Below are 67,158 nucleotides of genomic sequence, written 5' to 3'. Positions count from 1 at the left end.
AAGCCGAAACACAGTATCCGAGGGGCGAAGCAAGAGAGGAGTCAGGAGGAAGGCAATAGATCATAAACCAGAAAGCAGTCAAAACCAAAGGCAAAGGTACAGAGGGATAAGGCAAGAGACGAAAACCGGAAAACCAAAAACTGTCATACACGATAAATCACAAGAACACAAGCAAACCAATACAGCAAAAACCAACTATGAGCAGAGCTGCCGCTACTCTCCCGCGCCGGCCTTTTCAATTCACGAACGCGGAAGTAGCGTCGAGGCTCGGGGCGTGGCCAGGTCCGGGAGGCGGAGACGAAGGCAGCCGAACAACAATCAGGACAATCCCCCCCCCCCCCCAAACCTTACGGCACGTAACAAAAGTTTAACTTTAGGTCTGTGAAAGTATAGGACCGCGATGTGTATACAGACCCCAAAACATACTAACTTAGTCGTTCATGAGTCTTATTGTGAAAAACCACACAAAATAGACTTGTAAATTTTAAAGAAAAGACATTAACAGCTTTTGTTAATGTTTAAATGTATAAAAACTTTAGATGTGTTTGTTAAACAGTCAAACAAAAATGTGTTATTTTAAAGTAGTATAAAATATAACCTTAACTTTGGACGCAAGATGAACAACCTACACACACAGACACAGACACAGACACACACACACACACACACACACAGAGCAAAACCCCAAGCATGCGCACAAGCGCACAACCAAAGGTTGGGAAGTGTGCTTTCCTTATCTCACAAGTCATGGAAGGGTGGGAGGGGGGGGGGCACATAAGTGGGGGGTAGGAACTGTGGAATCAGGCAAGGGTGTAAGAATTTAGGATATAGTCTTGTTATTTTAATGAAGGTGTACATGATTATTTAATTACATTTAATAGCAACCAGTAAGCTGCATTTACACATTAAATGCAAATACACATTAAAAACTTTAAAGAATGGTAATATATCTTGGCCATAGTTTTTAGTTACACAAATATTTTAAGACGTGACATGAAAGTTTTTCAAAGTAAGATGTACAAATGTTTAAAATCTGACATGAAATTTTTTTAGGTAAGATGTACAAATGTTTTAAAATGTTAGTTGTGAACTGTGTGCTTGGTTTTTTTAGTCCTGCTCTCTGTTTAGCCCAGTTCCTTAGTTGTGTTACTTAATGATTTCTTTAGTTCATTCTTATTTCTCCCAGCTTGTTTCGGACCCCTCGCGGTCTTTTTGCTTAGTATTTTACCCCAGGGTGCTCTGTTTTTCTTTAATAAACCCCATTTTCGTCTTGGAGCTGCTAGTGGATCATCACCTTTTTCCTGCCTGTGCCATAAAAGATTAGCCTTTTCAGAAAGTATAGGCAGCGCTGTGCTTCGCCTACTACCACTTAGACGTTTTTTGTTGCAAGCACAGGTCACAGACCTGTCTTCAAATTTTATATTGCAAGTTTAGTGACAAACACTGAAAATAATTGCCAGGTCACAAGCACAGACCCCCTGTAGCCTTTAAGAAAAGGGGGGCAAATAAATAATCCAAGTGTGCAGAAAATCAATAAAATGAAAATTAGACACAAACTAATTCAACTCAAGAAAGAAAATATTATTAAGCTAAGAGAAGTAGAGTTTTTAAGTTTACCATTCATGTAGTACTGGAGACTCACTCAGACCATAGAATCATACAGAATAGCATTAAAGACACAATTTAGTAATTTAAGCATCCAAAATGAGTAAAAGAGGGGCAGGGCGACTGCTCATTTGTACTACTCCCTGTATACTTTCTCATAATGCTACACCATGGGGTTCCTACAACAGGCCTTGAAGAAACCTCTGTCCGGGACAGGTTACTTGTCATACAGGTGGACCACAGTCATCATCAATGATGAGATAAATACCTATTTCATTAAATGATTTAAAAATAACACTTGAATATTCTAATGGAACGGTAATTCAACGTGTACCGGCAAGAAACCTTCAGCATACAACACAATGTTTTAAGCAGCAGACATGCTTTAATCACAGGACTTGTTCACCATGTCACATTAGGCAAACAGTCTTGTCCTGACAAACTGCAACTACTGTACAAGAGACGTATCCAAGAAACGGTCATATATAACATGCCTTCAGAAATTCATGACACACTGTCTGATATTGCAATACAGTTCATAAAAATGCCCAGGGGGAACCTAAAACAAAAGGAAGATGACACTTCACGATTCTAATACACATATCACTTAATTTCAGAGTACCGCAATTCACATAACTTCTACTATAAGAATCCCACACCGACATGCCAGTTAAAATCAGGCTCAGATGACGCTTCTAGCTGCAGAAGAAAAATACATTTGTGACCAACTTAAATTCGGCCTCAATGTCTGCCTCTTAAAATGCGACACTTCATTCCCAATATATTTGTCTAAATACAAATAGATTTCATAATGCGGTCGATTTGCTGAGCAATACATGATCTGTCTATACATATCCAGGCGACGGCTTTTTGTTCCGCTGATACAATCATGTTACCTTGTTAGCTTTGACATGTGGTGACATTACAGTGACATTGTTTTAAAATACTCTACAGTAAAATAGAACAAGTGTAAGGTGATTAGAGGCTACTTGAATAAAATTAAGAATGTCGACAAAACAGAATGAGCCTTTAAATGTTTCACGTTAAAGAAAGCGTCTATGTTTGTATGTTAAACACCTGTTGGCATAAGCGCATGCAGTTTACGACCGTATGCTTCTCCATCACCTATCAAACACTAGGCCCGACGGTGCTTAGACAACCACACATAACATGCAAACCAGAAAAATATGCACATGCTTCTGGTGGATTTCAATAGTTTTGTATGTTTATTTTTTATTTATTTAAATGTCGATTAGGTTTTCTTCTAAACCGTGTATGTACTGAATGAAAAATACAGCAAGCTTTAAGACCAGCTAAAGATGTTATTGCTAGCCAGCTCCCTCCTGGCGTTGACCGCAGCATTAAGAGCAAATATACACGAACCTGGCTAAAGTGTCTCGGGGATAGTTAGCCGCATCTTAGAAACGTAAGAGCCCCACTGTTCGCAGCGTTACATCAGCTAGCAGCTCGCGCCACACCGCACACTCCCTCGCGCTCAGTGCCATTGACGTGTCCGACATATTACCGTCTCCATTTCCCTTACTAACCGATAGGTGGTAAAGTAAGAAAATGAAACTTCGCTCACTTTTCGCTCAGAAATCTCACTGCAAAGTGGATGACGACTGGTTCTGTTGAATTAGGACTAAGTTTCATTAAGTGTGACACATGGTGCAGCTCAGTTACCGGTGTTAACATGGCATCCTCAGTAAGCATCTCAAATCAGGCACCCGGATGCTATAAGCATAGGCCTCGGGGGTCACCTTGTAGGAAAGCCAACATTTACTGAAAAGCCATCTTTATTAAAAAATAACTAAGGCTTTATTCTTTAAAGTCTTTAACGTGTTTTAATGCGACTGCTAAATGCATTTTTCTAGCTCGTACTGTTATAAATTAAATGCTGTTAACCAGGTGCACTCGTAGTTACAGCTTTCTCTGGACCTGACCCTACACTGGGTACATGCATGGGGACCATTGCTGACATAAGGATCTAATGCCTAGGTGTCGAGTCTCACGGTTAAAACCCCCAGTCCCCGTGTGGCTCAGGGTTCATCAGCTGGTAAAGATTGGTAGATTCCATGAGAGGTACCCCTTTAAATACGCTTTATTCCCACCACCTCACAAAATTAGTACATTTTAAAAACACAACCGTGGTGCATACATATAACAAAACATATGTACAACTTTTATTTTGAATAATAAAACACACGGTCATGGTACATTTTAAAAACTCATTTGATAAATGTACATAAACATTTTTGTACAAGCTTGAAAAATACAACACACGAGTACATGATACATTTTGAAACACTTGTGCAACTTTGAAAATAAAAAAACTTTATGTTACATTAACAAAATCTCCTTTGATAAAAACCCTACAAAATTTTTACAACTTTGCTTTTGTAAAATAAAAGCCATGTTCATATTAGATTTCAAAACTAATTCACAAAATGAATGCATAAAACTTTGTACATTTTAAAAATACGTTTGTGCTGCAAACAAATAACAGAATGTTTTTGTAAAACACCCCAAACATCTTACATCTTAAAACATCTGTACATCTTACTTTGAAAAACTTTCATGTTACGTCTTAAAACATCTGTACATCTTACTTTGAAAAACTTTCATGTTACATTTTAAAACATTTGTACATCTTACTTTGAAAAACTTTCATGTCACATTTTAAAACATTTGTACATCTTACCTAAAAAAAATTTCATGTCAGATTTTAAACATTTGTACATCTTACTTTGAAAAACTTTCATGTCACGTCTTAAAATATTTGTGTAACTAAAAACTATGGTCAAGATATATTACCATTCTTTAAAGTTTTTAATGTGTATTTGCATTTAATGTGTAAATGCAGCTTACTGGTTGCTATTAAATGTAATTAAATAAGCATGTACACCTTCTTTAAAATAACAAGACTATATCCTAAATTCTTACACCCTTGCCTGATTCCACAGTTCCTACCCCCCACTTATGTGCCCCCCCCCCCTCCCACCCTTCCATGACTTGTGAGATAAGGAAAGCACACTTCCCAACCTTTGGTTGTGCGCTTGTGCGCATGCTTGGGGTTTTTGCTCTGTGTGTGTGTGTGTGTGTGTGTGTGTCTGTGTCTGTGTGTGTAGGTTGTTCATCTTGCGTCCAAAGTTAAGGTTATATTTTATACTACTTTAAAATAACACATTTTTGTTTGACTGTTTAACAAACACATCTAAAGTTTTTATACATTTAAACATTAACAAAAGCTGTTAATGTCTTTTCTTTAAAATTTACAAGTCTATTTTGTGTGGTTTTTCACAATAAGACTCATGAACGACTAAGTTAGTATGTTTTGGGGTCTGTATACACATCGCGGTCCTATACTTTCACAGACCTAAAGTTAAACTTTAAAGCCCCTGACCACCGGTGTGTGTGTGTGTGTGTGTGTGTGTGTGTGTGTGTGTGTGTTTGTGTGTTGGTGCACATGAGCATGAATATACATTTACTGAAAAAACATATTTATTAAAATAACTAAGGCTTTATTCTGTCAAAACAATTTTTAAATAATACCAGCAGATAAATGGGGTCGTTATAGTGAATCTGTAGTCTCCCTGCATAGTGGATGACTGCTGACACTGTTGAATTTGAACTATGTTTCATTAACTATCAAACAGTCTGCAGCTCCGTTACCGTTGTTAACTTAGCATTGTACTCCAGGAAGCATCTCAGATCAAGCTTGTAGATTATATAAGCTGGGGCCGTGGGCACCTTGTAGGATGTCTTTATTAAAATAACTAAGACCTTATTCTTTAAAGTTTTTTTAATGTGTATTTGCAGCATGGTGCTAAATGCAGCTTACTGGTTCCTATTAAATATAATTAAATAATCATGTACATCTTCTTTAAATAACAAGACTAAATCCTAAATTCTTGCACCCCTGCCTGATTCCACAGTTCCTACCCCACACTTATGTGGCCCCCCTCCCACCCTTCCATGACTTGTGAGATAAGAAAAGCAGACTTCTGCCTGCCTGGTCGGTCATTTCTAGCTGCTATTTAGGTTCTTCCTCAAATCCTGTTGCCTAAATGACTTATATCCCACTCATATTAATTTAAAATTTCGCTATAACAAAACAATCCTTATACATTTTAATAAAAAACGTGAACTATATATGTTTGGTGTTTTTTTGATTGAGCAAACTCTTTTGTGTTTTTGTGTGCGTGTCCGATACAACTGTAGTTTGTATCAACTTTTTTTTTGTTTGACCTCCGGGGTGTGTGTTTGTCCGCATGCGCGTGAATAAACATTTACTGAAAAAACATATTTATTAAAATAACTAAGACTTTATTCTGTCAAAGTTTTTAAAAATGTGTTTTGATGCATGTCACTAAATGTTGCTTAATAGTACCTAACCGGGGGTGCTCCCCCAGAGACAGTTGCTAGGCCATTTATTCTTTTAAAGACTACTGATTCCAATTTGGTGCCATATGCTTTTATCTTGTAGGCCGTAGGATAGCTCCATTTCTACCAGCTATAGGCCATGGTACGTCTGGGCTATTATGCTTAAATTCTTTATTAATTAGCGTTGGCTATGTGCTTTATAACACTGCTGATTCAGGTCTCTTGTAGATTTTCTCTTGACCGGTCAGCGCAGTCTCTCTCTTGTACATAGAAAAAACAGAGAATACCTATTATTAGAATGTTATTTTTAATTTAATTTAATTTAATTAATTAGCATTTTTATCACGCGAATAAAAGAAATAATATACTCACCGGGTAAGGCCTGGATGAAACTTGTGGCTCTTTGGCTGGCAGGAAGGGTAAGACCTCGAAGATACTTGTGCCTCTGCCCTAGGAGGAATAGGCCCCCCCGCTCGCCGCAATATCAACCAGATGCAGTCATATCATTTCTCTATTAACCCATATCTGTACTGTCATGTATGAAAAACAGGATTTACTGGGAGACAAGGTGTCCAACTTGATGTATGGCCCAAGTCGTTAGAGACGGCCTTCAAAAGTGTGGCACCATACGCTGATGTAATACAAACGCCTGCGTGAGGAAGAAACACACATACATTGTCAAAACTACCGCCAAGCGTTTTTATTGGACGACAGACCCTCCACCTCCTCCTCCTCTCATTCTTTGCTCCAACTTTATCATTTTCTCCCAGAGTCTCAGTCTCTCAGAGTTTCTCACAGACTTGAGCAGCAGCACGGCTCTCAGCTCTCTGGCATCAGACTCGCGCAGCGGCACGGCTCTCAGCTCTCTGGCATCAGACTCGCGCAGCGGCACGGCTCTCAGCTCTCCGGCATCAGACTCGCGCAGCGGCACGGCTCTCAGCTCTCCGGCATCAGACTCGCGCAGTGGCACGGCTCTCAGCTCTCCGGCATCAGACTCGCGCAGCGGCACGGCTCTCAGCTCTCCGGCATCAGACTCGCGCCGCGGCACGGCTCTCAGCTCTCCGGCATCAGACTCGCGCAGCGGCACGGCTCTCAGCTCTCCGGCATCAGACTCGCGCAGCGGCACGGCTCTCAGCTCTCCGGCATCAGACTCGCGCCGCGGCACGTCTCTCAGCTCTCCGGCATCAGACTCGCGCAGCGGCACGGCTCTCAGCTCTCCAGCATCAGACTCGCGCAGCGGCACGGCTCTCAGCTCTCCGGCATCAGACTCGCGCAGCGGCACGGCTCTCAGCTCTCCGGCATCGCTCTCTCCGAGGATTATCCAAGCCCGTGGGGACCTTAGCGCAGTACCGCACCAGACACAGGGTTCTAAGGCCTTTGCTGATTCTCCAAAGCCCGGGACCTTACCGCGGTACCGTAACACCAGACACGCCGTACGCTCACGCTCCATCAGGTAACCCACCCCCGCTCAGCCCCGGCTGTGCCCGACAAAATAATAACTTATTAAAATAACACACACACACTCATAAGCACTCTCCTCAATATAGCACTCTCCTCAATATAATTTAAAAATAAAATAATAATTAAATAAATCATTTAAAATAAATAATTTATAATAATAATAAATAATAATTTAAAATAAATAATAAATAATTTAATAAATAATTAATAAATAAATCCAACTCCTGTGACGTCACATCGTACCACCACAACCAAGCCCCGCCTACACAAGCCCCGCCTACAAGTGATCTTTTTACCCGACCTGTCAATTTGATGGATCCGGCATTCCCTCTCTCTCTCATCAAGATTTATAGCCCTTCTTGACTCCACACTTAGCCCCCCCCAAATTACTCAATCACTCATCAGTCATAGTACTTCTCACGGATGTTTTGATCAATTTTAACTCAGAAAAACTGCGCTCACATGATGCAGTGCTCGCCGGAAATGCAAGTGCAATTTTGCACAGTTTAAACACCTGATGGAAGACCTCCCTATATGACTCCAGGAAGACAGTCAGCTCTATTAAACTGTTTGGTGTTTCCAGACCACTAGTTTGCTTCCTCTCAGGAATTCTCTTAAGCTGGGGGATCTCGTGTTGTAGATCTTCAGTGCTGCAGTTGTACCGTGAGGCGAATGGAAACACTCTGTCTTTCTCACAAAATGTGGGACTGCAGGGATTTAAGGATTGTATCCCTTGGAATATGACACAGTTTTCTTTAGAAAATCTTCTCTTCACTTCAGAGTGAAGCATATCTATAACTGGAATGAATAACCCTGCCTGAAAAGACTCCTCCTCTGTGTTGACCTGTCTTTGACCTATCGGGGTGGATATGTAATGCCCTTCAAGCCTAGAGCTTGGTGAGACCTGACGGCCTGGAGGTGTAGCACTGATGTCGCATTGCTTGGCAAGGGTCACAGTATTGTCCCAAATGTCATTAAAGACAAGGCCTTCTCTGTAACTGTCCAATGTCTCAACAAGAGAGTCAACAAGTGTAAGACCTGTGCCCAAATTGCGTTGTGGGGACTGTAGAATATCTCTCAGATATTCTAATCTCGCCAAAAACACCGGTGAATGTTGCAAGGAGACCAGCAAACTTGAGATCTATTTGGAATAATAAACCTCTTGCCTCTACATCTCTGTCACCACTGGGCTCCTCTGATATTCCTTTTAGTAGACGTATGATGGCTGGCAGTCTGTCCCTTACTGTCATGCAAGCATTGAACCGACATGCCCACCTTGTCTCTATCAGCCTTTGTAACTCCCTTGGGGCTCCCTGAAACATCTCCCTCCGTCCCTCAAGCCGTCTTTGGTGCACATATGACCCTGACACAAAGACATACAGTTTCTGCAAAAGAGAGAAGAAGCAATAGGCTCCAAGGATGCATTTCACACGGGCAGCTAAAACTAAATTTAAACAATGTGCATTGCAGTGAACATAAAAAGCTAAGGGTGACTCTGCTTTAATACATGCCTGCACACCTCTGTTCTTTCTGCTCATGACTGAGGCACCATCATATGTTTGCCCTACAAGGTGCTTTTTGTAGTCAAGCCCATAGTTCTGCAATATTTGCTGTGAAAGTGCTGCAGCATCCAGGCGCTCTGCTGCTTCAAAGGCAAGGAAGCTTCCACATACTGACCCATTGTAATAGTACCTAATTACAAAGGACACCTGCTCCTTCTTACTAAGGTCTTTAGTCTCATTAACCAAAATGCTGAAAGCTTCCACATACTGACCCATTGTAATAGTACCTAATTACAAAGGACACCTGCTCCTTCTTACTAAGGTCTTTAGTCTCGTCAACCAAAATGCTGAAAGCTTCGCACATACTGACCCATTGTAATAGTACCTAATTACAAAGGACACCTGCTCCTTCTTACTAAGGTCTTTAGTCTCGTCAACCAAAATGCCGAAAGCTTCACTTTGCACGACCTCACTAATTACTGAGGTGTGGAACATTTCGGGGGCGCCATGGTGGTGCAGTGGTTAGCACGGTTGCCTCACACCTCTGGGACCTGGGTTCGAGTCTCCACCTGGGTCACATGTGTGTGGAGTTTGCATGTTCTCCCCATGTCGTCGTGGGGTTTCCTCCGGGTACTCCGGTTTCCCCCCACAGCCCAAAAACATGCTGAGGCTAATTGGAGTTGCTAAATTACCCGTAGATGTGCGTGTGAGCGTGAATGGTGTGTGAGTGTGCCCTGCGATGGGCTGGCCCCCTATCCTGGGTTGTTCCCTGCCTCATGCCCATTGCTTCCAGGATAGGCTCCGGACCCCCCGCGACCCAGTAGGATAAGCGGTTTGGAAAATGGATGGATGGATATTTGTCATACTCGCATTTAAGGAGGCTGAGAGGGAGGATGTGGTTGCACTTGACTTCTCATTCTCTGCCCATGCTAACGTTGCATTTGTATGAGCTTCAGATTTTGCATGGCCTTTAAGTCCCCCGTCTTTGTAGGTCGCCGCCTTCCAATTTTTCAACCCCTCCTCAGATGTAAATACTGAATCACCTGAGGAGGGGAGACTGAATGTCGGCAGGCATAACAGATGGCAGAGTCTTTCCTCTGAGAGAGTTCCAGCCATTTATGTGTGTTATACCAGCCTGTAGTGAAGCACCGTCTTCTGTCCCCTTCATAGTGTAACGCTGACTTTGGGAACTTCAGCGTTAGACACGTTTCAGGCCGTGGGCACAGAGGCGACGCGGAGACACCAGACCGTGAGAAACGTGGAAGCCTGACTGCTCCTTTATTTTTCGCGCCCATATAGATAAATAGTCCCGGCTCCTAACAACAAGAACTATATCACTCCGCTCCCAAAGCGTCATATAGTTCCCTTAACTTTAGGTAATATGTAAAAGGATCAATACTAAAATAAACATGAAAGTATAAAGTAATTAATCTTAATGAAAATAAATATCCTCTTACAATAGCACACAGCTCTTACTTTTCTTTGATATGTCACTTAGCTCACTTCCTGCTTGGTTACCTGAAATAAGAAAGAATTTTATATTCATTTCTATCTTCGACATCGGTTTGTAACAAACTCTTCATCATTTCCCATATAATGCTATTTAATAAATTTATTTTTCAAGACCTAAAAGAGATGACGTTTTATATGAAAAACTACAAAGGTTAAAAATATGATTACACTTCTGCAGGTCTTCCTTCAGTCTCTGAACAAGATCATTCGGGTTCATCTAATTCCGGATTTCAAGCATGACATTGAGAGCTTACCTTGTTAATTTGTTTCACGGGATGCTCACCCCGTTCAAGGACGCTTACCTTGTTAATTTGTTTCACGGGATTCTCACCCCGTTCAAGGACGCTTACCTTGTTAATTTGTTTCACGGGATGCTCACCCCGTTCAAGGACGCTTACCTTGTTAATTTGTTTCACGGGATTCTCACCCCGTTCAAGGACGCTTACCTTGTTAATTTGTTTCACGGGATGCTCACCCCGTTCAAGGACGCTTACCTTGTTAATTTGTTTCACGGGATGCTCACCCCGTTCAAGGACGCTTACCTTGTTAATTTGTTTCACGGGATGCTCACCCCGTTCAAGGACGCTTACCTTGTTAATTTGTTTCACGGGATGCTCACCCCGTTCAAGAACGCTTACCTTGTTAATTTGTTTCACGGGATGCTCACCCCGTTCAAGGACGCTTACCTTGTTAATTTGTTTCACGGGATGCTCACCCCGTTCAAGGACGCTTACCTTGTTAAGTTGCTTCACGGGATGCTCGCCCTGTTCAAGGATACTTACCTTGTTTTTCTGAGGGGTTTTCCTATGGACAAGAGAAAGTGTTGCGCAATATGTTTCGTAAGCCCCTGATCGGTTCACAGGACACTTGTCTTCAGGAAAGAGGGAAAGCGTTGCTCAAGGACACTTGTCTTATCATTTCTGATTGAAACCGCAAGCAGCAGCACCCAGACAAAACTGGAGAATTAAGAGCGCATTGGCTGAGGGGAGGGGTGAGCCTGGCCAGCTTGACCCCGGCCCACATGCAGCGCCAAGATTAGTATAAAGGAAGGGGGAGATTGTCATACCCGGCTCGTCCGCTCCTCGTGTGTGCCACGCCCCCTGATTACCCACGTGTATTTCCCTGATCGTCTCCAGCTTTGTCTAGTTACTTTGATTAGTCCTGTGTATTTAAGTCCTGGTCTCCCCGGTTTCCCTTGTCCGTCATTGATGTTTCCTGATGTTAGTCGGCGTTTCATGTCTCCTGCTCCGGTTTCCCCAAATAAACCCCCGTTTTCCCCGTATCCCGCTTGCCTGCCTGCTCCTTACCCGCACGATCGCCCGTCTGCTGCACCCCGATCGTGACAGAATGACGGACCAAACAAAGAAAAGGAGACGCAGGGGAAGGCGAATCCCGGAAGCGTCGCCGGTTTATCTGGGCGCCTGCTCGCTCTCCAGCCCCGGGCTCCCTCAGGAGGAAGAGGAGCTCGTCCTAGGTCCCGACCTGGGACCGTACGGTCTGGGTCCCTGCTCCTTGGCCAGGCTCTGGGCTCCAGGTGAGGATGAAGAGGACGAGTCCTTCGTCTTCCCAGACCTGGAGTCCCTCCCCACGGAACTGCTGCCGCCCCTCGAGCGGTGTGATTACCGGCCCGAGCGGCTGACAAATTGGAGAGGGAGAAGAGCGGTGAGGGACGCCATCCCACGTGTGCCCCGGCGTCTTAAAGGGGCCACGCCGGTCTCTGCAGCAGCGACCCCGGAGGGGATCCCTTTGTCTCTGCCTGCTACAGCCCCCCAGCCCAAGGCGCCCCCTTCGCCGCTGCCTCCCCCATGCACTGCGCCCCAGCTGGAGGTCCCGGGTGAGCCCCTGGCCATCGCCGATCGGTTCTTTGCCCTCCAGGGGCTGTACTGCAGGATGATGGAGGAACCTGCCACACGGGGCTTCCCGGAGGGGGAACAACTTGCCGTGCAGCTGGGGCAGGATTTCGCCGCGTTCTCCCCTACCTCGCCTCTGAGCGACCTTGAGAGGTTGGCCGAGGATCTCCGGAGGCTGATCTCTCTCCGGAGAGCAGTCCCTGCGCCCCCACTGCAGCCACCTGCAGCTCCCGGGCAGGCGCCCCCACTGCAGCCACCTGCAGCTCCCGGGCAGGCGCCCCCACTGCAGCCACCTGCAGCTCCCGGGCAGGCGCCCCCACAGACTTCCACTCCAGTCCCTGACCGCGTTCCTGTCCCTGACCGCGTTCCTGTCCCTGACCGCGTTCCTGTCCCTGACCGCCCTGCAGCAGCTCCAGTGGCGCCCCCTCCGCCCGCAGCAGCTCCAGTGGCGCCCCCTCCGCCCGCAGCAGCTCCAGAGGCGCCCCCTCCGCCCGCAGCAGCTCCAGAGGCGCCCCCTCCGCCCGCAGCAGCTCCAGAGGCGCCCCCTCCGCCTGCAGCAGCTCCAGTCCCTTTCACCCTAGTCCCCGAGGTGGTCCCGGACGACTGCATCTTGGCTCCTCCCTCTTCGGAGGTGGAGGAGCTGGAATGGGACCCCTCGGGGACAGAACTTGTGACCCCTTGTCCCTCGCCCCGGCGACGTCGACCCCGACCTAGGGTCGGCCTGTCTGTGTCCCGCAGGGGAAGGGGACACAGACGCAGGGCTGGGGTCCCGCCCGCCCTGCCCCCTGGCTCGCCCTGCCTCGCCTGCGCTGGGGCTCGGTTGGCGCCCGCGGGTCCTGGCCCTCCGGGTCGGCTGTCGCCTGCGGGTCCCTCTCCGGTGCCTCGTCGCCCTGCCTCGCTCCCCCCTCCGGTGCCTGGTCGGTCGCCGGGGGGCTCCCCGACGGCGGCTCCTCGGTCGCCTGCGGGGCCCCCACCTTCGGCCCGTCGGAGGACGTCGCCGCCTACGGCAGCTCCCCCCCTCGCCTTGCCTTCGCCCTGGCCCCTTCCAGCTCCCTCGTCCCCTTCCCCGGTGCTCCCTCCTGCTCCCTCCCTGGCCCCTCCGCGGGTCCCTCGCCCTGTCTCCTCTGCCCCTTCTCGGTCCCCTCCGGCTCCGGCCTCCCGGCCGCCTGCGGCCCCTCCGGCTGCCGCCCGTCGCCCGCTGGGGCTCCCACGGGCTCCCCTTTGTTCCCCCGCCTTCTCTCCTGCCCTGGTCCCTCCTTCGTTTGCTTCCCCTTTCTTGGTCCCGCCTGTCTCTGCTCCCCCTCGCTTTGTTCCTCCTGTCTCTGCTCCTTGTCCTTCTCTGTTCCCTTCGTTCACTCCTGGTCCTTTTGTTCCTCCTGTTCCCGCTGTGTCCCCTTTCCTGGTTTGTCTTTCTGCCTTCCCTGTCCTGTGTCGGCTCCTGTCTCACGTCCTGTCGCTTGCCCTGTTTTGTGCCTCGGTCCTGTTTCCAGTCTCTCATTGATGGTTCTGTTTTTTTTTGCTCCAGGTCCCGGTTCCCGCGTCCCGTCCGTCGCCCCCTTCCTTGGCGCGCCCGGAGAAGCGCGCCTTTGGGGGGGGGTTCTGTCATACCCGGCTCGTCCGCTCCTCGTGTGTGCCACGCCCCCTGATTACCCACGTGTATTTCCCTGATCGTCTCCAGCTTTGTCTAGTTACTTTGATTAGTCCTGTGTATTTAAGTCCTGGTCTCCCCGGTTTCCCTTGTCCGTCATTGATGTTTCCTGATGTTAGTCGGCGTTTCATGTCTCCTGCTCCGGTTTCCCCAAATAAACCCCCGTTTTCCCCGTATCCCGCTTGCCTGCCTGCTCCTTACCCGCACGATCGCCCGTCTGCTGCACCCCGATCGTGACAGAGATCCCGGTGTTGACCGGAGATCAGCTGTGGGATAGAGCGCGCATCGCCCAGCACTTCTCAGGAATCACGTGTTGGTCTCCTGCCAGGACTGAAAGGGGCTCCCCAGTCCATGTGTGAAGGTGGGTGATTATAGCACATCTGAGTGTAGATGGCTCTGCAACTGCTTATGCCTTTCATTGATTCTTGGGAATAATTATCACTGCTCGTGATAATAATTCTTATATTTCATTGCTTCTTTTCTATATATATATTTATTTTCCTACTGTATCTTTGCATCTTTTCTTATTAGCTATATATATAATAATTCGATATTCATGGCAGTATGGATTACTTTGCATTTGCTTTTGATACGATATCTTGGTATTGATGTTAAATGTGCGGTTATTTTGTGTTATTTATTAAAGTGTTTTTGAGTGAACCTAAGCGTGCCTGTTTGTTCCTTCGAGATGCTGGAACAATGTAAAACGGTCTTACCCTGCTGCCAAGTTTGCATTTCAGCTGGCAAGAAGCACATTGTGGCTGGACCATATGGAAAGCACAAGTGAGCGATTTCAATGCTAGAGAGTTAAAATTCAACGTTTTGAAATGTTCAATTTTATTTTTAAGGTTTTTCCTAAGAAAGGTTGTGAGAGTATTGAGGTTAATACTATTAAAGGTATTAGCTAAAATGTTGCCTGAGATGTCTTCAGTACCAATGGTACACACATTTAAAATGGTATAGCACATTTTAATAACGTTGAAGCATTCATATTGACTAAATATTTTGTTCATATGAAAATGTGTCTGTGTGTGTGTGTGTGTGTGTGTGTGTGTGTGAGAGAGAGAGCGAGAGAGCGGGTATACCTATCCTTATGGGGACACAATGTCCCCATAACATGATAAATATCTGTTTTTTTTCCCTTATGGGGACCAGGAAACTCTATTTTATAAAGATCAGTGACTGCTATGAGAACTAAAAATGCAAAAACTCTTGTATTTTGCTTGGTTACTTGTGGTTATGGTTAGGGCAGGGTGGGGGTTAAGGTTGTCACAGTTAGCGTTAGCATTTTTCCCATAGAAGTGAATGAGCAGGCCCCATAAGGATAGGTATACCCTACATGTGCATGCGTGTGTGCGTGTGCATGCACGTGTGTAACATGCTGGGACACACAAGCTGGTAGAGTACATGTAGTACAGATAAGCTATGTTGTGAAAAAATAGCATCGCTGCTGTAAAGAAAAGTAAAAACTAAAATAAATTTCCTATCCACAGCTGCCACTGGGAAAGAAAAAAAAATCCCTACCAACCCATGACTGACAACCAACATGAACCAAACCTTTTTTTTTTCATTGATACTTCTGCACTTCTAAATGAAGACGACAGTTTTGAATTCCAGCTGCAAAAACACTAGCGCTGTGCTTGTAATCTACTAAACCTAGTAGCTAGAGAAGATGGCATAAATGCAACATCCAGTGAAGCATACAGGAAATTGTACCATTCTACATTTAGCAAGTGTAATGGTCTGCAGAACAAATGTGGAAGGTCCACTGTTCCCTCCAGCTTCTCCGACCGAATAAGACAAGGTGGAATTCCTTGTTCCTGGCAGTGGAAAGATTATGTAGGATAATCGAAGACAAGGGTGAGGGGGCAGTAGGAGTAATGTGCACCGGCCTAAAGGTCCCAATGTAAGTAAGAAATATGCTATGTGTTTTATTAGTTAATTAAAATGAATGTGTTCACTTTTCTTTTTTGTACAATATTCTGATTTAATTCAATGTAAAGGTAGGATTAAAATTGCGGTGCTGTTTGTTTTGTTTTCATTACAGGTTCAACCCAGCCGACTTGCATTCCTTACTGAGTATGCTGCTGTAATGAGCCCTGTCGCCCGGGCAACCAACATTCTGCAAGCGGAATCTAATGCCCAAATGGGGTGGATACTTCCGACAGTTAACCTCCTGACCATCGAACTTGACAGAGTCAGGCTGCAGCTGAAGTACTGCAAGCCTCTTGTTGATGCGCTTCAGACTGGAATTAAGAAGCGTTCTGGGCACATGTTGAGGGATGCTGAGCTGATCGCAGCTTCGATTCTTCTTCCAAAATTCCGAACATCATGGACAAAGGATGATGTCACAATCAAAATGGATAAGACAGCATGTGTATACACTGTAAAACCTAACAGTACTTCTTAATAAAAGAAGTTAATATAACAATAATTAATTGTTGGTGGTGTATTTAATTGCCAGTGCTGCCCTTGGATGATTAGCATATGCTGTTAGGTGTTAGGACAGTTGTGATACCCTTTTCGGTGTAGTTCCTGGTACCGCCCACTCCCCTGTAGACCAAAGGTGCAGGATGTATATTTGCATAACATGACACAGTACTGTTTTTGACTTGACAGATTTTTTTTAATTCACCATGATAGTGATGAATAGGGCAAGAGAACAAAAACCACAGAAATGGCTGTTATATGTTAGCCAGTGACTACGCGAGATGGTATAGCCTCTATGGTTTAACTAGAGAAGACATTGGCCGGGAAGAAAATGCTGTGAAAATCAACTATTTTGTTTCTCTTGTAAGACTGGGCTGCCTAGGAAAAACATCAAGTCCATATGTACTTCTATAATTGAGGAGATTTCTTTGGGGATACACATATATAAAGGATATATTGAATTTATATTATATAGATTATATTTAAGCATCATTCATACTGAAGTGAGAAGACAATTATAAATCCATGTTATGAAAAGGTTTCTGTTTCGGAAAGGTACAGAAAGAGCCTAATGCAGGTTTACAGGAAACAAACATGTGGTGTAGAACACAAGGACATGGACAGAGAAAGGCAATGGCACAACCCCTCAATATGATCAATTCATCTACTCTGTGTCTTCCTCCCAGCTGTCAAAGTAATTGTCAGCAAAGTCCAGCATCTGCTTCATGGCCTTGAGGAGCAGGATGTCACAGGTGTCATTCAGCTCACTCTCATCATGGTAATTCTTCACTGGAATCACATTTGATGGTAAGATGCCCAGACACCCGCTAGCTCTGTAGATCTGCAGAGAGACACATACATTCATGTATATTTTCCAGCTGCTGTATCACAAGATTAGTGTCAAACAGGGTTGTAATAAGTTACAACTGAAATGGTATAAATCTGCCTTTTGCAGATGCTGCCAAATGAGAATGTACAGTAGAACCTCAGAACTCGAATAACTCTGATATCAAATGGGTATTTTTTTTCAATGCAATATCTTGGATCTCAACCTTTCCTATTAGGCACGCGTGTATGCGTTCGTGAACGGAAAACCCATCCTGTCTACGCGCTCGCTGCACCCTCTTATGGAAGCCCTTTAGGGCCAAAACGTCTTAAAATTTTCGCATAGAGACGGAATTATCTCACGGCTACAGACGTTATATTTTTACCTCTAAAGACAGATATATAACTTCACATACAGATGGCATTTTGCAACGTGTCTTCATGTCAACAAAGTGATCTTTCAAAATAAAAGCACCATTAACTTCTAACCACAAACACCATAACAAAATCAAATTCTTCACCCTTTGGTTATTATTCTCTGTGACTTTCCTTATGTGCAATGAAATAGACCAGGGTGACAAAATAAGTATTACTGTATATACAATATTGTCATGGAAATAAATCAATACTTATGTTTAATCAATTAGCCTATGATTACGGTTTAAAAGAAAATTGCGAAGAGCCATTTTCCTTTGAGTCCCAATGATTTTGATTTCATACATGATAAATAAAACCACATATTTGTTGATAATGATGTATTAGTGATTTTCTTCTATAGATCATCTGCAGTATATGGAGTCCCTAAGATTCAGGGTCAGGGTGAGAAAATATATTTTTTATTGTTTTGTGTTTACTCTCACTAGTTTTGTGTTCCCTCACAATACTTTTCCGCTACTAATAATAACTGTAGTTTAATGCTTAAAGCACACAGGACATGTCTGTATTACATTACAGCAAATCACAAGCGGGCAAGTGCAGTGGGATCACAAATCTATTGTGTGGCAACACTGAAGTATTGTGAGAGAACGCAAAATTACTTAAGAAATGTTTTCCCACCCTGACCTCTTAGGGGCAATTTAGTGGTACGAACTGTACAGAAATCCTCAAATAAACAGGATGGAAGCCACAAACGATCTACAAATAGGCAGGACTTGATCCACAAATGTGCAAAACATGTTTCATGTGTATAAATCACTCTGTATTTTTCTGGATAAGATTTTACACAACACAAGCTTAAAAAAATACAAATGTGTGGATATTTGTGGCTCACGGTACATATCTGTCAGTTGTCTTCTGTGGGTTACAAATGATAAAGTCCCATAAAAACTTCCATATAAGTGTCACATCCCATGCGGTGGCGTGTAACAACTTATTTAAAGCAAACCGTCATCCAAATAATGAATAAATGCCACCATGAACAGTGCATTTCGTGCCACCATGAAATAAACAAAAGTTTCTTCCAGTATTTTAACTCTAAAAGAGCTCTAAAACCTGAAATTACTAATCTGCAGGATAGTAAGGGTCTTATAATAGTAAACGACATTGATATAGTAAATGAGTTCAATGATAGTTTTGCACGGGTATTCACTGTTGAGGACCTTAGTAATTTACCAGTTATTACCTATCCAGCATTGTCTATAGCTAATATATATATAACTGAAGCAGATGTTTTGCAAAGCCTAGCTAAGCTCAAAATAAATAAATTACAGGGTCCTGATGGCATCTTACCTATAGTGTTAAAAGAGATGAGGGATATTATTTGCCGACCCTTAACTTTACTGTTTCAAAAATCCTTATCTGAAGGTGTGGTACCTTCTGATTGGAAGCACGCCTTCATAACGCCTATTTTCAAAAAAGGGGATAGAAGTAATTTGTCTAACTATAGGCCAATCAGTCTAACTTGTATAACTGGTAAAGTTATGGAGGCTATAATCAAAGAGAAAATGGTAGATTACCTGGACTCCAATAACATTTTGCGGGATAGCCAGCATGGATTTAGGAGAGGTAGATCCTGTTTAACAAATCTGTTGGAGTTTTTTGAGGAAGCTACTCAGGAAGTTGATGATAAGAAGGCCTATGATGTCATCTACTTAGATTTCCAAAAGGCTTTTGATGTTGTCCCCCACAAGAGGCTCCTACTTAAACTGAAAGCGACAGGTATTTTAGGTACCGTAGCGACCTGGATTGATAACTGGTTAACAGATAGGAAACAGCGAGTAGTTATAAGAGGCACAATGTCACAGTGGGCTTGCGTTCATAGTGGGGTACCGCAGGGTTCGATTTTAGGACCACTATTGTTCCTAATTTACATAAATGATATGGATACCAATATATACAGTAAACTGGTGAAATTTGCAGATGACACCAAGGTGGGTGGTGTAGCAGACACTGAATTAGTGGCTCAGCAGCTACAGCGGGATCTTGATTTAATTAGTGACTGGGCCGATACCTGGCAGATGAAATTTAACGTCGATAAATGTAAGGTACTCCATCTAGGGAGCAGAAATATAAAGTACAGGTATTTCATGGGTGTCACTGAAATAAAGGTAGCTGATCATGAGAAAGACCTTGGTGTGTATGTTGATGCTTCCATGTCCCATTCTCGCCAGTGTGGGGAAGCAATAAAAAAGGCCAATAGGATGTTGGGGTATATCTCCAGGTGTGTGGAGTTTAAGTCAAGGGAGGTAATGCTAAGATTATACAATTCCTTGGTGAGACCTCACCTAGAATATTGTGTGCAGGTTTGGTCACCATATCTTAAAAAGGACATTGTGGCCTTAGAAAAGGTGCAGCGTAGGGCCACAAAAATGATTCCTGGTCTTAGAGGAATGTCATACGAGGAACGGTTACTTGAGCTAAATCTGTTCAGTCTCAAGCAAAGGAGACTGAGGGGGGACATGATCCAGGTATATAAGATTCTAACAGGTTTGGATGCTGTTCAACCAAATCGTTACTTCAGCATTAGTTTAAATACACGAACTCGTGGCCATAGGTGGAAATTAGCGGGAGAACATTTCAAGCTGGATTTAAGGAAGCACTTCTTTACACAGCGTGTAGTCAGAGTATGGAATAGCCTTCCTGATAATGTAGTGCAAGCTGAATCCTTGGGTTCCTTTAAATCAGAGCTAGATAAGATTTTAACGACTCTGAGCTATTAGTTTAGTTCTCCCCAAGCGAGCTTGATGGGCCGAATGGCCTCCTCTCGTTTGTATAGTTCTTATGTTCTTATGTTCTTAAACAATATGGCGTAACATGAAATGACAGACATTATTGTTTCGCCATCCGATATATATCGTCATATCACACAGCCATATAAATAATAATGAAATGCATTCTGTTTATGCATTTTCAACATATATAAGTATGTATGTGGAAGGAATTCAACTGCAAAGTCTCTCGCCAATGTTGTTTCAACAAAATGATAAGGCCATAAATTGTCATTTATTTCCCGGTTATTGCTTTTGTATGTGTGGATTTTCACATCTCTATGAGTTTATCAGTTGTTGAATGATTGTATGATTAGTTCACTAGGTTGATAGGTTTTAATAGGCAAACATGGAGGCTCTGCAACGGATTAAACTCATTTACATAATTTCTTATGGGGAGATCTGACTTGGAACTCAACTAAATCCTAAGTCGACCAGCCTTCTGGAATGAAGTAAGTTTGTGCTCCAAGGTATCACTGTACGACTAAAGTTCTAAAGCTCCTGAGGGCAATTAAATACATGTACATGGTGAGTCTATCCCAGGAAACAGAGGACCTGAGAAAGGAGACACCCAGGCCAGCATCCTGGTTTATGGAGACGTGAGGCCACAGTGCTGCCCACAGGGTCATTTTGCTGCCTGAAAATATGTTTTAGAAAATAAAATTGAGATAAAGTTTTGTGAGACATTGAAATATAATAAACCAAAGGTTCAGACCCCCTAGGGCTGTGGGCTCGATCCCTGCTGCTGGCTCCATGTGTGACGTTTGCTTGTTTACCCTGTTTCCTCCTACAGCCCACAAACATTCACCCAGATGAACTGCTATCTCTCACTTGTTCACGGTGTATGTGTCTGCTGCGAGCTTTTAGTACTGATTCCAGTGTTAGACCCTGAAACTCACCATATCCTTTATGTAGCAGCTGTGATACACCTTCTTCAAGTCCTCTTCCACATGCGGGCACGCTTTGTCCACATGGGTCAGTAGCACCAATAGAGGGACCTCTAAACACAGCAACAGAAACGTCTCACTAGTGACATATTATATGTTGTCTGCCAAAGGCACGGAAAACGTTCAGCTTGCCATATTCCAGTCCGGTAAACTGAACTTCTCTGTGTTCATACTGAATATACAAATACATTATTAAAGTCATTAGTTCGCAAGGGTGAACTTACATTACTTTCCCGTATGATTGTTCAGTATTATTCATGGTTCAGGAAAAGCAGGTGTTAAAGCATATTACAACATGTATATAAATAGTTGCTTGTGAATTGTGACCCCCAGATCCACCCCCTCCCCCACTGACACACACTCCGTCATAGATGCCACCTCCCTCCCTGTTCTCCACACTCACTGACCTGCCGAGTTAGTTCTCTTTCTGATTTCATCAATTTTATTCTTCATTCCTTGGTCCACAATTCCAGTTGTGGAGGCGTCCATCACATACACCACACAGTGGATCCTGTCCTTAAGAGCCAATGTGCTCCATGCCTGATAGTTATCAGCTTTCATTGGCTGCACAGGGTTGAACTAAACAAACAAAAAGGTGTGAATGACATACAGACATGCATTGACTGTGAGATCATAGGAAACTCAAGCGAAAAGCAATGCGAGTCCTTTCATATGACACTTATGTAACAACAGCACATTATTTATGCCAAAAACAATCAGTGAATGAGATTTAATTTCCTGTATTCATATAGCAGTAGTTTTTGAGGTGTGGTTAGATACACAGTTCTTACCTGGTACTTGTCTGGAACGTGGCCCTTCAGGATGCTCTCAATATCTTCAGTTCTCACCCCTCCATCCTCCCTTGCTTCCAGTCCCATGGTGTCACACAGTAGGAATCCCAGAGGCTGTCCGCCTCGGCCCGCTTTCACCTGGTAAGTGTGATACTGGAAGAAGACACATGATGTCATTCACCTTCTACCTGCTTATCCAGTCCCATGGTGTCACACAGTAGGAATCCCAGAGGCTGTCCGCCTCGGCCCGCTTTCACCTGGTAAGTGTGATACTGGAAGAAGACACATGATGTCATTCACCTTCTACCTGCTTTTCCAGTTCAGCAGGCATCTCAAAATGATGTAACTTGGTGGCCACTGGTGAGGAGGTCTTCAGCTCAGGCCACCCACTTTATTTAAACAATACAAGGATAATGGACTTAACAACCAGCATTAAAATGGGGGTGTGGGGAGATTCACTAAGCTTGGTGACACTGCTGATTAGTTTTTTATTTTTCAGGGAGACCAATCACTTGGTCTGCGGATTGGATTTAATAACCATTAAGAATCACATTATGTGCTCAGCTGGTACGATGTGATTTCATATCACGGAAAATACATTTGAGCACCACATGTCCTGTAGGTAATGGCAATAAGAACATGATGAGGGTGGGACAGTGGCTCAGTGGATGGTGCTGCAACTTCACACTTCTAGGGCTGGAAGCTCAAATCGTGCCTCTGGCTCTGTGTATGTGGAGGTTGCATGTTCTTGCTGTGTTATGTGGGTTTTCCATAGGTTCAAACTAAATATCCTGCCATAGAGTCAATCCCTTCCTAAATCACAATGAGGATAACAAACAGCAACTGAAACAGAGTGAAGCTAAAAATAACAGAATATCGTCCTTCCTCTCAAGCAAGAACATCATATAAAGACATCTGGATACACGAATGTTATACCAGGAAATGAAGTTAGACAGTCTCATTACCTTCAAGGTCAGGCTGGTTTTCATTTCTCCTACTGCAGCTTGGCTTGTAATGTTGCCACGGAAGATAGAGTTGATGGAGTTGAAGAAGCTTGATTTTCCAGCTGTAATATGACCAATTAGAAGAATCCGAGCCTGAGGCACTGAATCGATAGTGGGCTTGTAATCTTGCAGGTATTGCTTGAGATCAGTTCGTGTGCTAAAAGAACAGACATTTGAATTGGAAATAGGGATTAGCCAGAATTCATAAGGAATATAAACGATCCCATAATAGCATATTACTATGGCTTCCTTTACATCTCATTAGTCATCTGCAACTGAAACCACTTAATGAAGTATCATACATGCTTATTAGAAAGTGTTTGTTTATTTTTTATTTACAGGTGCTAACCAAAGCTATGTAAGGGTCTTGTTCAAGGGCCCAATGGTGACATCACTCTGCGGAACATAAAATCAGAATCTTCAGAATCTTTATTGCAACATAAAATAAAACTTGCTTTGGCACAGCTTGTTACAATTGGAGACGCCCATTACAATAGACCATTAACAATTAGGGCATAAGCAGACAGATTAAATATGAGGCAAAAGATACCCAGCAGAGATACATAAATGCAGTGTAGGTGATAAATGCAGTTACCAGCTGGTGAGCTAACCTGCAGGGCTGCACACTGCCCAGTGTTTATATGTGTGTTTGTGTGGGAGAAGGAGATTATAGAACTTATGCATATTTTAAACATATATCCATAAAATTATGTGATGCTAGTAAAAAATAAACAAAACAAGTTGTTGATTATGTTGGATAAAAACGGGCTTCATACCTGTGGTCCCACACAACATCCCTCCAAGCTTTACCAAGGAGCTCTGGTTTGTTCTCCTCTGTCACTGGGGTACTGCTCCCACTTCCCATTTTCCCAACACCAACTTTCTGACCTGTTCAAGGAAAGCATTGTGTTTTCATTATCGGTCCACCAGTCCCTGGAGAAACTGGGGTTAAGGGCCTCGTTCACAGGATCTGAACCAGCAACCTGCTGACTACAGACACAGAGCCCTAACCGACTGAGCCACACACTGACCCATTACCCTTTTGCATGAACCTTTTTAACAATATACTTTATACATTTTCAATATGCCTTATGCTACAGCTGGCTTTGGAGTAAAATGTTTCTTAAATGGATTTTTACAGTGCTTGAAGTAGGGAAAATCAAGTGCCGGTACTCCCCTTGTTATCTTTTACCGTTACTAGCAAATCAAACATAGTAGAAATGTTGCCGGTTCTCTGAAAAGGGAGACAAAGAGGTGCTGGTACAGCCTCTCTCTGAACAGCCCACTTCAAGCACCGAATTTGTACTTATACCTATTATACCTGGTACATTCAGGGCTGGTCCTCACTCATGTGGCGACCTGGGCAGGAATTACCGGCAGTGCCCCCCCTCCCCAGTGCAAACTCCAAAATAAATGTAGAAACAATAAGAGTGAAGAAATAAAGATGCTGGTGACTAAACAGTGCCTAAACCAATCTACAACATTAAATAATGGCCGTTTTTATTTTAAAGGGAAATTTGAATGTCAGATTGAACAATAAATTAACTTCAATATATAAATATATATAAATACAGAACATTTAACAAATTTACACAACACTATGCATCCATCTGCTTTTAAGTGTATTCATGCAATGCCAGATGCGTCATTAAATTTGATGCCCCCCCCCCCCCCCCTTTTGCCCTTACAACATGTCTAGAAAGGTTTAAAAGAATCTGGGAATTACTTTTATCTGTTATCATACTACCGGGATCAAATGTCAAGTACTACAACTGTTTTTTTTTTTTTTTTTTTGCTTTCATTATGCTGTTTGAAAAAGATCCATAAAATACTTTTAGAGTTATTGTGTTCACAAGACTGAGTATCTTCTATAGCTGTCATTTCCTTCCTTTGCTACCACACAGTGCTGCTGCTTCATTTTTGAGACAATTTATCTGAAAATAAAACCAGGCATAGATCTTCATTTAAATAATGTTTTTGTTACACATTAATAAAACTCATCCAACACTTTTTTTTTTTACAAAATCAAATGTAGTCTGCTTTCACCCTTCATTTTGCTGCCACTAAGCTGCATTGCTTAAATTTTGGGGTGACCTGTGTCAAAATTTAATCAGTGCCAGTTGGCACCCATACAAAGTTTGAACAACACCCAGCAAATAGTTTTTTAGTTATCATCTTAAGGGGATCAAATGTCAAAACTCCATTTTTTCTTAAGAAATGAACCCTAATGAGGGGCCCAAGGTAAAATCTTGTCAGATGTTAGAGGTATCCCCTAGATGTAGCATTTTAAATAAACTCCTCATCCGTGATAAATATAATTTTATATATATTTGCATATATTTTAAGACTGAGACAGAAAGTGACCAATGCTGGAATCATCAGGTAATTTTATTAGCATGGCATCTAATCTAGTGCTGGGTTAAAATGTATACCTGAATGTGAAATTATACAGCTCTGGAAAAAATAAGAAATCATTCTATATTTTTAAATCCTGATTTATTCCTGGGTTTACTGCTGGAGGCTAAACTACGAGGCAGGCTGCTTCCAGCCTCAAAGTTTCTAAGACAGCAACAAACAAGAATAAGGTGAAGCAGGAGGCAATAACCAAAAACTAGACAGTCAGAAGGTAGAAGCTACTTTCTAACGCCAGAGATGACCGTCAATTTATCCGGCAGTGCCTCATAAATCGGAGGATGACCTCAAGTGACCTTAAAAAGGAATGGGAAAAACATTACGTGTAGGTGTGAAGTGCACTGCTAGGGTTAGGATCATATCAGGCTCCTAGAAGCAGGACTGAAGACCCATAAAGCAAGGAAGAAGCTCTTCATTAATGAGAAGCAGGGAAAAACCAGGCTGGAGTTTGCAAAAAAATATGTACATTTTACACAGGCATGTACCCATAAATTGAGAAATGAGTGAAACAGAAAATTTTGCTGTGGTCTCAATTTTTTCTAGGGCTGTGTATGTGTATATATATATATATATATATATATATATATATATATATATATATATATATATATATATATATATATATATATATATACACACACACACAGCCCTGGAAAAATTGAGACCATAGCAAAATTTTCTGTTTCAATCATTTCTCAATTATATAATAATTATAATAATAATAATTATTATTATTATATATATATATATATATATATATATATATATATTTAAGCATCATTCATACTCAAGTGAAAATACAATTATAAATCCAGGCTATGAAAAGGTTTGAGTGTCAGGAAAGGTACAAAAACAGCCTAATGCAGGTTTATAGGGACCTAACACCTGTGGCGTAAAACACAGGGACATGGACAGATTGAGGCAACGGCACAACCTCTCAATATGGTAAATTTATCTACTTTGTGTTTTCCTCACAGTTGTCAAAGTAATTGTCAGCAAAGTCCAGCATCTGCTTCATGGCCTTGAGGAGCAGGATGTCACAGGTATTATTCAGCTCACTCTCATCATGGTAATTCTTCACTGGAATCACATTTGATGGTCGGATGCCCAGACACCCGCTAGCTCTGTAGATCTGCAGAGAGACACATACATTCATGTATATTTTCCAGCTGCTGTATCACAAGACTTGTGTCAAACATGGTGACCAACTGAAATGGTATAAATCTGCCTTTAGCAGATGCTGCTGAATGTGAATGTACAGTAGAACCTCGGAACTCGAATAACTCTGATATCAAACCTGTATTTTTTTTCAATGCAATGTCTTGGATCTCAACCTTTCCTACTAGAACTTCTATGGGTCGAGAAGCGTTCAACTGTACAAATTCGGACTTCGAAAGGGTCTATGGCGTTTAATTAGTCTCAAAACACACGCACATAAAAACCATGCTTGCATATGCACTCGTCAGCAGAAATATCATCCTCACTATACACTTGACTCTACACAATACTCACTTGCTCAATCAGTATTAAATTATTACTCTCAAAATATGAGGCACGCCTGTATGCGCTCGTGAGCAGAAAACCCATCCGGTCTACGCGCTCGCTGGACCCTCTTGTGGAAACCCTTTAGGGCCAAAACGTCTTAAACTTTTCGCATAGAGACGGAATTATCTCACGGCTACAGACGTTATATTTTTATCTCTAAAGACAGACATATAACTTCACATACAGACGGCATTTTGCAACATGTCTTGATGTCAACAAACTGATCTTTCAAAATAAAAGCACCATTAACTTCTAACCACAAACACCATAACAAAATCAAATTCTTCACCCTTTTGGTTATTATTCTCTGTGACTTTCCTTATGTGCAATTAAATAGACCAGGGTGACAAAATAAGTATTACTGTATATACAATATTGTCATGGAAATAAATCAATACTTATGATTAATCAATTAGCCTATGATTACGGTTTAAAAGAAAATTGCGAAGAGCCATTTTCCTTTGCGTCCCAATGATTTTGATTTCATACATCATAAATAAAACCACATATTTGTTGATAGTGTTGTATTTGTGATTTTTTTCTATAGATCATCTGCAGTATATTGAGTCCCTAAAGATGTCAGGGTGAGAAAATATATTTTTAATTGTTTTGTGTTTCCTCTCAATAGTTTTGTGTTCCCTCACAATACTTTTCCGCTACTAATAATAACTGTACTCTGTCCATTTAAAATACAAAAGATAGAATTAATGGATTAATAAGTATAAACCAAAATAATACAGACATGTCTAGTTAAATGTACTTTACTGTTTACAGCAACTGGCGGTCATTGGGCACAGTGCAATTATTATAATCATTATTATTATTTATTTATTATTATTATTATTATCATTATTATTATTATTATCATCATCACCATCATCATTATTGTCATAAATAATAACAATTGTGATGATGATGATTATAATAATAAATATGTATATAAACATAATATTATAGTTGTCTGGTGTACATTGTCCCCCATAGTTTAATGCTTAAAGCACACAGGACATGTCTGTATTACAGTACAGCAAATCACAAGCGGGCAAGTGCAGTGGGATCACAAATCTATTGTGTGGCAACATTGAAGTATTGTGAGAGAACGCAAAATTACTTAGGAAATGTTTTGCCACTCTGACCTCTTAGGGGCAATTCAGTGGTACGAACTGTACAGAAATCCACAAATAAACAGGAGGGAAGCCACAAATGTGACAAATAGGCAAAACTCAATAGCTTTGTGTTCCCTCACAATACTTTTCCGCTACTAATAATAACTGTACTCTGTCCATTTAAAGTACAAAAGATAGAATTAATGGATTAATAAGTATAAACCAAAATAATACAGAATTGTCTAGTTAAGTGTACTTTACTGTTTACAGTAACTGGCGGTGATTGGACAAAATGCAATTATTATTATTATTATTATTATTATTATTATTATTATTATTATTATCATTCTTATCATTATTAGGTGCGGCATGGTGGTGCAGTGGTTAGCACTGTTGCCTCACACCTCTGGGACCCGGGTTTGAGTCTCCGCCTGGGGCACATGTGTGTGGAGTTTGCATGTTCTCCCCATGTCGTCGTGGGGTTTCCTCCGGGTACTCCGGTCTCCCCCCACAGTCCAAAGACATGCTGAGGCTAATTGGAGTTACTAAATAGGCCATAGGAGTGCGTGAGTGCATGGTGTGTGAGTGAATGGTGTGTGAGTGTGCCCTGTGATGGACTGGCCCCCCATCCTGGGTTGTTCCCTGCCTCGTGCCCATTGCTTCCGCATTAGGCTCCGGACCCCCCGCGACCCAGCAGGATAAGCGGTTTGGAAAATGGATGGATGTGTGGTTTTTCATGTCTGTATGACTTTATCAGTTGTTGAATGATTGTATCATTAGTTCGCTGAGTTGATAGGATTCAATAGGTAAACATGGAGGCTCTGCAAGGGATTAAACTCATTTACATAATTTCTTATGGGGAAATTTAACTTGGAACTCAACCAAATCCTAAATCGACCAGCCTTCTGGAATGAAGTAAGTTTGTCTTCCAAGGTACCACTGTATAACTGAAGTTCTAAAGCTCCTGATGGCAATTAAATGTCAAAGAATTGTACTACTTGCCAACAGAGTTTTTTATTGTGATAGTATTAACCGGCTTCTACCGAATAAGTATCAGAATGTAATCACTGATAAGACTTCTACCCACTTATGCAAGTCGCTCTGGCTAAGGGCATCTGCCAAATGCAGTAAATGTAAATCCAAATTTTGGACACAAATTTGTCATCCATCCATCCATAACCCCCAATTCCAGGAAACAGAGGACCTGAGGAAGGAGACACCCAGGCCAGCATCCTGGTTTATGGAGGCGTGAGGCCACAGTGCTGCCCACAGGGTCATTTTGCTGCCTGACAATATGTTTTAGAAAATAAAATTGAGATAAAGTTTTGTGAGCCATTGGAATATAATAAACCAAAGGTTCAGACCCCCCAGGGCTGTGGGCTCGATCCCTGCCGCTGGTTGCATGTGTGACGTTTGCTTGTTCACTCTGTTTCCTCCTACAGCCGACATTCACCCAGATGAACTGCTATCTCTCACTTGTTCACTGTGTATGTGTCTGCTGCGAGCTTTTAGTACTGATTCTAGTGTTAGACCCTGAAACTCACCATATCCTTTATGTAGCAGCTGTGATACACCTTCTTCAAGTCCTTTTCCACATGCGGGCACGCTCTGTCCACATGGGTCAGTAGCACCAATAGAGGCACATCTAAAAACATCAACAGAAACGTCTCACTAGTGACATATTATATGTTCTATGGAATAAGCCATCATAGCAATCAGCACACTGTATGTCTTACTCAGAAGCACCTGCCAGCATCACTCTGCCTTTCCTCAATCCACATGTGTTCAGCTCAGCTCATGTTCATACCCTAATCTTCAGTCCCAACCCTTTAAAAGTGGGCCCTATGTGACAGAAAGCCCTCCAGCTTCTCACAGATGGAGCGGCCCTGTGTGGAGGAGCATCCAGGAGCTCCTTCAGTTACAGCATGAATACTGTTCCTGCCAAAGCCCCGGAAAACATGGTTTGCCATTTTCCATTCCAGAAAGCTGCTCTTGTTTTTACTTTGTCACGTTCCTGTATGATTATTCTGTGTTATTCATGTACCCCTGCCCAACAACACACACTCAATAACAGATGCCACATTCCTCCCCACTCACTAACCTTGAAAACTAGTTTTCTTTCGGATTTCATCAACTTTCTTCTTCATTTCTGTAGCCATAATTCCTAATGTTGAGCTGTCTATCACATACACCACACAGTGGATCCTGTCCTTAATTTGTAACTCTGTCTGACCAGCACCAGGTTGCCATGGTGATGCAGGGTTGAACTAAACAGACAAAACGTTGTTAATGACACATTACAAACAGACATGCACTGACTTTGAGATCATGAGAAATTGAAGCAAAATGTTGTGTATCTCATATGACATCTGTGTAATTCCTTATTTATGTGAGAACAAATCAATGGATAAGATTTAATTTTGTCAGAAGAGAATGTAGGGAGAAGACAACCAGTATCTGTAAACATGTGACTGTTATAAGCCATTAATGGGACCAGACGTGCATGCATTCATATGGCAGTTGTTACTGAGGCCTGCTTAGATACACAGCTCTTACCCAGTACCTTTTTTTTATGCAGCCCTTCAGGATGCTCTCAATATCTTCAATGTTCACCCCTTCGTTTGCTTTTCTGAGATTTAGTTTCCTGTATTCATATAGCAGTTGTTTTTGAGACATGGTTAGATACACAGCTCTTACCTGGTAATCGTCCGGTATGTAGCCATTCAGGATCCTCTCAATATCTTCAGTTTTCACCCCTCCATTCGCAGTTGCCTCCAATCCCATGGTGTCACACAGGAGGAATCCCAGAGGCTGTCCTTCTCGACCTGCCTTCACCTCGTAAGTGCGATACTGGAAGAAGACACATGATGTCATTCATCTTCTTGGTGCTAATACACTTCAGCAGGCATCTCAAGCTCAAATAACATGGGGGCACTGATGTGGAGGTCTTCAGCTCAGGCAGCCCACTCAGATTTGCTTAAGAAAAACACCAAATGCAGATAATCTACTAAACAGGCAGCATTAATATGGTCATGTGTTGTTCTGTGGGCCAGATTTAATGCTGATTAAAAATCCTGTTAGACCCCTAAAGTACATGTTATTGGAACGATAGATGTGAGAAATGTCATTTATGTCTATGCAGGGTCACAGAAGTCCGGAGCATATCCCACAAAGCAGGGAATAACCCAGGATGGGGAGTGACACACACCATTCCCACACACATTCACACCTATGGACAATTTAAAAACTCCACTTCACTCTACAATGTGTTTGGGTGATGGGGGAGGGAAGCCAGAGAACCCAGAGGAATGATGGGTAATGGCAATAAGCACATGAGGGTAGGACAGTGACTTGGTGGGTGATGGGGAGGGAAGCCAGAGAACCCAGAGGAATGATGGGTAATGGCAATAAGCGCATGAGGGTAGGACAGTGACTTGGTGGGTGATGGGGAGGGAAGCCAGAGAACCCAGAGGAATGATGGGTAATGGCAATAAGCACATGAGGGTAGGACAGTGACTTGGTGGGTGATGGGGAGGGAAGCCAGAGAACCCAGAGGAATGATGGGTAATGGCAATAAGCACATGAGGGTAGGACAGTGACTTGGTGGGTGATGGGGAGGGAAGCCAGAGAACCCAGAGGAATGATGGGTAATGGCAATAAGCACATGAGGGTAGGACAGTGACTTGGTGGGTGATGGGGAGGGAAGCCAGAGAACCCAGAGGAATGATGGGTAATGGCAATAAGCACATGAGGGTAGGACAGTGACTTGGTGGGTGGTTTGGGGGTTTGAATCCTGCCTCCTGCTCTCTCTGCATAGGGATTACATGTTCTCACTGTGTAATGATTCATTGTGTGGAATAAATTTAGCAACTGAAATAAACTAAAATTCCCACTGCCTTTCCAAACTGATTAGTGTGAGGAGCAGTGACAGACATTCCAGACTGATGGGCCATTGACAGTATGCAAAGGTGTGGTGACTCCAAAATCACTTCAAAGTTATAACACTTTAGTATCAAACCTCATACACCTTTGAATGTCTCATTCACCTTTGTGTAACCAGCCCCTATGTCTATAAGCTTCAGAGCTCAAACGTCTTGGCTAGAAATGTTTATAATGTGATGTTTTACAATTTGTCAGCACCACTGAAAATAGGTTTTTGAAAAGTATATGTTTAAAGTAGATTTTAACAAAAAAAAAATAGAATAATCACATTCTAAATGATCTCAGATTATTGGTGCTGAGTTTGTGCTGAATAAAAGCATTTGTAGCACTTTGGGATAAATGTTGTTTACATAAGTGAAATATTTTACAGTTTTTCTGAATTGCTGAATTATTAAAAATCATTTTGGGAACAAAACTGCCAATTGCCAAAAGTCATTTATTGAATCAGTCACTTGTTTGGCAAAACTTTAAACGATGTTCACCTAGTTAGAGACAATTTGCAGATCTCAGTCACCCTTTTTGCAAAACTCAAAACACATTCTCATTCATTAAAACACATTTTGCGCGATGGTTAACTTTGATGCAAAATAGAAAACACAGCTGTAATATGCCTCTCATTTGTTTACATTTTGGCTTTGTCCTTTACAGTAACTTTACTGGAGTACTTTGTACGGCAAACGTTATATATTAGTGTCAGTCATAACTGTACAGTATACAAATATTTTTGGTAATCGACCATACTTTTGTTTTTACTATACTGTAGTTGTCACGCCCGGCTCATATCCTCGTGTGTGCCACGTCCCCTGATTATTGAGGGGGGGTTAGGCTTCGTGCTAAACTTTGTCACACTAAGAAATGGGAACAAACTGGAACACAGGCAGGAAGTAAAGTGGGGCTGCGGCCCTTCTCATAATGCAAGTGAAATTAGGAAAGCAGAAGGTGCATTATCAGGGTCATGGTGACATTATGCTTATGCTTGACTGGCTTGGCTGCGGGGCCTAACAATGAAGGGGGTCGCTGAGGGTCGTTGACGCTGCAACTCTGCAACATAACAGGATAGGATAAAAGGAAAAGGGGGTGGGTACTAACGCACAGCATGGTCAAAACAATAGTTGTATGTCACGCAACTGGAAAGGTTTAGCAGACTCCCTAAACGGGTTATAAAAACCAGACACAGACCATAGAGAGAGAGCTTCCTTCGGTATGTACTGTTTGTGCATCTGAGTGTGGCTCCCGGATCGCGATCTGTGCTGAGAATAAAGAGAGCTTACTTACAACCATCCTTCGCCTCACGTGTGCATCTTTTCCTCATCAACGGACTCGGTGGAGTCGAACTTCAACATTATCCACGTGTGCTTCCCCGATCTAGCCCAGCTGTGTCTGATTATTTTCGCCCAGTCCTGTCTATTTCAGTCCATGTCTTGCCTTAGTTTCTTGTCCGTCATTGATGTTAGTCGACGTCTGACGTTTCCTGCCTCTAGTTACTCCAATAAATCCCGTTTCCCCGTATTCCGCTTGCCTGCCTGCTTCTTGCCCGCTCGCCTGCCCGAACGATCACCCTCTTTCTACGGCGATCGTGACAATAGTCTTGCGGTTTCTAATTTACATGCTAACAACAGTTTTGACTGGTAGCGTTTTCATTTTTTTGTGAGTTTAGCTTGAATTTTAGGGTTTGTGCTTAGTGGTTTAATTAAAGGAGAGGAGATTTTAGGAAATGTGTTTTAGCAATTCAGAAAAACTGTAAAATGTCAAGGCATGTCAGACTACTTTGAAAGAGGGTGAGAGACCTCAGACACCATAGGGTTACAGTAAATACTTATTATGCTATGTTTCTTTTATGTTCCTCTATCTATCTAATTCCCAATCTATCTATCCAGTGCTACTTCATCATTCAATCCTCTATGTGCAATGTAGTGATGTAAAGTGCTGTCAGCAAAACAGCATGATACTACCACCACCCTGCTTGACCATTGGTTCAGTGTTCTTAGGTTAAGAAAGCAACCTCACCTTGATCCCCTGCAAACATATCTCTTTTCATTGTGGCCAAGCAGAGAAGTTAATGACACATTCACACGTCATTGTGACTGCCCCCCATCCCCACCCCGTGAATATGCAGCCATCAGCAGCCTTTCAGACTGTTAGCCAGACAGAACACACTAAGGAATGTGTCATTTTCCACTCTGTCCACCTTTATTCTCCACAATCAATCTTATTACTTTGTTTAGGCCTGTAATTAGTCTGTTACACATATCTTGGGTCACTCTCCTCTCCCATAATCTCTCTATTGCTTGGACACGCTGCTGCTTTGTACCTGGCTTGGCCTCCTTGCGGATCAAGTCAAGTAGGTTTTATTGTCATTTCAGCCATACACACAGTATATAGAGAAATGAGTTACCGTTCCTCCAGGACAATGATGCAACACAGAGTAGGACAAAGACCGAGCAACATCATAAGCGCCGAATTAATGGTGGTATCAGTCTGGATACAGTATTTGAGTTACTGTATGGTAGCAGCGAGGGTTATTTGTGCAAAAATGCTGTGCAAAAATGCCGTGGTATAGAAGAATAAGGAGTTGAGTGGCAATAAATAACAATAAATAGAATATACAGATGTACATGTAATGATCCTTACTGGGGAGCACCCTAAGCTCCCAACCCAGGAGAGGCCTGCACCATGCCTGGGCCAGGAGAAGTTGCTACTGCACTAGATGCAGGAGAGGCCTTTGTCGCTCCACTAGCCCCCAGCCCAGGAGAGGCCTTTGTCGCTCCACTAGCCCCCAGCCCAGGAGAGGCCTTCATCACTCTGTTAGCGCCTGGCCCAAGGCTTCCAGCCCCGAGAGGGCTGCCCACCTTGCACCCGCAGTGGCCACCTCAGATGAGGTTTCTGCTGCTCCCAGCTCCAAGGGTGCCACTTTGCCCATGCTCCCAACATGCCAGGTCATCTGCCTTGCCCATTTCTGGAAGGCCTGGTTCTACCCCGCTCACTGCGGTGTGACCTGTTTTATTTCCCCCCCATCTCTTTCCTGGGTCTCCTTGGTCATTTGCTGTCCATTCCTGGCCTGGTCCCTGCCTGGTCTGTGCCCCTGTCAGTGTTTGTCCTGTCCCATCCCGATTCTGGGGAGGGGTGGGGTACAGTCCTTCCCTGCCCATGATGTCTGCCTGATCCTCCAGTTTCCTCCCTGCCACTGCTCTAACAAACCACAACTGGTGCTCGTTTTTCACCTCTTGTTCTTGCCCTCAGGTTAGCAATTCCCAACTGCCTCTTGTCTGGGCCCTCATTAACTCAGCATTTAAGTGCTTCCCAGTCTTGTGGTCCCCAGTTCCATCATTAACGTTGTTTGCCTGTTGTCCATATCCACACCTCCCTGTTTCTTCCCCTGTGATCCTGTTTGCCAGTTACATTTCTATTAATCAACCACCTTTTCTTTGCCCCCCCCCCCCATCTGCTCCCCAAGTCTTTTGCCCTGGTGTACAACACAAAGAATTGAACTTAGCAAAGAAAAGAAAGAATGACTGGAATATTTATAGAGAGTAGACCACTTATATATAACTTGTCCCATTGTATAAATTAGAACATTGCACCTCCTTTTCATTGAAGCTGTCTGTGATCATCCCTTGTGTATCACTCTGCTTCCCTTTTGCAAGAAGAAATAATTTCCCATCACTTCAGAACTATGTCTCTGGGTAAAATTTTTGTGACAATGGGCTCAAACTAAATTTCATACAAGGGATTCAGTACTGTCCTAAATGAGGACAACAAAGAGCAACGAGTAACAAACTGCAAATAAACATAGCAGATGTGGAACAAACACTGACCAGAATGGTGGACAGCTGTATAAGGTAGTCTTTCATGTGAAATTAAGACTCGCATAATCACATTACCTTCAAGGTCAGGCTTGTTCCTACAAATCCTACGTCAGCTTGGCTTGTTATGTTGCCACGGAAGATAGAGTTGATGGAGTTGAAGAAGCTTGATTTTCCAGCTGTAATCTGACCAATGAGAAGAATCCGAGCCTGAGGCACTGAATCAATAAGGGGCTTGTAATCCTGTATGTATTTCACAAGGTCCTTTCTTGTGCTATAGGAATGGAAATGGGAATTAGTCAAAATTTATAAGAAACACAAATAGTCCTATATCTAATATACAACAGTTAGTTTCGACCAAGAAATCTGATTTGACAAAATGTTTTTTATGAGTGCTGTTAGAGTATAACCACACTTGGACATTTCACATCAGATGTATCATTCCGCTTTACAGGTGTATCTAAAAACCATTAAGCAATAACATATGAGAAGGAATGTGGTTGTACTCCAATATATCATCGCTGTGATTCGGTCATGCAGCCGAGTGCTGAAGATAATCACAGCCGTCATATAATGTAGTACTAACACACAACTTTGAGTATGATATTGCTTTTATACAACATTCCAAGTGGCATTTGTAGGTTAACACCAATAAGCCATAACGAATAATACTTGCTTGATTATTTATTTAAACCATGGAGTGTTTATCCTGGATCATTTGAAACAATATGACATGCTGCATGGAAATATAAAATGCATTCAGGCCGGCTTTGTTGTGACTCAAGACAATTCCTGAAAATAAGCCTACTGGATCCTCATGGAACGCAACTCTGGTGCTGGAATCATCTTCAGAGATGTTTGTATTAGAATATAGGTCCAAACTTTTTATGGCATGTGGAATCATAAACCTGAATGCTTTTTCGATGCATCAGCTTATGTCCATGAAGTATGCCGTACTGTTTCAAGTGATTGGTTTCAAAACAGAAAATATTACTCAGAAAAACAGGATGGTTATCTCATTATTTAAGAAAAACTGAAAATTTTACTTATAAAAACAGGGTTCTTATGTCCTTATTTTGGAAAAACAGATCTTTTTTTCCAAGAATAATGTAATATGCTTCCAGAACTAAAACTTTAAATCTCATTAAGATTTTTTTGCACATTTACAAATCTCATTACACACACAAATGTACTCTCCACACGCATTTGCAAATAATTTTGCTACAATAATAGCCATACTCATGGGCCCACTGGTGAAATCACTACCAGCCATGGGATTACAACTAGTGAACGTTTTATCATGGGTGCAGAGACCTAACCTGCAGTGCCACACACCACCATATGCAGGCTGTATGTGTGTCTGGGTGTGTTTGATAGCAGAAGGTTTACAGTATATTACTCATGAATATTTTAAAAATACAGGTATATAATAATAATAATAATAATAATAATAATAATAATAATAATAATAATAATAATAATACATTTTATTTATAAGCGCCTTCCTGGACACTGAAGGACACTGTACAGTGAATGCAAAAAACAAGATAAATCATAAAACCATAAAATACAAAAAAATACAAGAATATAAAATATAGGTTAAATTAGACAAAGCAGAGAGAGAAAGCCAGCTTGAACAGATGGGTTTTAAGTTTCGATTTGAAGAGTGGAAGTGAGTCAGTGTATCTGAGCTCTGATGGTAATGAGTTCCAGAGCCGAGGAGCTGAGCGACTGAAAGCTCTGCTCCCCATGGTGAGAAGACGGGCGAGGGGGACAGTGAAATGGATGGAGGATGAGGATCTGAGGGTGCGAGGGGGAGTGGCAATTTGTAGGAGGTCGGACAGATATGGAGGGGCAAGGTTGTGGATGGCCTTAAATGTTAACAGCAAGATGTTAAAGTTAATACGGAACTCAACTGGCAGCCAGTGAAGCTGCTGCAGAACGGGAGTGATGTGGTGGATGGAGGAGGTTCGGGTGATAAAACGGGCAGCTGAACCAATTGAAGCTTATGAAGGGATTTCTTAGAGAGACCAAAGAGGAGAGAGTTGCAGTAATCTAAGCGAGTGGTAACAAGACTGTTAACAAGAATAGCAGTGGTATGTGGAGTAAGGGAAGGACGTAGATGATTAATATTACATAGGTGGAAATATGAAGGAAATATGAGTGATGTTATTGATGTGAGACTGGAAGGGTAAGGTACTGTCGAGGATGACACCCAATTTGTTTAATTTAAGAAAGTTTAAAGAGAACCAGGACTTAATTTCTGCTAAACAATCAATGAGGGAGGAAGGTAAAATGGAAGAGTTGGGTTTGCTACTGAAGTAGAGCTGGGTATCATCTGCATAACAGTGGAAATTGATATTGTACTTGTGAAAGATTTTGCCTAGAGGAAGGAGGTAGATAATGAAGAGGAGGGGCCTCAGGACAGAGCCCTAGGGCACACCTGAAGTGACAGTGGAGGGCTGAGATGTGAAAGATTTTGCCTAGGGGAAGGAGGTAGATAATGAAGAGGAGGGGCCTCAGGACAGAGCCCTGGGGCACACCTGAAGTGACAGTGGAGGGCTGAGATGTGAAAGATTTTGCCTAGGGGAAGGAGGTAGATAATGAAGAGGAGGGGCCTCAGGACAGAGCCCTAGGGCACACCTGAAGTGACAGTGGAGGGCTGAGATGTGAAAGGTTTGAGCTGAATGAACTGAGTGCGGCCAGAGAGGTAAGATTTGATCCAGTGTAATGGAGTGTTTCTGATACCAATGGAAGATAATCTATTTACAAGGGTGTTGTGACAAATAGTATCAAAGGCTGCACTCAGGTCAAGAAGAATGAAAATAGTTAGTAAACCAGAGTCAGCAGCCATAAGTAGGTCGTTAGTGATTTTTATAAGTGCAGTTTCTGTGCTATGAAGAGGGCAAAAACCAGACTGGAACTGTTCATACAAATTATTGTGAGGTAAGTGGGAATGAAGTTGAATAGCTACTGTTTTTTCAAGAATTTTAGAGATAAAAGGTAAGTTAGAAATTGGACGGAAGTTACTGAAGTCAGTAGGCTCAGCACCAGGTCGTCAGTATTGGAGTTATGACAGAAGTTTTGAACGATGGAGGAACAGTTCCAGTGGTGAGAGAAGAGTAAATGAGAGACGAAATGAGGGGAACCAGAGAAGGGAGACAGGCCTCAACCAAATCTGAGGGCAGAGGGTCTAACTGACAGGTTAGACTTACAGATAATATCTGAAATTTCTGAAAGGGTGGGAAGCTGAAAGGATGAAAATGTCAGAGTAGGGGAGTGGAGCTCAAATGAGTTCAAATGAGGTTGATCCAAGGTCCCAGTGGATCCTCTGTATTTTTCATTAAAGAAGGACATAAGGGAATTACAGCGATTAGTTGAATAAAGATGGGATGGTAGAAAATCTGGGGGTTGGATAATATTGCTGAGTATCGAAAACAATGCCTTAGTATTACCCTTATCGGATGAAATTATATGGGAATAATAGTTGGATTTGGTTTAAGCATTTGAATCCCTGTAGTATGATATATGGTCTTTGAACATCTCCTTGTGAACAGTGAGTCCAGTCTTTCTGTAAAGCCTCTCTAGTTGGCAACCTTTGGCTTTCAAAAGCCGAAGTTCAGATGTAAACCAGGGAGCAGAAATACAAAAAGAGACAGATCTGGTTTTTAATGGGGCAACAGAGTTAAGAATGTCATGAAGCCCACAGTTATAATAGGAAACTAACTCTTCTGGGGTGGATATATTGGGAATGTCCATAAGGGAGTTAATGCTAGAAAAAAGTAAATCCATGCCATTCTCCTACATAGGCTTGAACATACTGTAGGCATAAGGGGAGTGACACTCTCTTGGTTTAAATCTTACCTGTCAGATCGCTATCAGTATGTGAATCTAAATAGTGATTCCTCAGAACATGTCATGGTCAGATACGGAGTGTCACAAGGTTCAGTTCTAACTCCCCTACTATTTTCACTATATGTTACCCTTAGGCTTAGTTATTCGTAAGCATGGAATTAGCTTTCATTGCTTTGCAGATGATATACAATTATATATATCAGCCAAACCAAAAGATAGACAGCAACTTCAGAGAATGGAAGAATGTTTAATGCATATCAAAAAGTGGATCTCAGACAACTTCCTCCAGCTGAACTTAGACAAGACTGAGGTTCTTCTTACTGGCACTAAAACCACCAGAAGTAAACTATCGGACATCACAGTCAATCTGGATGGACTACCTATTACACCAAGTACTGTTGTTAAAAACCTTGGTGTTATTCTAGACTCTGATCTTTTGTTTGATGCACATGCTTCTAACATTAGCCGTACCGCCTACTTTCACCTGCGCAATATTGCCAAGTTAAGAAACACGCTCTCCTTTCAAGATGCAGAGAAATTGGTTCATGTGTTTATTACCTCCAGGCTCGATTACTATAATGTCTTATTCTCCGGCTGTCCAAAGAGGTCTCCAGCTAGTCCAGAATGCAGCAACCAGAGTCCTCACCAAAACTAAAAAATGTGATCATATTACCCCAAATTTATCTTCACTGCACTGGCTGCCAGTTAAATTTCGTGTTAATTACAAAATACTGCTCTTAACCTAGCTTTAAATGGTCTTGCACTGCTGTATGTGAGTGACCTCGTTTGCAACTACATTCTGAATCGTACGCTTAGATCACAAGATGCAGGTCTTCTATCCATACCCAGAATAAAGAACTTTACTTTTGGGGGAAGAGCATTTGCTCATAAAGCACCACAGCTATGGAATAAACTTCCTATTAGTGTTCGGAACTCAGACACAATCTCTGCATTTAAGTCAAGGCTTAAGACATACCTCTTTAGCCAGTCTTTTGGATAGTTAAATCCCCTTTTCTAAGGTGAAGGGAAATCTGGAGATTCTTAGTCATTTGAGATTAAAGGTGAAAGGGGGGATTGGTGCAGTCGTCCTGCCACTCTCGCTGATCACTTAAGCTTTGGCTTGATGCCAAAACCCCTGGAAACCCTCATGTCTGTGCTTCCTTCCAGGTCTCTCTTTTAGCCAGGCTGCCATAGTTACTCTAGTCCTGCCGGAGGTTAGGTTAGGTGTAGGGCAATAACTCTTCTCCATCTTCTCTTTTTCTGAGCTGATACCGAGCCGACTCTACACCATGTGATCCCGCACCTGGACTCCTGGAGAGAACAACATGAAACCAACTGGGACTTCACAACTATATGAACTCTAATGAATCTCAGTATAAATGCAGTTCCATGCTCCCCGGTGGCCCAGAGGAGGATGGGGTCTCCTTCTGAGCCTAGGTTCCTCTCAAGGTTTCTTCCTGCTAGAGGGAGTTTTTCCTTGCCACTGTCGTCTCAGGTTTGCTTGGTGGGGTTCTGGCCGGTTAAATGTAGTACTAAGTTAAGTGATTCGTGACAATGACTGTTGTTAAAAGCGCTATATAAATAAAATTGAATGGATGAATTGAATCTTGTAAAAGGGTTATTGTTATTGTCCATGTGTATATTAAAATCCCCCAACAACTATTATATTTGATGATAATGTAGATAAGTGAGTTAGAAAAATAGCAAAGTCATTTAAAAAGTCAGCATTTGATTTAGGGGGATGGTAAACAGTTGCAATGATGGTAGGAGTAGGTCCAGAAACTTGGCATACAGTGGATTCAAAAGAGCCAAATGCCTGAACAGACACCGGCGAGACTCTCCATTTCTCATGCTAAATTATCGTGAGACCTCCTCCATGGCCGGAGCCACGGGGTTCAGAGATGTAAGCAAACCCCACAGGAGTAGATTCATTAAGCAGAGAAAAGTCATCAGGTAGTTGCCATGTTTCAGTTAGACACAACTGACTGTCGATCAAGAGCTACTGGATGAGATGTCCCTTGCTCTTTAGTGAGCGGATGTTTAACAGACCGAAGTTGACAGCTGAAGTTTCACGTAGAGTAGAAGTGTTAGTCGACCGAGCTAGGCTTGCTAGCACACTGTGGTCGACAGTCCTGCTGGAGTTATGTGGAGGATGATGGGAGCTGGATTAGATGGAGTTTATTGTTTTCGAGGTGTCAGTCTGGAAACCCCGGCGGGACCCACAGTTTATGTATTTCCGGCGAGGGCAGAAAGCGATGTCCGGATAAAGCTGCAGTATAGTCAGCAAATGCCCAGACAGGTGGAAACGCAGTTGGAGGAGCTCAGCTGCTGAATACTGGAGCAGACCCATCGCAGCTTGGAAAACAAGCGACAGTGGAGTCCAGATAAACACAAACCAGGTAAAAATGCAACTGATCCACATTGTGGGCAAGGACTCGGACAACTTAAATGTCCAGTGGGCAGATCTAGATCCAGGGAAGACTCAATAGCCCAAACAGAACAGGTGGGCTAAAAAATCGGTCTTGCAAAAAAGTAAGATCAGTAAAAGCAGAAAAATAACTCTTCCAGTCGAGACCACATAAAACAAATTACCAGAGTTAGAATTAGAAATCAAAGGTTAGAATTTACCGGCGAGCAGCGGCAATCAGTTTGCGCCAGCATTCGCACAAGCAAGTCAGACTCATGCATAAAATTATGTGATACTAGTAAAAAAACAAATCAGTTGATTATATTGAACAAAAGCAGGCTTCATACCTAGGGTTCCACACAACATTCCTCCATTGTTCTTTAAGGAGCTCTGGTCTCCTCTCCTGTTCCACCACAAGTTCAGTACTGCTGCCGCCTCCCATTTTCCAAACACCAAATTCCAGACCTGTTCAATGAATGCATTGTATTTTCCTCATCCATTTAAATGCAAATTACATTTAACAACAAATTATAAATGACATTTCTTTACCAGATGGTTTAATCCAAAGTGACACAGTTTAGAAAGCATGATCAGCCACTCCTTGGTGAAACTAGGGTTAAGACTATTGCTTAAGGCTCCAGTGCGGAAAAACACTTAACCATCACAGGATCGGCAACCGGCCAATTACAGGCACAGAGTCCTAACTGGCTGAGTCACACACAGCCGCATTATCCATTGACATTGACCATTTCTACCAATGTGCAAATTTTCAAGAAGTGCTAGAACCAGGGGTGCTGTTTGGGCCCCTTGAACGCATCATTTCAGCCTCTCAACACAGACCAATCCAATTATGTTTGAAGATTTTTAGGGCCCCTGTCAGTCAGGGGCACTTGGAAACTCCCCCCCCCCCTCTTATGGCGCCCCTGGCCGGTATGGTGAGGACCAGTCTGCTTCTGCTACTTCTTCAGGTGAATTTTGCCAAGCTTGCTGGCACATATTAGTTGAATGATGTTTTTTTTTAATTTTATTTACAGCAACATGTTCTTTCTTTGGGCTACTTATAATATATTACTACTAACCCCAATGGTTTGAGGAAATCGGAAACTTACATTTCTAAATTCAGAGATTCGGAGAGCTAATACACCATCATTCTGCTGAACTTTTTACAAAATGACTAAACGTGAACAAGTTATGCGGTTTACTAGACATTGCACACATTTGAAGTATAGATATATTCAGGCCGGAGTTGCCAGTCAGGAGGCTCCGGAGAATTCCGGGTGGGCCACTAAAGCTTTGCAGTTACATTTCACAGGTTTTACAAATATTCACTCTCATTTCTTGTTTAGACTGTCTTGCTTCCACAAGAATAATAAGTTAATAACAGAAAAAAAAATTTAACCAGCTGAAACGACTCGACCACCCAGCATCCCTGCATTAAGAGTCCGTTAAGAGCTTGTTTCACCTCTTTCCAGCACAAGTTTTTGCCCATATATATAAATGTAAATAATAATAACAGCAATAATAATAATGCATTTATTTCAGACCCAAGTAACATACAGATTTAGGAGGGGCCACAGGGGGGGCATGCATGTTGTCACAGTGACATTGTATTATATATTGATCATATTACTACTTCAAAAATTTAAATGTATTAAAAAGACAGGTATCTGTCGCCTTATGTCTGATCGAGTAGCGACTGATTGCATTTACGTCCAAGGTTCATAGTAAATTATATACACCAATCGAAAGATGACTAAAAGAGGATGTAGCAGGATGCTAATGGATGTATCACTTTTTATCCTAAACTGTTATGATTTTATATTTACATTATTATTTGCTGTAGAGTACTGAGTGTATATTATAGTACAGTAGCTACTGTCCTGGGTTTGACGTTAAACTGCATCCGGACCTGCGAGTGGATCTTCAACTTGCAGGGAAAAATTTTCGGAGGTTGGTGGTGGGACTGACACTCCAGTCATCATAAAACACTTCACAGCAGCTCAGTCTAAACAGACACGACACCCTTCTGCTCTCCACAGGAGTAGCTCTGCTGTAGACGCCCACAGTTAGGCTGCTTGCATCATAAAGTGGATGGGGGAGCAAAGCCCTCGCAAGCCTCATCCCCGGGCGAGTCGAAACCTTCGGAGAGCTAATAGTGTCAGGCCTGTTGGGGATTGGGGCTGGTGTGGTGCTGGGGCGTCACCTGCTGCATGGCAGTACTTGGGTCCCAATTTGAGGCGGCCCACCCGGGTAGGTATGTAGAACGTCTTCTCAGGTAGCAAAATGATTCAGTACTAGATAATTAAAATTCATAGATAAATTGCAACCCCACATACAAATTAGATTTAAGTAGACTGAACATGAGTGCTATTGAATTCATTTAAAATAATTAATCCCAGTCTTCTAAAATTTGTTCAGTTTATATAACATAAAATTGAACTGTGAACTCAAAATGTACATCTGATCTTAGATAATTGAACTTTGTGTAACTAATGATCTTAATAAAATTACTTACATCCAACAATATATTTTTAGTGTAGGTAGGTAGATAGGTGGAGAGGATGGAATAAATATTAATTAGAAATCACAAATAATTATTAATTAATATATTTATATAATGTAAGATTCCACGACCTTAAAAAATAGGCTTGATTTGATTAATGTAAGTTTTATTTAATACATACAACAAACATTACAGAAGGTAATTATTAAATTTCCTTATATTTAACATGTTATTTGTAAGGCTGGGTGAACTATGATACTGGCAAATATGGGTAGAGTCTGGCCTGGATCCAGTGATCTTTAACTGTTTTGGATCCGTCCTGCTGAGCAAGTGGACTCCGATCCAGACCAGTTCTGCGGATCTGTTCCAGATCCTCCTGCCGGATCCGGCACCGAATCATTTCGCTATCTGGGTTGTCTCTCTGGCAAGATGTCCATCTTTCTCTACTGTCGGGGAAGCGTCGTAAAGTCCACATTTCGGTGGTGGCACTCTGAAGTATGCAGACCAGGAAGTGGCCAGATCTCAGCACGTGCGGATACCTGCTGTTGGTCTGGTCATTCTGAATGCTGCCATACTCAGGGTGTTGCCAGTGAGAGCCGAATGTCACGTTTCGATGAAGGCAACAGAACCACATCATCTGCAAAAAGCAGAGACCTAATCCTGAGGTCATGCTCATTATCGAACTGCAGCCTAGGGTGTCCTGGTGCCAAGTGCATATATGGACACCCTTATGCCTGAACATGGTGTTCATTATGGACAATCCGTGACGAGCACAGAAGTCCAATAACAAAGCACCGCTCGGGTTCAGATTGGGGGGGGCATTCCTCCCAATCACGCCCCTCCAGTTCTCACTGTCATTGACCACGTGAGCATTGAAGTCCCTCAGCAGAACAAGAGAGTCCCCAGTAGGAGCGTTCTCCAACACCCCTTCCAAGGACTCCAAAAAGGGTTGGTATTCTGAGCTGCCATTTGGCGCATAAGCAAAAGCAACAGTCAGGACCCGTCCCCCCACCCAAAGGCAAAGGGAGGCTACCCTCTCGTCCACTGCTACATTTGTGGTGAATATACGCTTGCTCCTCAAAGATGCTCAATGACTGCTCTTGTGAATAAAGCATATAATCTGTGCTTCGGCTGTAAAATCGGTGATCAAGACAAGGAATGACCGCCTCACATTTGTTGTGTGACATGTGTTGTCTGTCTGAGAGCCTGGCTCAGAGGCACTCGAAAGACAATGTCGTTTGCTGTCCCGATGATATGGCGAGAACAGAAAGACCAGGTAACAGACTGTTACTTCTGTTTGACCAATGTGTCTGGTTTCTCTGCCAAAAACATGAAGCCAATTGAATATCCTAATCTGCCTTCAGCAATGAGACCTGTGCCACATGACCACAGTCTTCCAATTCCGAAACCACCAGAGGAATGGACCTTAGATAAGCCAGATGAAGAAACTGCAATGCTGGAACTGGCAGGGACAATGATCCGGATTTTGAACCGTACTCATCAGACGATCCACATCTCATAACACAGTCGGAATTAAATGACCTGGTCAGAGATTTGGATCTGTCAAAAGCAAAGCCGAATTGTTGAGTTCGGGACTGCAGGAATGTTGTCACCAGATACAAATATATCTGCTGACTACTATTTAACACTGCAGTGTGATGCACCTGACATTGAATACAAATGAAAATCAAGAGCAATACACTTCTAACTATGATAAACACAATAGCATATGTGAAACATAAATGCGATTAAATACGTTATTGCCAGTAAACAGTTAACTGTCTATTTCCTATGTGAAACAACAAAACCAAAACTATATTTGTGCATGCCCTCCAGGTACCTGTCACGATCAGCAAAAACTTTTCAGGAAGAAAAACTTAAAAAAAAATTGTTGTCCAGTGTAATCAATCTTAAGTAATAGATAAACTATTTAGCATAACAAAACTTTTGGGAAAGCCACCCCAGTTCAGTATACAATTATTTATTTCCATATGCTATTTATTATTTTTTTTCTTCTTGAAATATCACAATACTGTAGCATCATTTATGAAAGTTCCCCCAGAACAAAGACAAAATTGGATGGGCCCAGTTTCCCGAAACCTTCTTAACTGTCAGATTCAGCCCCTGTTGTCTCAGTCTTTTGTGTCCCTTCCCCGTTTGGCCAGCAGGCATCGCTGGCCATCCTGTCCCTCTTGTCAGTCTTTGTCTCTCTTGTTTTCTGTCAGCCGCATGGCTCAACATGTTGAGCATGTGACTACTTGCAAATCCCTTTGTCATGTGTTCAAATCCTGCTTCCTCTGTGTTTGTATTTCACTCCCTAGTGTTTCATTTGTGTGAGTTTTTCTAGTTCCTGTGTCTGGTGATTTTGTAGTTGGTTTTGGTTTCGTTCCTTGTGCCCCTGCTTGTGTTCCTACCTGCCTAATTCCCCAGTGTTAGATTCTGTTTCCCTGTTCCTTGCTTAGTTTTTAGTTTCCCTGTTTTAGTTCCTTTGAGTTAATTAGTTTTCATTTGTTTTCTCAGTCTGTTAATTAGCCTCACCTGTCCAGTGTTAGTCTCGTTACCCCTTAGTATTTTAGTCCCTTAATGCTACGTCGTTCATAAGTTCTACCTTAATTCTCTTACAGCTCCACTGTGTTTCCCGAAACATTTTTAATTAAGTATATCTTCTGTTACATCAACCTCACTGAGACCAGATGTAGTGCTGACTTCTGTCTCTTCTAAGCAAGTCCTCTTATTAGAATTAACAGTCCCTTGGGAGGACCGCATGGAAGAAGCCAACGAACGGAAGCGGCTTAAATACCAAGAGCTCATAGAGGAATGTCGGAGAAGAGGCTGGAAAGCCCGCTGCGAGCCAATAGAGGTGGGATGTCGAGGCTTTGCGGCTCGCTCCCTATGTAAAGTCTACACCTTACTTGGCATCACTGGAGCTGCAAAAAGAAAAGCCATCAAGTCCACCACAGAGGCTGCAGAGAGAGCCTCCAGGTGGATTTGGATGAAGAGGTCTGAAACGTGGGCCAATGCTGCTGGGACACAAGTTGGGGCCTGATCAGCCCTGGCTGGGTCGCCTGAAGGAGGGTGTCTGATGTTGCGAGACCCGAAACACCCAAAGATCTCAGGAAACATCACTGATGATGTGTCCCAGGGCATCTACGGATGTATCTATTCACCGGAAGATATCTTTCGTGAAGTTGGTCTGAGTCTCTCTTAGTCTCTTATCACTGTTATTGACTCATATTGCTCATTTAAAATAAGACTGAAATCATTAAGGGTACAGTTTCATAACCAAACATCACTTAATTAAAAAATGACTGGTCTATATGGTAACATTACTTTGTCTGATACATGACTACAATCTTCATTAGATTTCATCCTTGCGCTCTTTAGAGTCTTTGTAAGATGCTAAGAGTCACCGATATCAAGAAAGTGGGCCCTGGTCTTTGGCATAAAAATTCTGGGCTGAAAATTAGTCCCACTCCGTGTCTGTATATCTTTGTGAACAAACTCACTTTTTCCAAATGGCCCACAAAAGCTGCCTCTTTACAGACAATTGTGAAAGTGAATTTAGGAGTTGATAGGATTTTTTTACATCAGAATTTTTTAATCAAACAGATTACTGTGGCCACACCACAGCAAATATTGCAACAAATCTCATTTTAGAGTTGTCATACAGTCGTTGACTTAAAACGCTGTGCTATGAACATGAAGGCATATACACATTATCTTATAAACTGCCTTAAAGTAAAACACTTGACAAGTGGATTCTCCTGTTTTTGTATCTGGTATATTAAAATGAACTCTTTTTTCTTTCTTTTTACAAAGGAACAATATAAGTGTCACGCCCAGCTCGTCCGATCCTCGTGTGTGCCACGCCCCCTGATCATCCACGTGTGCTTCCCCGATCATGCCCAGCTGTTTCCTGTTATTTTCGGCTTGTCTTGTTTATTTAGTCCGTGTCTGAGTCCTTCTTCCCCAGACTTGTCATTAATGTTAGTTGATGTTAGTTGATGTCAGTTGATGTTAGTTGATGTCAGTTTGTCACCGTCTGCCCTGGCTCTCCCGTTCCCAAATAAACCCACGTTTTCCCGAAGATCCTGCCTGCCTGCCTGGTCTTTCCCCGCTTCCTGCTTGCCCGTCCAATCCCCAAACCTAACAATAGGTACAGTGGATATTTAATAGTTAAAGAATTTCTAGAATTGAGCCTAAGTTATTATATTGATATGGCTGCTGAAATCTTTCTTCACATTTATGAGTTCCCTAGGAAGATCCCCTGAGAAGGTCGGTTACTGTTCATTCTAGCCAAAGGTGTTTCAATAAACATTGTTGACTAGGACTTTTCACAAACCCAGTAAATTAACTATTTATGGAGTTTTTTTGCACGCTACTGAGATATATTCTATAGATATTTCAGTGTTTCCCCTACCATTATATTAGGGGGCGCCCCGCCCCCCCCCAACGGCGCCTCCCGCCCCCCTTGAAGGTCAAGTTAATTTTATTTTATTTTCTATACAGTGCCAGATCACAACAGAAGTCATTTAAGGTTACCTTTCCTATAGAACAGGTCTATGCATTGTCACACACAGGTGAGCACACTCTCTGGACCTGAATTACCCAACTCTGGTAATAATCCACAGAGAATTAAGAAAGGATAGGAGGAAGGGAGGCTGCAGCTTTCCGATGGCTAAAATGACCTGCTCATCTTCTATCTCAGACTTGTGAAATGCGAAATGCTACTTGGTAGACGCGGCACTTTTGTTTCATTTTCGGGATACTTTGAGCCCCTTTTTGAATAGAGAGCTCCATCTAGTGGGGACAGAAAAAATAGCAAAATGGTCCGAAAGCGTCATTTTGTCCATCACTACGGTTTGGCACGTACGTGTTTGTTAAGTCCTGAAGATAAAGTATAGCCAGACGTCTCTGACTTCTCATATCAAGAGGCTCTAGAAATGTTCTTCCAGAAGCCCAGGAAGATGCACTGCAGTGACAAAAGCTGCACACTTTGTGGGTAACTGTCATAAAAAGAAATGTTCTGATGTTTAGTTCAGTTGTTATATTGACTGCTGTCATTAAAAAAACACATGAACCCATGTCCGTTTGCCCCCCCCCAAGCTGTATACCTAGGGAAAACACTGTATTTGTCAGACAAAATCACTTTTTTCAGTTCTTATAGACGATTGTGAAAGTGAAAGAAGTTCAAAAGCATTTTAGTCACACAGACAACAGTGATAAACGGTAAAATATGAATACATTTGTGATTTACCAGTTATATAATTACTAGAATAAGTTCTTATATATTAATACAGAAATTGACATCTTCTGTACATCTGCATGAGTCTCCTGGGAATAACATGATTCGAGAACAAGAGTAACTAACAGTTAAAAATATATTAAAATATTTCCACAGACGGACAAAATGAACGAGTTATTAGGATTACTAGCCTACAGTTTGTATGGTATATATGCCTTTTTCATTAAACAAACTCACCTTTTCCAAATGACCTTCGAAAGCTTCAGTTCTACAGACAATTGTAAAAATGAAAGTATGAGCTCACAGCGTTTTATATAGTCACAGATATTGGTGGCCACACCACAGTTCATGAATATTGAATATTGCAGCAATTCTCATTTCCGGCTTGCCGTACAATTATTGACTTAAAATGCTGTACAACAGTCTAATGTAAACAGAAAAGCACTTACATGTCGTATAAATTGCTTAAAAGTGAAAAAAATGTCAAATGGAATCTTCTTTTTGTAGTTGACATTTTAAAATAAACCGGTTTATGTTATGTAACCATAGTTAATGTACACATTATTCCACTGATTTTTGTTATATAGGACTGTTATACATTTTAATATAAAACTAATATATATATTAGTTTCATATTAAAACAGATCGTCCATCTGCTTCCCAGCCCCCCTCTTTTTATTCTCGTTGGCCCTCTGTCTAGCCTCCCCCACCTGCAACTTCAGCAAATGGGTTTGGAGCTCTTTAAGGTCACTCTCCTCCTTCCCTGCCTCGTCCTTGGCCCTCTGTAGGTGGTGTATCACATGCCTATCCCACACGTGGGAGTCCGCACCTGGTAAGTCTGGGTTGTCCAGGATCGCAGCCCACACCCCCTCTGGAACCCCCTCCATTCTCGCTGCACCCCCTCCTGTCCGGGGTGACACCCGGTTCGCCGTCCAATCCTCCTTACACTTATCCAGGTATTCCCTAGGGTGCAGGGTTTTATCCCACGCCAGCTTTGGGACGCCTGCTCCAGTAGGAGGAGGAAACATTTCTCTCATGGCGTTCCCAATGCGCAGTACTACGGCTGTGAAGCTAATGTCATCAGGATGCGTCAGTGTTCCTGCCCTCTCTTCCACCTCCAGCAATGAGTGTTTGGTCAGACATCTGGCTGCCACTGCCCGGAAGTCTCCCAGTGCCAACATGGTCCCCTGAGTGAGCTTGTCTAGCTTATCCATCCACTGTCCTCCTCCTTCTGCTGGGGGCGGCATTTTATCAGCCAGTGCCTGCACGTCTCCTATCGGGAAGGGTCTATATTTATCCTGCATCTGGCCCGTCTCTCTTAGCAGAGGTAGTTGATGCTTTGGGGGCCTTGAGACCTCGCTCTCTCCCTCTTCATCGAGGGCAAAGCCCTGAGCCCTCACCCTTTCCTCTAAGCGTGAGGTTTCCCGTTGTAGTGCCGCCTCTATTTCGGCCATCCGCTCCTCTACCTGGTCTGCGAGGGCCCTACGAGCCCTGTCCTCTGGGTCGTCCTTCCATACCCCCGAAACGTGACCCCACATTTCCACCTTTTTACCCTCCTCTAGTTTCCCTGTGTTGGTCCCTGCCCGCTGACCAGGCGAATCTACTCCCCCTTGTTCCTCTAACTGCTCCCTCCTTACTCGAGCTGCAAACGCCACCTGGTCCTGTCTGCCTTCCGCCCCTGCCGCTTTTTGCTTTTTCCTTTTCTCCTCCCTGCTTGCCTGTCTCTCCTTGGGTTCCCTACACTCTGTATCTACGTTCGAGTCCGCCTGCGATCTCCCACCTAATCCGGCGTCTGAGGGAGTCCAGGTCTCCCCCCCAGCCGGATGCCCCCCTTGTACATTTATCGCCCCGGACGTAACTGTGATCATATGCGGCACATATGGGCAGGCGGGGCAGAAGGAGCGACCTTTTTACACGTATAGGCAGAGGGCCTGTCTCCCGCTCTCGGTTCCCCCTTCTCGGGTTCCGGCTGACCCTCTCCTCTGCTCTGACCCTCACGATGTAAATGATCTGTTCCCTGCCTAAACAGGGCCAATTTCGCCCTCGGTCCCCAGGCCTCTAACCCAAAATAATTACCTCAGAATCCGGGGTCCCTGACCCCTGGGCCTCTAACCCAAAATAATAAACTTCAGAATCCAGGGTCCCTGACCCCTCGGCCTCTGACTCAACCTTTACCTCAGAATCCGGGGTCCCTGACCCCTGGGCCTCTAACCCAAAATAATAAACTTCAGAATCCAGGGTCCCTGACCCTGGGCCTCTGACCCAACCTTTATCTCAGAATCCGGGGTCCCTGACCCCTGGGCCTCTGACCCAACCTTTATCTCAGAATCCGGGGTCCCTGACCCCTGGGCCTCTGACCCAACCTTTATCTCAGAATCCGGGGTCCCTGACCCCTGGGCCTCTGACCCAAAATAGTAAACTTCAGAATCCGTGGTCCCTGACCCCTGGGCCTTTAACCCAAAATAATTACCTCAGAATCCGGGGTCCCTGACCCCTGGGTCTCTAACCCAAAATAATTACCTCAGAATCCAGGGTCCCTGACCCCTGGGTCTCTAACCCAAAATAATAAACTTCAGAATCTGGGGTCCCTGACCCCTCGGCCTCTGACCCAACCTTTACCTCAGAATCCGGGGTCCCTGACCCCTGGGCCTCTGACCCAAAATAGTAAACTTCAGAATCCGTGGTCCCTGACCCCTGGGCCTTTAACCCAAAATAATAACCTCAGAATCCGGGGTCCCTGACCCTGGGCCTCTGACCCAACCTTTACCGGGACTCCCACCCGGTAACCTGTAGAATTCGGGGGTCCTGAATTCCCCGGGACTCTAACCCAGCTCACTGGGACTCTAACCCAGTGCTTCTATTTGCTCGTCAGCGAATAGTGGGGCTGCCACACCAAGGACACCACAGTGGGACTCCAACCCAGCCTTAATATTCTATTACCTACCCTCATTCGCCGCCTCAATGTACTGACGGCCCTGATGGACACTTCGGACTACTTTATTTAGTATAGCCATATATGCAGATTTTGATATAACAGGCTCTGCTTGCCTTTTGTTAGTGGCGCCTGCAGCCTTCCGTGCCCATTCAGGTCTCGTCTGGTATTTGCCGAATGCCGACCTCTATCTCGACCCCGAGCCCCCAAATTGTTGGAGTTCGCCGTCTCCACCGGGTCCGTGGATGAGAAGAGATCACCCGGGGGCATTCTACAAGCAGCCCCCGCCCCTGTCCATACTTTTCCACTTTCAGGCAATTTCGTCTTATCTGGTGCAACATGTTGTTCTGTATGTTCCTAGTTATTGCGTCACCCCTATATCATTTGCCTAGCGACTGTCACCACAGCCTGCGTGAATAGATTAACTTTGGTGTGCAGAGAGCCTCCCTATATGTCCTTAGTCCCCTGCAGATATCGCTCTCCACAGAGGTGTGTCAAGAAATCATTTTAATAAATTAAGCAAGATCATATATATTTATTATCATGTCATATACATGCACTGTTAATTGTAGCTATTTTGTTTGTCTGGTACAGAAAACATCTGTGTATTACATGCTGTTGATCTTTGAATAAAAATACATACATGTCATGCCCCGATCGTCCGCTCCTCCCGTGTGCCACGCCCCCTCATTAACCCCGTGTGGACTCCCCGTGCCCACCCGCTGTTTCCTGTTGCCGTCCTTAGTCCAATGTATTTAGTCCGCGTTCCAGTTAGTTTCCCCAGTCCGGTCATTAACATTGTCCTACTGTGTGGTGTTCATCTTGCAATACACCCCGTCTTTTTGATTTCCGTGAGCCCGATCCTGATTTCCTCGCTTCCCGCTCACTCATCCCGCACACGGTACATAACAATACAAGTATCACGGCATCCAGTTTTATTATATTATATGGATGGATGGATGAAAATGGAATGTATGGATAAATGTAGGAAGACAATAATAAAAAACTATATGAACCTGAAGCAAGCAGTCCCCCAATGCCACATATGGGAATGATGTGGGCACATTAGATGGTATACTGCATTATGTGCAGTATGAGCCCTGCACCCCATTTTTGGGTTTTTCATCATTTAACTCACTTGATCTATGGTGTCAACTGAACACTAAAATAGCTAATAAATTTAAAACTATACAACAACACTCATTGTACTCTGTAAAGTGTTAAATGCTCCAGTCAGTGAAAGTGTGTCCCCTACCCTTAGACCCCAGAGGATTAAAATGGGGCAGATATGTGGAGGTGGAGACTCATTGACTTAACACCCTATGGTGTAAATTTAACACTATTAGAGTTAATAAAGATAACTGCTGTAAAAACAACACACTCAAGGCACACTGTAAAGTGTTAAAGGTAACACCGAATGCTGTGGACCCATATAAACACTCCAATATATAAACAGTGTTAATTTAACACTGGCACATTTTCTGTGTAGTCTTACTTCACTTAACTTTTTATGTCACTTTTTAACTCAGTCAAACTGTACTAACAACTTATGATTAACTGATTTCATTAAAAAAGTATTTTATGAGTGGAAGGTTAAAAAATATTAGGTGGTACATTGGGCGGAGCTTAATTCTCTCCCCGTCTATGATGTCATAAGCGGGAGGGGGACGTATCCCTTTTTCGCGGGCGATCCTTGTTAAAATAACTGTCGCTCTCTCGCCATGTCGCACTTGTGCGTAGAGCCACGATCCCCACACACCACTGTCTTTTATTGAAAACAGCTGAGGCAAGTCGTTTTCTGAACTTTAAAATGTGTATACAATAAGTAAACATGTAAAATAAGTATAAAATGTGTTATAAAGCATATAGCCAACGACAATTAATAAAGAATTTAAGCAAAATATCCCAGACGTACCATGGCCTATAGCTGGTAGAAATGGAGCTATCCTACGGCCTACAAGATAAAAGCATATGGCACCAAATTGGAATCAGTAGTCTTTAAAAGAATGAAATACATTACATGGATTTATTAATGCGATATTTTAAATATGTTTTAAGGCATAATACAATTTTTAACAATAATTTTAACGGGGTCACCGGATGCATCAAGCTTTTCTAGCTAGAGAGGAAAGAGGGTCTGGCAGTTTTGAATGGTAAAAGCAGTAGTTGTGTATTGCTAACGGGGTATTTTTTTAAACAAAATGCACTATTTTATATCAGTAAAAACACCGCCATCCTATTTTTAGGGGGATTTATGCATATTGCATGTCTAGACATGTCGGTCTGCTAATGTCCGTGGCCTTGGGGAACAGGGTGTCGGCGCAAGAGCTTTTGGAGCCGCGAGCGATAAGCCCATGAGGAGGAAGCGTCAATAAAACAAAATGGCCGCCGGCTGACTAATTGTTGCGGGGTGTCTACAGAGTGACTGTAACATCTCGTTTAACCGATGGTCATGGGTGTGAGAAGCACACAGCCAGCACCCCCAAACAGGCAGAAAGCACATTACCTCTATCAATCTGTCTTATTTGTAAATATTATAACATAATATATTTCTAATTTAAATAAAGGTCAATCTCTAACACCACAGCTCTGGGGCTCTGGCATGGGCCCGGACGCCCCGCTGCAGGCCTGGGGCGTTGGATGAAGTATCTAACTACAATTGTTTAATCGGAGGGATAAAGTCCAATAACTTAAACGGTTGTATGACAATTTAGTATAAATTTTAAACCAATATGATCTAAGGAATAAAACAATTTAGTTGTAGTTTGTTAGTTTTATTTTAAATAAGATGCTCCCAGTTTATTATTGATTTAGTAGCTGTAGGAACTAGTGAGCGGTATTTAGCAACATTCATCAAAAATATCTTCAATATTCCAATATGGAAGGTAACCGACAAAGTTTTCAAGCAGATTTCATAAAACAAGACATCGCAAGGAGTCCGTTCGTTCCAGAGATGGCACCGTACGTGGTCCCGGCTAGGAACTACAGTGAGCGGTATTTAGCTACTGTCATGCCCTGTCATCCAATTCTCGTGTGTGCCACGCCCCCTGATTATCCACGTGTGCTTCCCCGATCTTACTCAGCTGTGTCTGATTATTTTCGCCCAGTCTTGTCTATTTTCGCCCAGTCTTGTCTATTTGAGTCCACGTCTTGCCCTGCCTGGTTGTCCGTCATTGATGTTAGTTAAGGTTAGCTGCTCTGTGTTTGTCGCTGTCTGCCCCATCTTCCCTGTCCCAATTCCGAATAAGCCCCGAATTCCCTGCTTGCCCACCTGGTCTTTTCCCGCTTCCTGCTCGCTCGCTCACCAGCCCAAACTCTGACAGCTACAAACTTCAAAAACATTTTTAAAACTTTGTTAGACTAATACCGTAGTTGTTTTAATAATTTAAGGGATAAAAAACATTTGTCGTGTTTGTCAATGTATTATTTTAAGTAAATGCATTATTTTCTAACGGCAAAAGCCCTGTCATGTTTTAGGTGCGAAAATTTATGGTCTAGCATTATATGGACTAGCAACTGTCTCTGGGGGAGCAGCCCCGGGTAGGAACTATTAAGCAGCATTTAGTGACAAGCATCAAAAACACATTTTTAAAAACTTTAGCAGAATAAAGCCTTAGTTATTTCAATAAACAAGTTTTTTCAGTAAATTTTTGTTCACGCTCATGCGCACAAACACACACACCCCAGAGGTCAGGGGGCTTTAGAGTTTAACTTTAGGTTGGTGATCGCGATGTGTGACCAAACCCAAAAGCACCCTAACTTAGTCATCCACTATGCAGTGAGACCAGACAGTGACTATATGCCCGATTTAACCGCTGGTCTTTATTTATTTATTTTAATTTTTTTTAAAAAACTTTGACAGAATAAAGACTTAGATATTTTGATAAACACACTTTTTTTCAGTAAATGTTTGTTTACGCTCATGTGCACAAACACACACATACCGGTGGCCTGGGGGGCTTTAGAATTTAACTTAGGTCTGTGAAAGTATAGGACTGCGATGTGTATTCAGACATTTAACATACACTACTGTCTATTGATGAAGAAATTATTTAATTCTGGCCTGATCATTCATGTTGGCTGACTTTTTAAATTTAGTGCACAGAGGTTGAAATAAGTGCATGGTATGCAAGTACTATGACATGCACATAGTAAACCTTTAAAATGTATGAACGTTTTCAGTCTTAATAGCCAAAACCATAACTATTCTACACGTCACGTAACAAAATTGGACATCTAACACGTACTACTTTAGAACACTACTGTTTTTGCTAGCATCATTATTATTATTATTGTTGTTGTTGTTTTTAGGGTTATTGTACAATAACAATATAGCCACCTATGTGCATTATGGGATGGGATTACTTTGTAACAGACCATTTGCAACCGTACCTGTAATGAGCTCTGAGGTTGAATAACGTTGACTGTTCTGTGATACTGCTGTCACAGAAGTCATTGGTGGCTCAGTTACTGCTGGCTGAGGAGACTCTGAACATGCAGCAGCAGGAGAAGAAGGAGGTTGTTCAGAAGAGGATGAAGTGTGTTCGGGTGTAGAGGTGAATGCTGGATGAGGAGGAGGTTTGGGTGGGGATGGACATGTTTACAGCTACGCTGCCGCAGCCAAGGCCCAGCTCCTCCAGTCTCTTGTTTGGTCTATTAAAAAAATGTGTTTAATAGGGTGATCATTTTTTCAACCCTGTCAATCAACTCAAAAAAAAAAAGATGTGCAAAAATGTATTGAGTTCAGTTGACATTTAGGGTGTGCTGAAGCATTCTGAAATATTCATTTTTTTCCCGAAAACCCGATTAATAGGCTATGATTGGCATTAAGCGGTAAATTCGAAAGTCACTAACAAACAACTCTTCCGTAACGTCATTGCTACATTGTGCAATTTCTTATGTCAGGCTACATTTCTATTCAGAAATCTGAGGTAGCTAGTGTTAACTAAAGTAATCGATGTCATAATTGTCATTCATGCAAGGGTTGATGGTTTACTCGTAGACGCAGAAAATCCCTGAAGTACAGACATCTTGTTACTGTCTGGGAAAAGCTTTCCATGCTCAGCAAACAAACTGTGTTTGTTCTTCACCATTTGTCAGTAAATCACTGTACTCCTGTGTCATAGACATGCCTCTCTCTGCAGTGTCATTTGTCACCCACAGCACCCGTACAGTTTCCTCAGCCTTCAAATAGTCATCGTTGGTTATCCAAGTCTCAGGAGCACTTTGAACAAAATGAGTCTGGAACTGACAACACGTCAAAAAACTTCTTTGAATTCACAAAGTCATGTAACTGCATGGGGCAGCATGGTGGAGCAGTGGTTAGCACTGCTGCCTCACACCTCTGGGACCCGGGGTTGAGTCTCCGCCTGGGTCACATGTGTGCGGAGTTTGCATGTTCTCCCCATGTCATTGTGGGGTTTCCTCCGGGTACTCCGGTTTCCCCCCACAGTCCAAAAACATGCTGAGGCTAATTGGACTTGCTAAACTGCCCGTAGGTGTGTGTGTGAGAGTGAATGGTGTGTGAGTGTGCCCTGCGATGGATTGGCCCCCCATCCTGGGTTGTTCCCTGCCTCGTGCCCATTGATTCCGGGGTAGGCTCCAGACCCCCCACGACCCAGTAGGATAAGCAGTTTGGAAAATGTATGGATGGATGTAACTGCATTTCATTGGTCTGGGTGAAATTAACTGTTATTCATTTTGGTGGATCTTCAGATGCTGGTTTCTGAAGCGCTGAAACCATAAACTTTTTCCTCTATGACATAAATATCTCTGTTAAAGAATGACAGTGTAATCAACTCGTCACTAAAGTACCAGAGACAGACACAGAGCTTTGTTAGGGCACTTCTTGCTGCTTGTGAATGAAGTGAAAACAGTATTTTCAGCAGATGCAGCTCATTTGCTGGAGCAATGATTGGCAGCCAAAACAAGAACCGCAATTGCAGGTAGACCTGAAGGCCAAATATGCAGAGATCTGCCAAGCCTTTTTGTTCACGGTTGGTAAGCTTGAAGTTAGAATATCGAAACAAGAATATTTTGTATGCATATATCAGCTTGGCCATGAAGCGAGCTTGATGCAATGCACCAGGTTTGGTAATATGAACACCACGGGGAGGCACAGCACCCAGAAACACAATGGCTGTCAAGTGATCACAATTCTTACTGTGCTTTACCCCTCACTTGATAGGGATGTACCAAAACTGAACATATAACTGGATTTCGCTCAGAATAACCAGGCCTTCTTTTTGGACTCTTTATCCCTTTTTATTTTATCTTCGCTTTCCTCGAGCCAGGCATTTACAGGTGAAAAACCTTAAACCACAAAACACCAACTTTCACCAATCTATCTTATGAGTAAACACAAAATTTTACTTTAAATGCACATATATATATATATATATATATATATATATATATATATATATATATATACATACCCACAAATATACAATAAATGACCAATCTCAGCTTCAAATTTCCACACAATTATACATAACTTGTTCTGAATAAAATTCCTCCAAACATCAAAGTTTAAAATCAAACCACTGGGGAAACACATAAATGAGTTACTCAACGCAATAAATTGCAATGAAAAGCTAACCAATTAGACAATCGAACAATAGGTTTAACACTTCTGCCCATATGAATTATTAAAAGGAAAGTTCACCCTTAATACTTTTTTTCTTTTTAGCAATTTAATATTTAACTTTTAGATAAACTGAAAATAGAAACCCCCCTTTTAAACCGCATTAATGCAAACATCTGAATCAATAAAACAGCATTCCACATATTGTCATTGAGACACTTACAGCACACCATTTATTCCTAATACAGTCAAATACCACAACTCATATAATGTTACAAGCCAGCACCAGCGCCTCAATGCCTCATTAACGCACCCTATAAAGAAATAAACCCCACTCGCAACAAGTAGTGCTTGCTACAAATAACATTTGCAACAAAGTCTCCAACACGCATGGTTCATGGTCTTACCGGCTGTCCGTTCAGAGTCTACTTTTTAGTACACAATCACAGCACAGTTCCAGAAGCACTTGGTGTAGATTTGACCCTTTGCTTGTCGCGCTACCAATGCGTTTTGCCGACTTTATCCAAAATAAAGAGCAGGTGCGTCCGTTAATGCCTTCCCCTCGGGTGCACACAGGTGAGTAAACTTTGGTTCCGCATGACCACTTGCGTGAACGACGTAACCACTTGCTGGAATGACGTTCATCGCAACACCTCCCACTCAACCTTTTTGTTCTTGAACAGAAAGGTTGGAGAACTTCAAGGCGAATATAGACCCTAAAGAGTTTTAATTTTCCTGCTCCTCCACAGGCAACAGGACTACAAGTCGCCGGACATCCCTGCGCAATACCACTCCAATAGGCTTTTCCTTCCCGTCGCCAGAGGCTAAGTGCTGGATTTCAGGCTTCTGAGGCTGGACCAACACACAGCCCCCAGGCACAACAAGAATTTCAACATCTCTCACGATGCCCTTTGAATCTGGTGCCACAGAGACGACTCGGCCAAGTCTAAATTGTCCTCGCAGGGAGTTTTGATCACAAAGCCACACGACATCCCCTACAGCAACATTTCTCTCCGTGGTATGCCATTTAGCTCTAATGAAGAGGTTTGGCCCAGCAAGCTGACACCATGCTTTCCAAAAGTCACTAACTTGGCTCTGGATCTCCCTGAGCCGCTTGTAGGGGTAGTCGTTAAAATTGAAGGACCTGGAGTCCCCACTATGGGATGCTCGACCTAGGAGAAGCGTATTTGGTGTTACATACTGAATGCGACCCTCTCGACTTTGGACTCTTGCATCGATAGGCCTCTCATTAGCCAGGTTCGCCGCCAAATGGAGGGCCGTAAGGAACTCATTGAAGGTAAGATTTGCTGACTTGCCCAGTCCTTGAAGAGCTCTCTTGGTAATTCTTACAGCCGCTTCAGCAGCCCCATTTCGATGTGGCGAGTCAGCAGGGAGCACTCTCCAGATCCAGCTTGTCCCATTCTTTACAGCGTACTCCTCCAAGCTCAATGTATCTTGGCTCTGCAAGAAGGCATACAGATCCACCAGCAAGGCTCTTGCACCAATAAAATTGGTCCCAGGATCCGACCAGACCTTAAGGGCTCTTGCACCAACCTCACCGAAAGTCTACCTCACATCTACCTCACCGAAAGTCGATACTATTGTGCTGCTGTTACCGGTCACCAAGTGCCAATTGTGAATATCTAGATACTATTTGTAAAATGTTGGATATAAATACTAATGTAAGTCAGGATATTTATTTTATGGGTGACTTAAACATTGACTGGTTTTCTAAAGACTGCCACTTGAAAAAAAAACTGTTAATTACCGCAAATGCATGTGGACTTACCCAACTTATAAATAAACCTACAAGAATATGTTTTAAGTGCGATGGCTCCAGAACATCTACCTGTATAGATCATATTTTCACAAACCGTCCTGAACTGTGTAAAAAGGTACTGTCTATTCCTACTGGTTGCAGTGATCATAATCTGATCATTTCTGTGTTAACAACCAAGTTGAGTGGATCTGGAACTGCAGTCCTATTTAAAAGATCTTATAAATTGTTTAAAAATGACAAGTTTATTGAAGATGTTCAAGCTATATGCTGGTCTGATGTGTTGGCAACTAGTAACCTAGAAATTGCCCTCTTTAAATTTAACAATTTATTCTTGTCATTGATTGAGAAACATGCGCCTTTAAAGAAGTTTACTGTCAGGAACAACGTCACACCTTGGTTGGATGATGAACTGAAAAATTCTATGAAAAGAAGAGGTCAAATGAAAAGAACAGCAGTTACAACAGGAAATAAATATGACTGGGACCTATATCGTAAAATGAGAAATTCTGTTACTAAACTTAATAAAAAGAAGAAGAAAATCTATTTTGATAATCATGTTAAAAACATAGGTAATGATAGTAGGAAGTTATGGAATGTTTTAAATCAATTGACTGGTAAGAAAAATAAAATAATTCCATCTTTTCTGGAAACAGGGGATAAATTTATAACTAAGCCAATAGATATTGCAAATTATCTTAATGATTATTTTATAAGAAAAGTAGACAAACTAAGAGAAAATATGCCTAATCTAAGTAATGACATATCTCACCTATTAATAAGAAATGAACTGATGAAAAATAAGGATTCAAGGTTCAAATTAGAAAGTGTGAATGTAGATCAAGTAAAGAATCTTTTAAAATCCTGTAAAAACAAACCACCGGGTGTTGACGGTCTTGACAGCAGGCTTCTTAAACTAGCTGCTGACTCTATTGCCCCTGTTTTAACCCATATCATTAACCTTAGTTTTATTTGCTGTACCTATCCACATGCATGGAAGCAGGCTAAAATAATTCCTCTACCCAAAGATAAAAAACTGCCTTTTTCTGGTCCCAACAGTCGTCCGATAAGTATATTACCTGTATTATCTAAAATAATGGAATCTATAGTATATGATCAAATTAATAGCTATTTTTATATAAACGATTTATTAACAGAGTTTCAGCATGCATATAGAAAAAGTCACTCTACTGCCACTGCACTGACTCATATGTCTGATGACTGGCTTAAAGAGATTGAAAAGAAAAATATTTTTCTGCTGCCTTTGACATCATAGATCACGAACTGTTATTAGCAAAGTTATCTTGTTATGGTTTTGAGCAGTCAGCAATTACATGGATGTACAGTTATCTGTCTAACAGAACACAGACAGTGTTTTTTAATGGCAGCTTCTCAGGTATCAGAAATACTACATGTGGAGTCCCCCAAGGCAGTTGTCTGGGTCCACTATTATTTAATATTTTTACGAATGATTTACCGTACATTTTACATAAGGCTAACATTGTCATGTATGCTGATGATTCAACTATATATACATCAGCAAGTACACAAATGGAATTAGAATCTGTTTTAAATTTGGAATTACAATATGTAGTACATTGGATTAAATTAAATAAATTGGCATTAAACCCAGTAAAAACAAACTGCATGATTTTAGGTTCAAACTATAACATTAATCAAAATCCTGTAATTAATATTCAAATTAATAACATAAATATTAAACAGGTGCATGAGACCAAACTGCTGGGTGTAATAGTTGACTCTAGATTATCGTGGAAAATACATATTAGTAATATTATTGCAAAAATGGGAAGAGGTATATCTATTATGAAAAGACATGCATATTTTTTAACTTCAAATATTATGAATTATGCTATGAAAGCACTACTATTGATATACCTCGACTATTGCCCTGCAGTTTGGGCAAATGCTACTGGTGAATATATGAATAAATTACAACTTATACAGAATAGAGCTGCTCGTGTAGCACTTAGGTGCAGCTATAGGAGAAATATTATATTAATGCACAAAGATCTTAATTGGTTGTTGGTTGAAGACAGACTGTTGTATTCACTGTTAATCTTCATAAGAAACATTTTCATCTCAAAATTGCCTTCTGTTTTGTTTAAACATCTTTCTTTTAGTGTAGACAATCATCAGTACAGTACCAGACATGCAACTAAAGGCAACTTCACCTTACCCATAGCAAGAACAAATGCCATAAAAAACACTGTTATGTTCAGAGGTATGAAGGAATGGAATAAATTGCCAAAGCATATCATACTTACTAACAATGTAAATAAGTTTAAAGTATATGTAAAAAAGCATCTATCAAAATAATATATCTGACTGCTTATATTCATTTATATATGTGTGAGGATGTGTGTATTTGCAATGTGTAGGTATATTTTTGGGGGATTATTTATGGGTGTATGTGTATAAATGCGTTTTTATATGTGTATATTTCATGCCCGTATGAGGGTATATTTGTACGTTGATTTGTGTATATACATGTGTATATGTGGGTGTATATGTGTATATGTATTTATCTTTTTTAATTATTTGTTGTATGTTTAATGATTTTTTTTTTTCAGGACCCCAGGAAGAATAGCTGCAGCATGGCTGTAGCTAATGGGGATCCTTTGAATAAAACTCAACTCAAGGGGATGGCCCCTGATGGCTGTGAATCTTTGATAGGTCATTAAGAAGCTCTCTGTAGACAAACTGCTGGCCAGATCTACATATAAAGCACGGCTTGCCATGCAGCAGAAGATAACCCCCCAGACCTTCATGGACACTCTTCTTTTCACATCATCTTTCACCAGGTACGGGCCAAACAAATCAATAGTCGTAAACTGGAAAGGAGCGGCAGGTCTTGACCTCTCTACTGGAAGATCACCCATCACTTGCCGGCACATTCGAGCTCTTACTTTCCTGCAAAGGACACACTGGTTGACGACCTTTTGGGCCAACCTTCTCCCTTGAACAACCCAAGCCTTCTGCCGCATCCTAAGCAGTGTCCCAGCGACCCCCTCATGTCCCTACTGATGACTTTGACGTGCTAGTAGCGTCCCTAGCCAAGTATCAAAAGGCAGCAGTGGGACAGCCGAATAGTTTTCTCTAAAATGCTGAATTCTGCCCCCACACAGCAACAGTCCACTAGTTTCATTCCTATACACCACCAACCGATCCGTTGTAGTGGTAGGGAAAGTAACTCCTTCTTGAGCTGACAGACAGAGGTCTCGGAAGGCGTCTTCTCTCTCGGCCACGGTGACAATGCCTGTCAATAGGACTGCCTCCCACTTTGGATTTCCGGTGGCTTTGGCATGAAGAAACTTCTTTGCCGCCCTCCAGACCATCGCTACTGATTTAACTAGTTGCATTAGGCTACTAAACCGCTTGATATCTACCAGACTTGCAACAGTCCTGGCAGATGGCCTATGCAAAACCACTGAGGGAAGATTTAAGTCCTGTTCCAGGCCTGCATTTTTTGCCCTGACCCTCGTAAGAGCAGCAACAAAAGCTTTTTTCTGGATCCTTGTGAGGTTCTCTCTTGCTTCAATAGTAACATCCTTAGCAGATTTCACTGGCCATTCACTTTCTGGGAGCCTTAAGAACTTAGGACCCAGCTGCCACTCTGAGCCTTCGTCCAACTCTTTGGGGCTTGCCCCCCTCGAAATAATGTCCGCTATGTTGAGTGGCCCAGGAATCCACCACCAGTCTTGAATATTTGTGCTGCCTTGAATTTCCCCGATTCTATTGGCAAAGAATGTTTGATAGCCATAGCTTTCACGTTGGACAGCTCCTAGGACAGTCTGGCTATCAACCAAATGGTACCATCTTGCTACCTGAATCTTACAATACTTCTCGAAATACTTTTTCAAGCGAGCAGCATAAACAGCCCCACAGACCTCAGCTTTTACAGCATCCCCTTTATGATCCAACGGCGTCAACCTTGCCTTGGACTCAACAAGCCGTACAATGACATCTCGTGGCAATTTCCACCGCAAGTACAGCACAGCCCCATACGAGCACTCACTCCCGTCAGAGAACGTAATACCACAGGGCTCGCCACATGGTGCAGGAGGTGTCAAGGCTCTGATGAATCTTAACTGGCTAAGCTCGGTATAATCTTCAAAGAGGTGAACAGCGTCTTCCCATAGACCCTCCGACAAAGGAGCATCCCATGTATTTTCTGATGGGCTGTATTTGCCCCTTACTTCCTGAAATGCTTTTCTCACCAAAATGGCTCCCTTTTGCTTGACAGGTGTCACAAGACCAAGGGGGTCATACAGCCCAGAAACTTGACTCAGGAGCTCTCTACGAGTGAGCGGGTTTGGCACCTGCGCCCTGATTTCATCTTTAGACAAGTTCTCTCCCAATCTCATCCTCTTTTTCCTTTTGGAGAAGTTTACCGCTGTCATCAAATGAAGTTTATCACTCTCCGGATCATAGCCTAGGCCCAAAGCTTTATTGTTCTCATCAGGGAGTTGATTCGGAAGGACCATCACCACAGGTTTCTTTTCCTCAAGGTCCTTGGATTCTGGTCTCCCACTTTGGCCGGAGTAAACCCATGGTTTCATATAAAATCCACCAGTCTCCAAGATTTGTTCGATATTGGCCGTTATTTGCTTGAGCTGGTTCAAATCACTATGGGATGTAAGCACATCATCTACGTAAGCGTCTTGCTCCAGCACGCGACGCTCTTCAACAAGATGATTAAACATGGGCAAATTTGCTGTCTCACGCATGGCAACTTGTGCGATACAGCCTGCTGGCTTATCACCGATATTGACTCTTGTAATTGCATACTCCTGAATATCCTCATCCTCAGAGTCTCTCCACAAAAAGCGATGAAGATGTACCTCTTGGTCCTCGAGCCATACAGAATTATACATTTTCTTTATGTCTCCAAGCGCAGCAAACACCCCTTGCCGAAACCGGATTAGAACAGCACATATACTGTTGAGGACATCTGGACCTTTGATGAGCAAGTCATTTAGGCTTTGACCCCTGAATTTCTGGCTACTATTCCACACAAGACGGACTGGTGTAGTAACAGAGTGAGGGTTCGGTGCAATTAGGTGACTGATATACCATACTGGTCCGGTCCAGTTTTCCAACTCTTCCTTTGAAAGCTTAATAACAGCCCTCCGCTCGACCATGTCATGGACCTGTGCTTTATAGGCCATTTTCCATTCAATCTCCCTTGTCAGTTGCTTCTCGGTTCTCAGGAACGTTGCTTCAACAGCTCCCCTATTGTTAGGCAGCGTTCCCAAGTCCTCAATCCAGGGATACCTTGCATGCCAGTGTGGCTTTATGCTATGGTGATCTTCAGTCACATAAGTAAGTCCATCCTTTATTTTCTCCAGCTCTCGTTCCTCGGAAATAGTCATCTCCTTTCCCCCAGGTTGGCAATTTCCACATCTACAGCCACCACACCGAGGCTCACAAGCAGCCCCAATGCTGTCCCACCTCCACCAATCCATAAAATCTCGGTTGACAGAGGACATAGTAGCCCGAGTGAGTCGAAGAAGTTTACCTGAGTAGTCACTGGTGATCTCTTTATATCCAGCAGCCGCTGTCCGCATGGAGCGTGCAAAATGAGTTTTAGAATCGTGGACAGTGACTGTAACGTCTTCTAACAGATCTGGATGAGAACCGCCCACTGTTTTACCCAGAGGCCCATCCCACAGGACAAGGTCCCCAACAGAGCACACCTTCTGAGGGACAAGCTGCCCTTCCTTATGGCTGATGAGGAGTTTAATCTTAGTAGGGCGGACCAGTTGATGAAAGGGGACATGAGGAAATATTTTTTGCAGTCTTTCTGCTGACACATGACGGTTAACCTCTGCAATGCTATCAAGCCCATAACACACAA

General features: G+C 42.6%; 1 protein-coding gene across 3 annotated transcripts; it reads right to left on the bottom strand.

Moving 5' to 3' along the window:
* Positions 1-16,565: 16,565 nt before the first annotated feature.
* Positions 16,566-50,884, bottom strand: LOC125721547 (uncharacterized). 3 transcript variants are annotated; one of them, XM_048997513.1, is made up of 14 exons: positions 50,812-50,884; positions 42,582-42,699; positions 36,051-36,246; positions 30,925-31,077; positions 30,329-30,494; positions 29,772-29,872; positions 26,552-26,708; positions 23,941-24,052; positions 23,126-23,321; positions 22,418-22,432; positions 22,161-22,313; positions 21,777-21,948; positions 21,322-21,422; positions 16,566-17,232 (listed from the first exon to the last, which is right to left on the bottom strand). In XM_048997513.1, exons 1-14 carry the CDS (start codon positions 50,867-50,869, stop codon positions 17,056-17,058), a joined length of 1,875 nt encoding a protein of 624 aa, XP_048853470.1. In that variant the 5' UTR covers positions 50,870-50,884; the 3' UTR covers positions 16,566-17,055. The 3 variants fall into 3 exon arrangements, with proteins under 3 accessions (XP_048853470.1, XP_048853472.1, XP_048853471.1); XM_048997515.1 differs by lacking the exon at positions 50,812-50,884 and adding an exon at positions 50,220-50,250; XM_048997514.1 differs by lacking the exon at positions 22,418-22,432.
* Between the last annotated feature and the right edge of the window lie 16,274 nt (positions 50,885-67,158).

Source organism: Brienomyrus brachyistius, unplaced genomic scaffold (genome assembly GCF_023856365.1).
Source record: "Brienomyrus brachyistius isolate T26 unplaced genomic scaffold, BBRACH_0.4 scaffold34, whole genome shotgun sequence".
Lineage (NCBI taxonomy): Eukaryota > Metazoa > Chordata > Actinopteri > Osteoglossiformes > Mormyridae > Brienomyrus > Brienomyrus brachyistius.
The sequence above is the reverse complement of the archived record's forward strand: the minus strand, read 5'-3'. Positions and strand labels throughout refer to the sequence as shown.

Excerpts from the sequence above, each read along its gene's own strand:
- LOC125721547 (XM_048997513.1), bottom strand. The coding sequence starts at position 50,869 with ATGGAGGGGGTTCCAGAGGGGGTGTGGGCTGCGATCCTGGACAACCCA. Across the intron at positions 30,495-30,924 it reads ACATACCGGACGATTACCAG|TTCAACCCTGCATCACCATG; the intron begins GTAAGAGCTGTG and ends TTGTCTGTTTAG. Across the intron at positions 21,949-22,160 it reads ACGTTCCAGACAAGTACCAG|TTCAACCCTGTGCAGCCAAT; the intron begins GTAAGAACTGTG and ends TTGTTTGTTTAG.